Source organism: Lepidochelys kempii, chromosome 6 (genome assembly GCF_965140265.1).
Source record: "Lepidochelys kempii isolate rLepKem1 chromosome 6, rLepKem1.hap2, whole genome shotgun sequence".
NCBI classification, from domain to species: Eukaryota; Metazoa; Chordata; order Testudines; family Cheloniidae; genus Lepidochelys; species Lepidochelys kempii.
Window position 1 is genome coordinate 111,075,033 of NC_133261.1, and position 72,089 is coordinate 111,147,121.

The following is a 72,089-nucleotide window of genomic DNA, read 5'->3' on the forward strand; positions in this document are numbered from 1 at the left end:
TCTGTCTGGTGAAAGCAGGGCATACAATATTTTATACTGATTTTGATACAATTTAACTAGTTATCTTGTCCTGCAACCAACCAGCCCAGCGCTCCAACCCCTCAGAGTATGTCTTCATTATAGAAGTAACTTGGGTGATTGGCACCTGGATATGAGCACCCACTTAGCCTAGCTTGGGTGTGAGCAGCCACACTGCAAAGCCAAACCTGAGCTACTGTGTTCTCACGGGGCTGCGCTCCCCTCTGTCTTGCCATGATGTCTGCGGGCATATTCCATGGTTCTCTGTGCGGCAGTAAACTGAGTGGCCGTATGATTCCTTCTCAGTGGGAGAACTTGTCTGTCCTTCTGAGCTCCAGGGGGATTGTGGAAAGACACTGGAGAACTACCACCACTATAGTAGCCTACCCTCCATCCTCTCTGCAAAGTGGGCAGGTTACCAGACTGACTGAAAGCAGCACCCAGGCTTTAGCCCAAGGGCCACATCTGGGTGGGGAAATTGTATGCAGAGCCATGAATGTAGGGCAGGGGTTGGGGTGTGGGTGGGAATGCGGGGTGTAGGAGGGGGTGTGGTGTGCCAGAAGGGGCTCAGGGCAAGGGGTTGGGGTGCAGAAGGGGTGTGGGGTGCAGGGGGGGCTCAGGGCAGAGGGTGAGGGTGCAGAAGGGAGCTCAAGGCAGGGGGTTAGGGGGATCAGGGCAGGGGGCTGGGGTGCAGGAGCACCACTTACCTCAAGTGGCTCCGGGGTGGCAGTGGCACACAGCAGGGCGCAGGCAGGCAGGTTGCTGGCGCAGGCAGGCAGGTTGCTGGCGCAGGCAGGCAGGTTGCCGGCGCAGGCCCCGCGCTGCTCCCAGAAGTGGCCAGCACATCCGGCAGTGGCTCCTGGGGATGGGGTTGGGCAGGCAGCTCTGCCACGTGCTGCCCTTGCCTGCAGGTACCACCCCCAAAGCTCCCATTGGCCATGGTTCCCCATTCCTGGCCAGTGGGAGCTGTGGGAGGCAGTGCCTGCAGGCAAGGGCAGTGCACGGAGCCCTCTCCCCCCAGGGGCTGCAGAGATGTGGTGCTGGCTGCTTCCAGGAGAGCACAGGGCCAGAGCAGGCAGGGAGCCTGCCTTAGCCCCGTTGTGCCATGGGCTGGTAATCCACAGGCTGGATTGAAAGCCCTGATGGGCCAGATCCAGCCCATAGGCCATAGTTTGCCCATCCCTGCTTTAGCCTATAACTCCAGCTGAGCCAACTCACTTGAGTTGAAAGCATCCCTAAACTTAGTTCAGAGTTGTTTTTGTGTGTGCATGGGGATAGGTGGTTAGAGATAACACCTACTAGAGTAAGAGCCTGAGTTAATTTTGAAGTGAAGACAAGCCCCAGTCTTGGTTCTTCAGCCAGCTCTTACTGCCAGGCCTTGTTCCCTGTCTGCAGCCCCACCCTTTGGTTCCAAGTCCCAACCAGGATCACGCCATGGCCCAATCCCCGCCCTGATTCCAAAGACTGCCCTACTTTGTCACCAGCATGCCCATTGCCCTGACTGCCTCCATGCCAGGACACCAGACCACTCTCATTTCCTTTACTAAAGTCTACAAAACCCTGCTCCATTGCACCTTAGCAAGTTTGTCAGTTATCAAAGATGTCTGCATATGAGAGTTTGGAGCCTCCTTCCTTCTCTGGCTGTTTCCTCCTCTCTGGCCCTACGGTTCAGTGCTCCCTCATGACCCATCTACCTCTGCACACACAAGTGCTAATTGCTTTGTAATGAAAGCTTTAATCATCAGGTTATTAAAATTTTACTCAATAAGCAACTTGTCAGAGAAGTAGGCAACAATTCTGAAGATTGGTTAATTTTTATAACTGCTTTTCTGTGGGAACTAACTTCTTTTCAAGGGGGGGAGAGGCCAATATCCATGTGTGATACTTGGCATTCTTCAGTATTTTCTATACTGCGAAAAAAGATATGTGAAGAACTGAGATACTGTTAAATTTGATATCACCTATTTGTGATTTAATCCCTTGTGAAAAAGTTCTAATCCTAACTTGTTTTTATCACATAATGTTCTGAAGAATCTTTTCCTTCAATCAAAAGTTAGAGCGGGTGAGAAAATACAGCATATAATGGAAATCTGGGTACAACCTCACTTTCAGGTATGGTGTCGCTTATATGATTCCGTACTACTTTGCTAGTGCTTATATGTTCTGAAAATCCACATTCTGGATATGTACATACCTGCATATTACAAGAGTTCGTATGATTTCTGACCGACCAGATCATTACTTCATAGTAGAGTTCTGAATGGCATAGTACATCTAGCTAGGCACCAGAGCACCAAGGGCCAGCTGCTGGCCTTTCTTCTCACCCTTGGTAAATATTGTGCAATAGTTGCTTTTCTGCCTTTGTGGTGCATGTACCTACATAACAATTGACTCTCTCTGTACTGCAGAATTCTAAATTCTGTGCTGTCATTTTGTGTTGTGTTCAGCACAGATTGTTAGATGGGGGAGACACACAAACACTGGTCTCTCATGGGGACTTTACTTTTTATCCTTTTGTGTTTTTGATCTCTTAATCTAACATAAGTCACATAGACTGAAAGGCTATTGTTGGTCTCTGTATGGGTTGGGGGTGGGGAACCAATTTCTGAAATGGGAGCCATAGGAGAGGCATTACATGGTGTGGACTGAGGGGAGAAGGAGACGGCAGAGGGCTTGGTCTGCATGTTTACATGAACAATTGTCTCAGTACACTGTTTCTCTCACCTTGCCAATTGGAATAGTCTACACAGGGACTGTCTTTTACTGGACAAACTTCTATTGGTGAGAGAGACAAGCTTTCAGACTAACACGGCTTTTTAAACTGCTTATAGATTTGGACTACAAGCAACATGAGTGGAGAAGAATGGATGGATTTTAGAGATGTTTTAATGTTTGTCAGCATTAAGGGACAAATCCTGAGGCTGGCTTGTGCAGCCATAAGGTGAGACACAGCTTTAAATAGCTACACTAAGGACTTGTCTTCACTACGGGGAGATCAATGCTGCTACAATCGATGCAGCAGAGGGTTGATTTAGCGGGTCTAGTGAAGACCCGCTAAATCAACAGCAGAGCACTCTCCAGTCTACTCTGGTACTCCAACTCGCCAAGAAGAGTAAAGGAAGTCGATCAGAGACCATCTCCCGTTGACTCAGTGCAGTGAAGACACTGGGGTAAGTCGATCTAAGCTACATTGAGTCCAGCTAAGTTATTCATGTAGCTGGAGTAGCGTAACTTAGGTCGACTTACCCTTGTAGTGAAGGTAAGCCCTAAGTACTCTACATCACCAAACCATCGACTCCTAAGCACAAGGAGTCTGGAATGTAGAAGGTTGAAGAGGGGATCACATGCCCATCTAAGGATGCTGTAGACCACACCACTTGCAAATAGAGAGGAAAAGGCTCATACCCATAGAAAAAACTCCCTATTTTAATTATCTAAATGTAAAACATTTGCTGGCCCTAAGCATGAACATTATTTGAACATGGCCTTCAGGATCTGGAGACGTTACTGTTGAAAAATAACAGCTGTTTGTTCACTGTGAATATATTGTTCCTATCCAAAGGATGCATGAAATGTAAATGAGCGAGTCTCAGTAGACTAAGCAGGGGTTTAGGCAGCTAATTTATGATCACTTTTTCCAGTATGCAAATGCATAAAGAAAAATACTTGCTAGAAGAGAGAAGTGCATCAGAATGAGAAATGAGAGAAGTCACTTGTATTATCACTCTGATTCTCTGCCATTAGGCCCCTTATTTTAAAGGGATTGTGTGTCCTATATTTAGAATCATGACTATTGATCAGGGGAGGAGCTTCTTCCCCACTCTTCACTGGTCTCTCTATTCATGGTGGCCCAAAGCAGCAATAACCAAATTCCAGTGCTGGCATGGCCAGTTGGCACCAAAAGCATTGCTCCCATGTAGTGCTCAGCAGCCTCTTGCCATATGAGTCTGCTCTGTTCAGACTCTCAACTATGTCTGAACAGTGAAATATAGTCTCCTCTGCTACCTAGCCAGCAGCACAAATGTCAGCGTGCCACAAGGATTTGGGAATCAGCCAGCCAAGTGGGAGCTGTGGGGTTTTAGAGCCAGCCAATACGGAGAAGAACAAAGAGGCCATGGGAATCGGCTGGAGGTGGGGAAAGCAAGAGAGCAGAAGAAAATAGTGTGAGCATTTGAGCAAGGGGAACGAGCATAAGGAAGAGAGTGGAAGAAATACAGTAATGAGCGGGTGGAGGAAAGTGGGAGATAGTTCAACCCAGCAGCGACAGAACGGGGTTCCTAATGCTAAGAGTCCTCTGAGGAAAGGTAATTGACTACCGTAGCCCCAAGTGAGTGTGACTGCCAGTGGGGGAACAGGGGCCTGGAGTTAACCAAGTTGAAGAGAGGAGGCTACAGAGAGGAAAAATATCTGTGTGGGATGTGAAGGTCTGTCCCTGGGGAACTTTGAACAGCCAGGAGCAATCTCCTTCAGTTCAAAGGACCTTAAAATATTTCAGAAAATGAAGTTGAGGCCACAGAATTAAGCCCCTGTGGCATTTAATATGGAGTTCTCTACTAGTACCGCTCAGCATGAGAATGAACTGCCAGTATAGGAACATTGTGTTAAAATGCTAATAAGTGAGCACCAAACTCAACAAAACCATAGGGCCTCCCTAGCACCTTTCCATATTATCTTTGGAACTTGCTGCCTTCTTTGGCCCATAGCAGCCCTAGTTTAACCCTCAGGGCATGCTGTAAGTCCATTCTCTTCTGCATGGTCATTTAGTGAGTTGAGTGGAGGGGGATACCAGTATTGATTGCTGCAGAACTGTAACAGGGTTCAAGATTACTTTGGACTCCTCTGATCTATAACACTGAATCGTGTTTATCTTCTCACCTTCAAACGTCCCCACCCTCACCTGCTACTGTCCCATTCTGGTCAGTACTGAGAACCAGGACAGGAAGCAGCCAGCAGGGGAAGAGGCAAAGAGGAACCAGCTTCAGGGTGGGAAAACCCTTTTCAGTGCTGGGAGCTGATTCTGGGGAAACTGAGAAGAGTGAGAAAGTGACACCCCCCCCTTCCCCACTTGCCTCTTTGTGGTGATATTTATGGCCCTGTGAGGGCTCAATCAGGCCTCCATTTGGCTGCACCTGATAGCCTGTGGCACTTGCTTCTCCTTTTTCACAGCCCAGTCTAACTCCCATTCCAGTTAAGGAAGATCTTCATTGACTTAAGTGAGAATTGATTAAGGCCTAGAGGAGGAATAAGGTTCATGTTGTGCATTTCTCCATCCATAAGCCAAGTTGTCCCACACTAGAATCTATGCAACAGCTGAAACACTTCCCTTCCCCACTCCCTTCCCTCAAAGCAGCTCTCACGCATAAGGCAGGTCCATGGACCTTGGTGTGAAATACTGAAATCATATCCCCACAAGTAGACCTCTGCACCTATGTCTAGTCTCAGGACCCACATGCATGGATATGATTTCAGGAATGGGGCCTAACCAGACCCACTTTATGGATTTGGTTTAGCACATCTCTTATGCTAGAGACACGTATACATGGCATGTAGACTTTTCTGCAGAACCAATGAAATGATGTATGTAAGAAAATACAATTTTTGCAGCCCCAGTAAGGAAGTATGGAATTAATATTTCCATAATTAGTTATCAAATCTATTTGCGCATGTTGCTAGGTGGGAGATATTCAGAAAATTCCGTACAGATTGTGAGCGCCATGTAATGAATTACAAAATACTCGGGTTTTTTCTGCTTTTCAAAACTCTCCTAACACTAATTTTACCTGTTCCTTAGACCAGCACATCTAATGGTAGGCGTTAGCCCTTGAGATCAACTGATATGTACACATATGCATCCATCCATACAGCATGGGGGGGTATTAAAAGATGAGGTGTGGAGTTGCAGTATTCACTCATCAGCAGACAAGCTCTGCGAATAACATTCTGGATTTCCTTCAGAAACACAGAGCCAGTGTTCTCCTTGGATTTGTATGGTTATTAAGAGCTCCAACAAAGTAATATGTTTCTGCATCAATAGAGCTTTGAGTCTTTTGTGTTTTTGCTTTATATTTCTTTAGAATTTGTGAGTAGGGTAAGCTCATCTATGTTACTGCTCCCCAAATTGTTTCTGCCACTGCTTTACAGGATACAATTTCAACTCTTTTAGACCAGATTACATACCCAGTAAAGACAGTATTTACTTCAGTTCAGATCATCTAGATTCACAGGTATGTATAAATAAATATAGGACCATCTTGGTTAAGTAAACTGCAAAAGGAGCTGACACCTACCTAAATCCTGCATTCTGAAGATACCCATGATGTAGGCGAATTCTTGGCTGGCATCCAGTGTTGCCGGGTTTAAATCTCGCTCACTTTGACCCTACTTAATGTAGGGGGCATTCCAGCACAGTGAGGGGGCCAGCCAGAATTGAAGGGCCTGGGTCTGGAATATGATGCACATAGGCACCATTTTACCAACCCAGGATCACCAAAGACCCTTCCAGCTCACGCAAATTAGAGCAGCCACTTGCACCTGGAGCCATATTGATCATCACATACATCCTGAGTAGTGGAGAAGGCAGATGAGTGACTTAGAGCTATCTTTATCTGCCCCCCTTTCCCAAACCCACACTAAGTCAAGACTGAGCTTGACGCAGACCAGAAATCAGCCCCTAGTCACTTGTATCTATTGCTTTCCCCATCCTAAACTGGGTCGGTGATAGACTTTGTCTGCACAGCACTTCTGTGCAAGCCTTGGAAGAGCTGGCTGACATCAAAAAGTTCACTATTTCTCTTTCTCTGACCACAGTGAGTCAGTTGCTCACATTAAAAGCAACACCTGCTGTGAAACAGAGAATGTTGAATAACTTCAGGAATTTCTCAAAGATACTGTACCAATCAATTTGATACCTGTGGCTTCCCACTGAAAGCAAATGACATTTCACAGTGGCTCACTTGGAGCACAGGGATGTATAAATTAAACAAAATGCTGTTTATTCATCTCTCACTGTTAAGCGACCATATTGTGTGCATAAAAATGAAAGGGAAATTTTTTTTAAAGCAAAACTGTTGAAAGCAACATGGGAATCTTCTATGGAATAAAACAGGGTTATTTTTCTATTTAAAAAGTAAATTGTTGCTTTAGTAATTCTTAAAAGATATCGTATTTGGACTGAATTTTTGTTGTGGAAAATAACTGTTTCCTGGGTGACTAGATTTAAAATGTGGTCACCTGGGTAGCTAAAGCTTTAATACCATCTGGACATGGTCACTGAACAAATTAACACCTCTTAAATCAGAGTTGTCTTCATCATTAGGAAGAGGGCCAGCTGATGAGTAATTTCTAGTGTAGGGACTCCAGTTTTTGAAGCATGTGAATTCAGGAACTCTGAAAGCACAATCTATTTGAGAAGTGCTAATTTAATAGTAGGTGTAGGTGATAACCACTATTTGTGTGTGTGTGTGTGGTCAAAGTATCCTGAGACTAGATAGAGGTGGGGGTTGACCCAATACTGTGGAATGAGTTCCCCTAGGAACGATCAGAAACGTCACCACCTTCTGCTCCAAGTACAAGGGGCATTTCTTTGATTTTTGCCTTCTCTAAAATTAATACATAACACTGTGGTTCCTAAAATCTTCTCCCCAGCTCATTATTAGATGTCAGGGAAGAGCTTATTCAGACTCTCCATACAACTGTTTCCATCACAAAGTGAACCGTAGCATTCTTTTTATGTTTTTGCTATATCCCTTGTATATTTATCCTTTTCATTGTCCTTCTTATATGCAATTTATACCACTTTACTTCCTAGGATGTTTTGGATTCAGACGGAATGATGACACCATTTACTTTTATTGGCAGAATGTTATGCTGAGTTTGGGAATAACTGTTTACTCTTCCATATGTTAACCACGATTGCACTCTCAAATAGAGCCCCTTCTTACTCACCAAAATTATTTTTTTTCAGTATTTTCTGTATTGAGAATCACTGACCTATTTTTTTTCAGTGATTACTGATGTCTTTATTTTTCAAAGGCCTTTTTGATTAAGTGTCAGATTAATGAGCTCTGGAGCTGCCCATCACCTGTTTTCACAGACTGAGGGGATATATTGGCCTAGCTCCATTTATTCAAAGGAGTTAGGCTGATTTACACCAGGTTAAGATCTAGTCTCTGTTCATATTTCAGGGGAAAAAAGTAGAGAAGTTATGTGCCCACAGACATGTTTCTAAAACTGCACTTCATAGCAAACACTTGTGAGTACATGGGTCTTGATCCTCAGACATGGCTGAGATCACCCATCTCAGCCTCACTGGGGTGTGACAAAGATGGCATCACTAAGCCACATCTGTGGCTCCCCAGTCCTGCCACTGGCTGGGAGCCATTTCAGATCCTCCCATAACTCAGAGCAATCTCAAGGCTGCTCTAACCTATGCCCAACTGCCCATAGCTCCAAGAGATCTTTCCTATCTCCAGGAATAGATGGTGTAAAAAATATTTTACTCATATCCTCTTCCCTCCAACCCACAGAGGGCTGTTACTTGTCATACGCTGAAATCCTTTGATGGATCAGGGTCTTGACCAGCATCAGGATGAGAAACATGCCTCTTTCTAAAATGTCCTTGAATATCTATGTAATATCAGCAATGCTTTCTGGACAAAAACTCACAAGATGAAATATGCTATACAGCAAAGCAATAAAAGATGTAAGAGAAAAATGGATAACAGATGAAAATCCATGATGTATGATACCTCGAGGACTGATGAAACTAAAAAATAAATGAGCTGAAGAAGCAGAATGATAAAAATTAGTGCATCTTAATGATGGAATGAAACCCAGTGAATAGTAAGAAATAGCCTCTAGCAGCTGAGACAGAGAGATGAATTGGTAGACTTAGTAGTAGTGATGCGATTCATAAATTCCAACACCAGAAGGGACCATTGCGATCATCTAGTCTAGCCTCCTCTATAACTGTCAGTGTACAGCACCTTAGTAAATCAGTCCCCTAACTCTGTCTTTGAAAAGTGAGGATGATGATACTGATTTACATGCCTTGTAGGACTGCTATGAAGATTAGTTAGTGTGAAGCAGAAGAGTGATATTACAGTACATATTAGTAGCCTGCTGTTTGTGTATATATTGAACAATACACTACATAGAGGATTTACCCTTTTACTCTAATTTTCAAAACTTTGATATTTTATTGGAAGTTATTACTGAAGGAATTGAAGCAATTTATAGTATAGGAGTTAAGATTTTAGTTGATTTTAACTAAGGGACGCATAGCCGCAATGGAACATCACTTGTGTTCTTTAAGTGGTAAATAAACAAATAATTTCTAGTGCCCTACAAGCCATTTTAGAACTTTAATCATGAGAACAAACATGCTCATTACCTAAGTTTCCTTTAGAAGATTTTAATGAATGGGTGAATACATATTCATTTTATTGGGCCAAAGTTTGTCCTTTGTTTCCAATTTTCCACATACAACTGATCAAGCTCTCAAAAGTACACTCACAAAATCAGAGGATGCCTGAAAAGGGCGCTATAAAAATAGTTTCTGTTGTACCACACCCATCATCTTTTGGGAATTGAACAGAGGTTGCTCCCAGGATTAGCTCTTGTACATCTGGTGAGAGCAGGGAGAGATGAAATACTGCTCTGGCAATGAGTATGGTGGGTAGTCCATGGAACTGCAAATGACTGGGTGAAAGGTGAAGATTCCCAATTGCATTAACAGCCAAGGTAAATCAGTAGGAATTCTCTCTGACTCATTGAGGCACCCAGCAACAAAAGCTAGGGGTGAGTTCATATATTCATAGTTCCCAAGACCAGAAGAGACTGTTGTGATCATCTAGTCTGACCTCCTGTATAACACAGGTCATGCAACTTCCCCCAAAATAATTAATAGAGCATACCTTTTTGGATGTTTTTCTATCTTGATTTAAAAATTGTCAGTGTTGGAGAATCCACTACAATCCTTGGTAAATTGTTCCAATGGTTAATTATTTTCACTATTAAAAATCTACACCTTATTTCTGGTCTGAATTTGTCTAGCTTCAAATTCCAACCATTGGATCATATTGATTGAAGAGCCTATTAATATTTATTATCCACATAGATACTTATAAACTAATCAAGTGACTCCTTAACTTTCTCTTTGTCAAGCTAAATAGATTGAGCTCCTTGAGTCTATTGCTATAAGACAGGTTTTCTAAGCCTTGTAATCATTCTCATGGCTCTTCACTGAACCCTTCCCAGTGTTTCAACATCCTTCTTGAATTGTGACTACCATAGCTGGACGCAATATTCCAGCGGGAGTCATGCCAGTGCCACGTACAGAGGTAAAATAATCTCTCCATTCCTTCTCAAGATTTCCCTGTTTATGCATGCAAGGATTGTATTAGTTTTTTTGGCCACAGCATCACATTGGAAGATCCTATTCAGCTGATTGTCCACCTTGACCCCCCCAAATCTTTTTCAGAATCACTACTTCCCAGGCTAGAGTCCCTGATCACGTAATTATGGCCTACATTCTTTGTTCTTAGACGTATACGTTTACATTTAGCCATACTAAAACACATGTTGTTTGCTTGTACCCAGTTTACCAATTGATCCATATTGCTCTATATCAGCAACATGTCCTCTTCATTATTTACAATTTTTGTATCATCTGCACACTTTATCAATGATTTTATTTTCTTCCAGGTCATTGATAAAAATATTAGATAGCACAGGGCCAAAACCAGACCCCTGCAGGACTCCATTAGAAACATGCCCACTAGATGATGATGATTCCCTGTTTACAGTTACATTTTGAGAGTTATCAATTAACCATCTTTTATTCCATTTAATGTATGTCAGGTTAATTTTATGTCATTCTAGTGGAACCAAGTCAAACGCCATACAGAAGTCTAAGTATATTACATCAACACTCTTACCTTTATCTACCAGACTGGAAATCTCATCAAAAAAGTATCAAGTTAGTTTGACAGGATCTATTTTACATAAGTCCATGTTGATTGTAACTAATGATATTACCTTCCTTTAATTATTTGAGTCCCATATCAGCCACTCCATTATCTTGCCTGGGATTGATATCAGACTGACAGGCCTATAATTACCTAGGTCATCCTATTTACTCTTTTTAAATATTGGAACAACATTAGCTTTCTTCCAGTCTTTCAGAACTTCCCGGGTTCCAAGACTTATTGAAAATCAACATTAATGGTCAAGTGAGTTCCTCAGCCAGCATTTTTTTTTAAAGTTTTGGATATAAATTATTTGGGCCTGCTTATTTTAAGTGTCTAATTTTAGTCTTTGCTGTTTAACATCCCTCTGAGATACTAGTGGAATGGAAAGAGTGTTATCGCCATATAATGAAACTATCATCTGTTTTTTTCCCCAAATACGAAACAGAAATATTTATTGAACTCTTCTGCCATTTCTGTGTTATTGATGATGTTGCCATTTCCATCTACCAATGGACCAATACTATTGTCAGGATTCTTTTGTCAGGATCTAAGTTAGCTTTTACCACTCAAAGAGATCTTGGAGTCATTGTGGATAGTTCTCTGAAAACATCCACTCAGTGTGCAGTGGCAGTCAAAAAAGCTAAAAATGTTGGGAATCATTAAGAAAGGGATAGATAATAAGACAGAAAATATCATTCTGCCTCTATATAAATCCATGGTAAGCCCACATCTTGAATACTACGTGCAGATGTGGTCGCCCCATCTCAAAAAAGATATATTGGAATTAGAAAAAGTTCAGGAAAGTACAACAAAAATGATTAGGGGTATGGAACGGTTTCCATATGAAGAGAGATTAATAAAACTGGGACTTTTCAGCTTGGAAAAGAGATTACTAAGGGAGGATATGATTGAGGACTATAAAATCATGACTAGTGTGGAGAAGGTAAATAAAGAAGTGTTATTTACTCCTTCTCATAACACGAGAACTAAGGGTCATCAAATGAAATTTATAGGCAACAGGTTTAAAGCAAACGAAAGGAAGTATTTCTTCACACAACACAGTAAACCTATGGAACTCTTTGCCAGAGGATGTTGTGAAGGCCAAGACTATAACAGGGTTCAAAAAAAGAACTAGATAAATTCATGGAGGATTGGTCCATCAATGGCTATTAGCCAGGATGGCAGGAATGGTGTCCCTACCCTCTGTTTGCCAGAAGCTGGGAATGGGCGACACGGGATGGATCACTTGATTGCCTGTTCTATTCATTCCCTCTGGGGCATCTGGCATTGGCTACTGTTGGAAAATAGGATACTGGGCTAGATGGTCCTTTGGTCTGACCCAGTATGGCCGTTCTTATGCTAAACCTAGATTGCGCAACTCACTCTCACAAGAGATAAAAGGATGCTGAGGGAACTAATCACTTTCAGGCCTAAATATAACATTTGTCTCCTTGACTTTGCTATCCTTCAATAATTTCTTTACATATATACACATCACACCTACTCATTCACATACACAAACAAACCCCTATAAACTAATTAAGCTATTTCTCCAACAGGCTGAGAAGGCAGAGAGTGAGAAAAAGATTAGTTCTATTTTTAAATACTTGGGAGCTGCACAAATACTGTGGTGATGGGGATTATGTAATAACTTAGGTGAAAGGAAAGAAGAAAGTTCAACAGGGGAATGGAGGGACAAATTCCATGCATTGGGACACGCATTCCCATAGAAAGAGAAGAGGTTATCATTCATCACATAACAAGGAGCTCGCTCCTGGAGATGGGGTTACATTTATGAGATATAGACTGTGGTGATAGGAGATCTGAGCATTAGAAATGTCAATAGCTGGGTAGTTGACTATTTGACAACTTTTCTACTAGGTGTGAAGGTGGCAGATCTGACCAGACCACTAGACAGTTCACCAGACCACTAGATACCACTTCTGTTGAGTGCTGGGATGGAGTCAGTGGACATGGTATTTAGTGGAACTAATAACATTAGGGAGGAGAGGTCCTAGAAACTAAATTTAGATTACTAGGAAAAAATCTTAGGTTGAGAGTTCCTGTGGTAGCTTTCTATGAAACGCTTCAAGTTCCAGCCACAAAGGCAGTTAGACAAGGAGAATGTTAGTGTCTCAAGGTGTAGATGTGATGATGGTGTAAAGAGAGGCAAGGGTTATGTTTATTCGGTATTGGGCAACTTTATAAGGAAAGGAGAGCATATATGGTAGGGATGGGCTCCTATTTAACCAAAGTAGAACCAGACTCCTGGGACAGAAAATAGACAAGACTTGAGGGGGTTGTTTGTACTAAGAACTGGGGAAAGCAAATGTGCTGAGGAACCCCAGGCTCAGACATGGACAGCTGATAGGAATGTGGTGGGGAATGCGGGAGTTCTGTATTATTTTTTATAAATATCATAAGCACCACAGTTTACCTGTCTGATATTATCTTGCTTGGCTGCATGGAGTTGAATCACAGGAAGTGGATGGGTGGGAAGCAAACAAGAAATGAAACAATGACAAAGAGCTCTTTAATGGGGGATATTAATATTAATTGAGGAATGCCCCTGCCTAGCGTCAACCAGTCAAGGTTTACTTTTCCCAGGCCTAAACCTAGGACCAAAGGGAAAACTAAAACTTTAAAGAGGCCGGTCTAGTCAGGAAGGGTGAGGAGTGAAATTGTTTTGGAAGAGTGTTGTGAACTGACTGAGGCTGACCCCCAGGGCGACCTGAGGCACACCAGGGGAGAGAGTCACAGAGAGCATGCTGCACAGAGAAACGTTCTCTCCCAGCCCCAGAGATGGAGGTAGCTGGGATGAATGGAATTTACCAAAACTTGCAAAGAAAGATTAAGTTGTAGGTAAGGAGAAACATGCACATAGGCCTTTATTTCTAACCCTTTACTTTGTGTGCCATGTACCTTTGGGTGAATGAATAAATAATTCTTTATTTTGAAGAAGCTGTTTTTGAGTCAGTTTAATCAGCTCCTTTGCCAAAGGTCCCTGGAGGAAAAGCACTTACAAGGTACCAAACCCAGTTGTGCCTGTCAAGGTAATAGAGGAGGAGGCTGTAGCCCAGAGTTCCTGCATGCTTCCACCACGGGTGAAGTGCAGTAAACCAGGCCTATCACCTGAGGGGTGCACTCATGAGGGACTGAATGGGATCTAAAGCACAGCTTGCCCTAATTGTGACAAGTGTCATTTAATAAAAGGCAGCTCAATGTCTTATAAAGGTTAGGCCAGAAATTACAGCTGGGCTAAAGGGACAGGTTTAAAGGGACTCACCGAGGTAAATTCCAGAAAAGCTACAGGATATCAGACAAAGGATTTAAATAAAAAAGTAGGCAAATAGGTACAATGCCTAGCAGGTTGTGGTCTGATCCTTGACTGGGTTCCTACGAGCTACCACCATACAAACAAATAATAATAAATGTCTGTATATTAATGTGATAAAGTAAAAGTCTCAAACTAATCCTCTCGCTCTTGTGACAACCTGAAAGATTTGGGGAGTGCATAAAATTCCCCCAAGAGTCTGAAAAGCCCTCCAGGATACATACACAGGGTGATCTAAATCTCTGTGAGAGGCAAAGATTTTCTGAAGAAATGAGGCAAAGTGATCTTTTTGTAAAGTATTTTCCCGTATGTAGAAATAAATAGAAGCTTCTCATGCTTCTAGACAAAGAATGCATTGCTTCCCCTCTTCTGCGTCAGATACAGAACAATCTTTACCCACTGCTTTAAATCAGGTGTGGGGCATATCTACATGTTTCTTAATGCCTAACCACTTTCAGATGTCAGCAGCTACCACTGTACTCTAAGTATTTTTCCTCCTGCTACAATGTTCATAAAGTTCAGCTTTTGTTTCTGTAATCCCCTGTTGCTTTTCTGCATATATTTTGATTTCAGTGTTATGTTAATTTTAAGGGTAATTTAAAAAACCCACCTAGTTCAGCCAATCTCTGCTCAAATAAACACTTACTGCATTTTGATCCTTTGTCTGTCTAAATGTGTCAGACACCTACATTACTGTAAGGGACGTCAATGCAACTGCTGGTACAATGACAATGGAAGATTCATTGAAATTATTGTTTTATTTAAGATATCCCCAGCCCACAACTGCTTAGTGGCAAGGCTGCTCTGAACCAGTGTTCCCTGCATGGTAACACATTGTCATAGCAACCAAACAAATGGGTCATCCTACTCTGGCTCCATTTCATTGTTACACAGAGTACAAGAGAAATTGCAGCAAAAGTGTGAATGTGTGTTTGTTACTGTTGGAGAATGGGCCAGATTCCACTCTGGGGGTACCACATACCCTCTGCAGGTGTTGGGTACCAACTCACATGCACACCCTGAGCTACGTTGGCTTGGAGGAGGAAAAACAGTGATCCTCCTAAACCACAAAAAAGCATCAGAAACTGCACATACCATAACAACTGGCTAAACAAAACAGACTACAAAGACTGGCTGGCAAAATGTGCTGATAAAACTAATGCACATTTGTTATCAATGATCTCAAAACATATAGTTAAGATTATCTCTCTAGATACTAAAAGTGGCTGTTGGGAGAGGGAGTTATGGACTTGCCTTGTGGTTGCGGGTTAGGGTTGAGGCAGTCTTGCCCTGTGGGGGTTGGGGGTGCCAGATTTTTTGCATTTCAAAGGTGGTAACCCTAGGTGTCATGCCACTCGGGCTTGTGTCTTTTTGTTTTTTGTTTCCCTCATCCACACCAGGAGGCACCAAAAACATCTTGCACCCTGGCTGGCAAAATGCCTAGGGCAGTTCCTTGGCAGCAGCATGGCTGTGGGGTAGGAGGAAGCTGTGGGGCAGGGGTGGATAGAGGCCCAGCGAGGAAAGTAGAGTAGCAGCAGCACAGGGGTGTGGATGATGCCCTGCCAGGAGTAGTGAGCTCTAGTGGGGAGGACTCTGTGCCTAGTGGCTATTTCTTCTGACCTTCTATCCCCCTAAGCCCACTACTCGACTCTGGGGCAGGAACCACTGGGCTCAGGCCACAAGTGATTGCTTGGGACAATGAAGGAGAAAACAGGAATGGGAGTGAGGTCAAAGGTTGAAAATGAGGGAACCAGAAGGGGACACTGAGCAGGGAACCCCTGACAGTGTCCACTGCTACTCAAAAGGGTATAGCAAGTCAGTGGACAATGCCCAGAGGAACTCTGCCTGGAGGTGTGATTGGACAAGGGACCAGAAATAGGCCCCACAGTCATAGTATATCCTCTTGGAAGGTGTGTAGTGAATGAGGCAGCAGACTGGAGAAATAGAAAGGCTGATATGGTTATGGGACTTGAATGCAGCCCTGGCAAACTGGATTCTATCCCTCCCTGAGACGCAGAGTTCCTGTGTGATGCTTGGCAGGTCACTTCCACCAAATTTTTCATAGGTGGTCACTAATTGTGTTTCTCATTTTCTGGGGGCCTCATTTGCAATGTTTCCTCTAATTTTTTACATCCAGATGCAGAATGAATTTTGTTATGTGCACCAATATGGAGGTGATGTCCGGCGGGGAGTGGGGCTAAGGGGTTTGGAGTGTGGGAGGGGGCTCAGGACTGGGGCAGAGGGTTGGAGTGCAGGGGGGTGCAGACTCTGGGGTGGGGCTGGGAGATTGAGGGTGTGGGAGGGGGCTCAGGGCTTGGGCAGAGGATTAGGGTTTGGGGGTGTGTGAGCTCTGGGGTGGGGGCAGGGATGAGGGGTTGGGGGGCAGGAGGGGGCTCAGGGCTGGGGAAGAGGGTTGAGGTGCGGGGGTGGGGTGTGAGGACTCCAGCTGGGGATGCAGACTCTGGGGTGGAGCTGGGGATGAGGGGTTTGGGGTGCAGGCTGCCCCAGAGCTATGATGGGGAGAGAGCACTCTCCACAGCTCTCTCTCACCACAGCAGCTCCAGGGCTGGGGCTGGGTGATAGTTGCCTCTCCCTGCCACAGCCCTGCATGCCCCGTACCTCTCTAGTCCAGGCCCCTGTGGCTGCATGCCTGCATGGCCCTTGATAGCTTGTTGTGTGGCCGCAAGTCCACGCAGCTTAGCGGGCACTTGGCTTGAGACCCTGGCCTTTGATTTGCAGAAGTGCTGAGCACTGACACTGATGTCAAGGGGAGCTGTGCTATGAACATATATAGTGCTTTATATTGCTAGGAATTCTCAAAAATCAAGTCATAGATGTCTCAAATCGGGCACCCCAAATTTCTGGAAAATTTTGATCTGAACATGTTTGTGCCTCATAAAAAAATTGTGTTTGTGAAGCATTTAAATACTAATACGATGAGTGCCATAAAAAGCCCATGAGGACATAGTTCTGTCTTCAGAGCAGGGTATGAATTCAGAACAGTAAATAAGACATGCAACCACACATATTTGAATAGCAGCTCGTTAAATATGCACTGAATTGGGCTAGGGTCCTGTGGGAAAAAAGAGTACCTGATCATGTAATCAAAGACTGCATCATACTGTATATGCACAAGGGGGTTAAATTAAGGTTCCATAGGTAATCTTAATTCTGGCATTTCCTAACTTTTGAGTTCTTAACTTAACAGCTTTAATAATGTTCTTCTAACAGTTTTATGTGTGTATGAGTTTTTTATTATACATCGCTCCACCATAAAAAACAAACCAAACTCCATTGAGCTATCTTACTTCTTGCCAGCCATCACCATAATTGCTTTACTATGATTTTGTTGTATCCCTTCCCATCACCCATCTCTGATTTTTCTGTCTGTTTCTTGTAGATTGAAATCTCTTTGGGCCAAGGTTGGTGTCTTTATATATGTTTGCAGAGTGCTTAGAACAAGCCTGATTGGGGGGCCTCTGGATTATTACAATACAAATATTAAATTATTTATTTGTAGTGTAGTAGTGCATAGGCACCTTAGTCATGAACCAGGACCCCACTGTGCTAGGTGCTGTACAAACACAGAACAAAGACTATCTTCTCCCAAAAGATTACATTCAAAGCATAAGACAAGAGAAAACAGAAGGATACAGTAGTTAGATGTTTTATATATTCCATCAATGATTTAGATAATGGCATAGAGAGTACACTTATAAAGTTTGCAAACGATACCAAGCTGGGAGGGGTTGCAAGTGCTTTGGAGGATAGGATTATAATTCAAAATGATCTGGAGAAATGGTCTGAAGTAAACAGGATGAAATTCAATAAGGACAAATGCAAAGTACTCCACTTAGGAAGGAACAATCAGTTGCACACGTACAAAATGGAAAATGATTGCCTAGGAAGGAGTACTGCGGGAAGGGATCCGGGGGTCATAGTCGGGACCACAAGCTAAATATGAGTCAACAGTGTAACACTGTTGCGAAAAAGTGAACATCGTTCTCGGATGTATTAGCCGGAGTGTTGTAAGCAAGACACGAGAAGTAATTCTTCCGATCTACTCCGTGCTGATTAGGTCTCAGCTGGAGTACTGTGTCCAGTTCTGGGTGCCATATTTCAGGAAAGATGTGGACAAATTGGAAAAAGTCCAGAGAAGAGCAACAAAAATGATTAAAGGTTTAGAAACATGACTTATGAGGGAAGATTGAAAAAATTGGGTTTGTTTAGTCTGGAAAAGAGAAGACCGAGAGGGAACATAAGTTTTCAAGTACATAAAAGGTTGTTACAAGAAGGAGGGAGAAAAATTGTTCTTCTTAACCTCTGAGGATAGGACAAGAAGGAATGGGCTTAAATTGCAGCAAGAGAGGTTTAGGTTGGACATTAGGAAAAACTTCTTAACTGTCAGGGTGGTTAAGCACTGGAATAAATTGTCTAGGGAGGTTGTGGAATCTCCATCATTGGAGATTTTTAAGAGCAGTAGACAAACACCTATTAGGGATGGTCTAGATAATACTTCGTCTTGTCATGAGTGCAGGGGATTGGACTAGATTACCTCTCGAGGTCCCTTTTATGCTATCTAAAAATAAAATATAAGAATAGTTACACCACTGTAAATCAGGAATTTGTCTCTGGATTTGTACCAGTGTAACTGGTAGGACATTCTTATGTCCTGTCAGTCATGGGAAACATTTTTATTCATATCCAGGTCATTAAATTGCTTTTGGTTGTTACAGACAGGAAGCAACATTTGAACCAGTGATCTAGTGCGTGACAGATTCTCTGTTCCATTTCCAGTCTCTGAAGCACTGCACTCCTCCATTGAATTTCTCCCACCAAGGTTTCCTTTAGAAATTACCTCTCTGAAAACTGGAGAACTGATCAAAATACAAATGTCTGCAACAGAGAAAAGCACCATATCGGAAAAACTGAACTGCTCACTGTTACTGCATTATGCATGAGAACATGCCCAGGAGCTTTATAACACATTTCTATTTGAAGATGGGAGGGGGAAATCAGTTTTGATCAAAATGCCTGAGGATTATTACTCTCAGAGAAATATCACCTTTGAGCATGTGTTCAACATTCGCAAACAACATGTAGATGAAACATTTAATTAGTTTAAATGCAAGTACTCTCGAAACTGTGAATATGAATAGCTTATAGATGGTATGATTCCTGATAGCAGGGAAGAGGAAATTATAAAAGATGAAACTCCAAAATGATTATTAAAGGAGTATATGGAGATGGACCTTTCAGGAGAGGATCAATGGCTTAGCCTCAGGGAGCTGAGAATAGGTCCACTTGTAATATGAACAGCAAGGTCTCCTCTGCCAGAACCAGCCCGGGCTGGGTATAGGTGATGCAACTAAACTTTGTATTCTATTCCAATTATATACTGACATGAAATGAATAGTTCTTCTTTGAGTATATGTCCCTATGGGTGCTCCACCATTGGATGTGTGTGTGCCTGTGTGCTCTCGACTGGAGAGTGCAAAGCAATGTCCATGAGCAGGGCTGGCAGATGAGACTGAAACGCCTCCTAAAGGAATGTTCCCTGGCTCAAGAAGGTCCGCTTCCCATGCACTGCCCCCCACTATTGGTCTTGACATTTCAGGTGTCTGCTGGAACTTTCTCAGTGGCCCATAGACCAAGACCTCCAGGAAAAGGAAGCATACTTCCCTGAAAAGGGAAATGAAGAGGGGTAGGTCACCCCATACAAATCACTCTCAGGAGAACTTGCATCCCTGAGAAGGTACCACTGAGGATTTGTCTGTACCCAGTACCAAAGTGGTGGTGCCAAATAATAAGTACTGCATGCACAAGCCCTCTGCTCCCAGAGACCAACTCTGTTGGTACTCTGTGACACCTCTTGGCACCTCAGCACATGCAGACCTACCCCACATGCTCTAGTAGCATCATCTTACCACAGCTCTGGGGGTCAGAGAAGATTCAGAAACCTCTTCAGTCCTGTATTCACCATCTTCTTGCTGATTCACATTCCCAGGTCTGGTACCAACCTTGGCTTTGGCCATTGGCGAACATAGCCCTCCACTGCCTTCCAGATTCCCTTCCTACTCCCCCTTCCCAGTGGGCTTACTGGAACCCATTGGGTCATTTCAGAGAACAATTCCACAGGATACCATTCAAAAAGAAACACTGATATCCAACGGTACCATATAACCCTCCGGTACCACATACTTCCGTGGTATTGGATGATTCACAAGAGGAGCAAGAACCACAGACTAAAGAGGTCTCACCTCCTTCAGCCAAGTCCTCTTCCTCCAGCTGAGGCAGTAATGCCACCACTGCCATCCTATTCCAATGACTTCAGGGCCTTTCAAGACCTCGTGAAACACCTGGCAGATTCGCTACAAATCCAGCTAGAAGAGGTCGAGGAGTCCCAGCACTCTTTGGTGGATATTTTGAATACCAGCCCCCAGGGAAAGATAGCGGTGCCTCATTAATTGGAAGGGCTACCTCCTGTTTACACTTGGTGGTAAATACCCACCACAAATCTGGCCATCTATAAGCGGGCAGATACAAAATTATTATATTCCACTGAAAGAAATGGAGCACTTCTTCTCCCATCCCACCTCTAATTATCTAGTGGTAGATGCAGCCAATGAAAGGAACCATCAAGCTCACTCTAAACTTTCTCACCTGCACAAGGAGTCCGAACAGTTGGACTTACTGAGCAGGAAGAGCTACTCATCAAGTTCTCTTCAATTTAGAATTGCCAACTAGCAGGCCCTAATGACAAAATATGATTTCAACAACTATTTGAAATTCACACACTTATTGAACTCCTGCTATGAGACCAAAGATCAATTTCAGTCCCTCATCTCAGAAGGCCAGTTAGCTGATAAAGTCTCCCTGCAGGCCACTCTAGATGCTGCTGACAGCCTCCAGATCCATGGGTAGGGCCATGGTTATGAGAAAAGCATCTTGGCTTCAACCTTCTGGCCTCCTGAAAAATGTGCAGAACACTGTCAAAGACCTTGCTTTTGAAGAGCGAACGATCTTCAGTGAGCACACTGACGACTCTCTCCACACCCTTAAAGACTACAGGGCAAATCTGCGATCTTTGGGAATTTATGTTCCTGCAATGAAAAGATGTTATAGCAGGTCTCAAACCGCACAACAATTCAGGCCATTTCAATACCATCCCACCTTCCCCAAACCCTCCAAGTCCTTCAGAAGGAGACCTAAACCTCAAAAGAGAGGTCCACCCTCCTCTACGAACACCCAGTCTAATCTACAAACACCCAGTCTGCACCTCCCTATAAGAGGCAGTTTTGATGCCTTGGTCGAGGGCATCAAGCAAACGCCTCCACCAGATTCTATGCTGTGCAATTGTTCCATCCAACCCACCTTTGGAAACTGCCTGTCGCAACTCCTACCTGCCTGGGACACATCACCTCAGACAAATGGATTTTGAGGTTGTCACTGGATTACTCCATACACCACTCTACCCCCCCATCTCATCTCAACTCCCTGTTCCTCTTCAGGAACCATCTTACAAGGAGCTCCTACAACAGGAGGTAGTCTCTTTCAATATTGGAAGTGATTGAACCGGTTCCACCCGCATTTGTTGGAAGAGGATTCTATTCCGTCTATATTTCCTACTCCCCAAGAGGGCCAGAGGGTGAAGACCAATCCTCAACCTCAGGAATTTGAACAACTTTGTCCTTGCACAGCATTTCAGAATGAAGACTCTAGGGACAATAATTCTATCCCTAGATCCAGAAGACTGATTTGTTGCCCTCAACCTACAAGATGCCTACTCTCATGTAGCCATTCACCCTTCCCACAAGCATTTCCTACACTTTGTAATAGGATCACCTCACTACCAACATTGAGTCTTCCCATGGCCCCAGGGGTCTTTACAAAGATCCTCAGTGGTATTAGCTTGCCTTCATCAGTTGGCATTACCGTCTTCCTGTATTTGGACAACTAGCTGATCAGAGGCTTGCCTAAACTCACAAAGTGTTTGGTTCACTGGCATGTTGCAAGGGAAGCAGTGCACTCAGAGTAGGAAACTGGGAGCCAGGAGACCAGGATTCAGTCCCTCTCTACCACAAGCACATTGTGAGATCTTGCACAAGTTACATCACCTGTCTGTGCCTCAATTTATCCCTCTGTGAAAAATGGTATGAACATATACTTTTGCAAAGCACTTTGAGATCCTCAAATGAAAAACGCTATTTGCATGTAAAGTTATTTGTTTGTCTTTGCTTTGCAAAACTCTGCTGGTGGGGATTGATTTTGTAAAACCAAAACCAGCAGTAATTCAGATCTGGCTGCAGCCTGTACCCAAAACTTGAAGCTCAGATGATGGAGATATATCTATATCTTAATTCCATATGAACCATCTCTACTTAAGACTTTTTTCCCCACCTCCTCTGTAAAAACTCCTTTTATATAATTTTAATTGTATATCAATATACACCCTTTTCAATGGAATACTAGTTCTGTCTGAAGCTTGACAAATTCAGGCAGAAAATAAGGAGCACTTTTTTAATCGTGAGTTTACTTAACCCTTGAAACAACTTAACAAAGCATGTGGTGGATTCACTATCACTTGAAGTCTTTTTAAATCACGATTGCCTTCCTAAAAGATATGCTTGAGCTTGACACGACATTTTGGGCTTGATGCAGGTGAAATTTTATGGCCTGTGTTATGTCAGAGCCCAAACTAGATGATCACAATGGTCCCTTCTAGCCTTGAAATTAATTAATCTATGAATACAGTAACTTTTTAGTTGGTTTATTTGGAAGTTTATCCTTTATTGGCAGTTTTAGGTAATATAGTTTTGTGAGAAGGAATTCTGGGACATTATCATATGAAGGAGTGGAATTTTGACAGACTCCTTTATTGCTAGCTTGGGTGATGGAAAGAGAAGATAGTTCCACAGCTAGGAGAGATCGTATGTAAATGTTGTATTTTATTACCACACTTCATTTTCTGTATTTTCCCCCTGTTTTTCATGCAGTGAATTCTTATGACACTTCTTGTTATAAAATATTAACTTTGCATTTACACATTCAGGTAATTTTAAGTGACTGGAAAAATGCTTAGGTGTTTAGGCAGAAATAACTGAGGAAACGTTCTTGTTGTGGGTGGAACCAGATCTCCATAAGCAAGTACCCATACATGGGTATATATACAACAAAAAAATGCTTCATGTGAAAAAAATAAACTTAGTTTTTTAGTCCATAAACTCTATATCCAGAGCTACAAACACCCATGGTGAACACTGAGAATGAAAATATAGTCTTGCTTCTGTAGTTAGAGTAGTAAGCGAACAAAATCCAGTTGAAACAGACAAATACCAGAACGCCAGAGTCTGACAACTGTGACTGGACGAAAAAGGTTTTTGGGTTGGGTTTTTGTTTTTGTATTTTGCCCAACCACTGCCTTCTCCCCTGAGTTACTGCAAGCATCTCCAGCCTCAGACATGGCTACCTTAAAGATCTAAAAATACAATATGTTGAAAGATTTCAGTACTACTACAGCTCAGAGAGCAGGCTGAAACTGCCAGTATCTTCTGATACCGGAGATTTTAGGGTCTTAAGGTTTATAACTGAACTTTTCATCTTGATATGTTTGTCTCAAAGCAAACTGCATGCATGTTCATTTTTCCTTATTAATACCCCTTTTAGTAAATAGAATAATTTACTCTAAATTCAGGTAAACGTGAACATGGTGCTTAATTTTAATATATTTAATAATCTCTTTCTCTATCTCTCTCCATTGAAATGAAGGCTCAGATCTAGTTAGAAGAAACACAGAGAGTAAACTGACTTGACTGGTCTCGGGAATGCACTTAAAATACTTTTTAAAATGTAATAATAGTAAAGTGGTAACAAAAGTATCACACATACTGATTGACTATTCAGAGTCTAGCTATATACACAGTACCCAATTCATAACCCTGAAAAAGAAGAGGTAAGGAGGTGGTGTACTTTACAAATGGAGCATCGGCTTCTGCTGAAAATGACTAAAACATCTGGGACTTGATGGGTTTTTTTTATTATATGAATTTCCTAGTTATCACTGGTACTTCTCAGAATGCTCAGCACGTTTTTTAAAACTCATGCTTTGTAAAGTAGTAATTTGAAGGAAACATTTTCTAGCACTGAAAGATATTATAAATGATGGCTTTGAAAGGGAGATCGTGGATAAACTAATCCAAACACCTGCTTCAAGCACTGAGTGTCTTATATTACTCTTTCCATAAATGTTCTTAACCTTTCCTTAAAGACATCCAATTATTTTGCCTTCTCTTCATTTGGCAAACAGTCCCACTGTTTGATTGACCTTACTGGTAAAGAGGGTTTATATATATCTAAGCTAAATTAATCTTTCTTTCTACTTTATTTCTGGCTATTACATCAGTCCACCATGAACACTTCTTTTCCCACTTCTGTCTTTTTCCCTTTATATATTCACAGAGACAATATGCTCCCACCTTTGTGTTTCTCTTGTTTTTAAGCTAAACAAATGTTGTTCCTTCATTCTCATAAGACCTGGAAATACATATTGCCTTTTGTTGAACCTCTCTGCATCATTAGACCTCTCTTGAACAAAAGAGCCCAGAAATGTTTTCAGTATTCCTATGTACAGATTTACCAGTACAGCATAAATGACGATAAAATCTTCCTAGCTCTCCAAAAGATGCCTTTCTACATACATCCTAGAAAGGAGTGAGCCTTTCTGTAACATCAACTACTAAGGTCTTGGTTTTTGTTTTGTAGTAGATTATTTCTTTCTTGAGTATGTTTATTAGTTTCCTAATTTATATTTGCAGGAGTGTATTATTCTCTCAGTGGATTTTTCTTCCATTTCTTGACCATTTCTTCAGTTGATAAACTACTATGTGAGAAATCATATGGGGTTGGTTTTTTTTGTGTTAATTCCTTGATCACATTTGTTGGTTGAGCCTTTCTGTCAGTGAAAGAGACTGGGCGAAATCCTGGCCGCACTGAAGTCAATGGTAGGTTTCCCACTGGGGCCAGGATTTCATCGGATGAGTTTACAGAAATGGCCAACAGTATTTTCTGGCCTGAATTAACTGACTGATGGGTGGCACTGCTGTTTGTCATCGGCTAGTGTGTGAGGTTAAAGTTTGTGCTGGGAGTTGAGGGGCAGCATTTTGTTTCAGCTACAGTTTCTTCAGTTAAAAGAAAAGGAGTACTTGTGGCACCTTAGAGACTAACCAATTTATTTGAGCATGAGCTTTCGTGAGCTACAGCTCACTTCATCGGATGCATCCGATGAAGTGAGCTGTAGCTCACGAAAGCTCATGCTCAAATAAATTGGTTAGTCTCTAAGGTGCCACAAGTACTCCTTTTCTTTTTGCGAATACAGACTAACACGGCTGTTACTCTGAAACCTGTCAGTTTCTTCAGTTGTTTCTGTTCTGATGGGGAAACAATTATCCTGTCCAAAATACTTTGGCAGTTTGGAGGTAATAAATAAGGTCTGCCATTTCCATGTATTTTTGTAGGTTTTCTTTGTTTTGCAGAGAGGCACATTCTGTTTGTATCTAATCGTGTTTAAAAGCAGTAGCTTGCAGCCTGATGCTGCACCATTGAAGTCAGTGGGAGTCCTGCTATTGACTTGAGCAAGAACAGAACCAAGCCCCAGGAGAGGGGAGCGAAGAGGTACTGTTGCCTGATGGGAGAGGAGTAAGGTGGATCAGCCTGAGCTCGAGTGTAGAATGGTTCTGGTGGGTTCAAATTGGCCTCAATCTTTATTGGAGCAACTTTTCTTTATTGACAACACTGGTCACAGGTTATAGAGTATAATATTAAATACCATCTTTTACTGTGGTTCAAACCAGCAAGTTATCGGTCAATATATCCCCCAGAGAAGCTGTGTGTCCGTGTGTGTTTGTATTAATATCATCTCTGGCTGAGGAGCTCCTAGTGATGGATAAAGGTAAGGTGTACACACTGATATTATTAGAGCTGTCAGCTGTCTTTGATGCCATTGTTCACAAGGCACTGCTGACTTGTCAGTGAGATGGGACTGCTTTAGAATTGATTTTTCCTTTCCTTTAGAGAGCTGTTGAGTGAATTTTCATTTTCTCCTTTCCCAGGGCTCCCATATGTGATCCCCCATATGGCTACTTCTTGTTACCTCTCAATTTAATATATGTAAACAGAGACTATTAATGAGGTCTTTGGGAGCTGTAGTATCATTGACATGCTGATGATGATCTGCTGGCTCCTTTTCACTGAACCCAGATTCTGTAGTCTCTAGAGTCTTACAGTATCTGAATGAAATTGGGAGCTGACCAAAGACAAATTGCCTGAATCTCCCTCCAGACAAGACATAAGTGATATGTGACAGGATCCAAGGGCACTCCTGAGACCAGACTCCAAAGGGTTAATGCAGCAGTCACTTAACCCTAACCTATTAGAGGACCAAGGAAAATACAAAGAGGGTGCCTCAGAGGCTGAGGTTGTGGAAACAGCTGGAGCCCTGCCTACAGGTTTGTATGTGGAAACTGTTGGTTGTATTTCCTGTCTTTGTTTTACTACTGCTGATGTTGTACAGTTTGGACTCATTATAAATTCTCATAAAGGTGGCGCTGGGAAGAAAGGACCACAGTGGAATGAAGGCTGCCTGTTCTATTTTGTGGGCTGAGAAATCAGTGCACCAACCCCCAGACATTAAAGGAACTGCTAAAGGAACTGGTGGCTGTGATTGCAGAGCCATTGGCCATTATCTTTGAAAACTCGTGGCGAACGGGGAAAGTCCCGGATGACTGGAAAAAGGCTAATGTAGTGCCGATCTTTAAAAAAGGGAAGAAGGAAGATCCTGGGAATTACAGGCCAGTCAGCCTCACTTCAGTCCCCGGAAAAATCATGGAGCAGGTCCTCAAAGAATCAATCCTGAAGCACTTACATGAGAGGAAAGTGATCAGGAACAGTCAGCATGGATTCACCAAGGGAAGGTCATGCCTGACTAATCTAATCGCCTTCTATGATGAGATTACTGGTTCTGTGGATGAAGGGAAAGCAGTGGATGTATTGTTTCTTGACTTTAGCAAAGCTTTTGACACGGTCTCCCACAGTATTCTTGTCAGCAAGTTAAAGAAGTACAGGCTGGATGAATGCACTATAAGGTGGGTAGAAAGTTGGCTAGATTGTCGGGCTCAACGGGTAGTGATCAATGGCTCCATGTCTAGTTGGCAGCTGGTGTCAAGTGGAGTGCCCCAGGGGTCGGTCCTGGGGCCGGTTTTGTTCAATATCTTAATAAACGATCTGGAGGATGGTGTGGATTGCAATCTCAGCAAATTTGCGGATGATACTAAACTGGGAGGAGTGGTAGATACGCTGGAGGGCAGGGATAGGATACAGAGGGACCTGGACAAATTGGAGGATTGGGCCAAAAGAAATCTGATGAGGTTCAATAAGGATAAGTGCAGGGTCCTGCACTTAGGACGGAAGAACCCAATGCACAGCTACAGACTAGGGACCGAATGGCTAGGCAGCAGTTCTGCGGAAAAGGACCTAGGGGTGACAGTGGACGAGAAGCTGGATATGAGTCAGCAGTGTGCCCTTGTTGCCAAGAAGGCATTTTGGGATGTATAAGTAGGGGCATTGCCAGCAGATCGAGGGACGTGATCGTCCCCCTCTATTCGACATTGGTGAGGCCTCATCTGGAGTACTGTGTCCAGTTTTGGGCCCCACACTACAAGAAGGATGTGGATAAATTGGAAAGAGTCCAGCGAAGGGCAACAAAAATGATTAGTGGTCTGGAACACATGAGTTATGAGGAGAGGCTGAGGGAACTGGGATTGTTTAGTCTGCAGAAGAGAAGAATGAGGGGGGATTTGATAGCTGCTTTCAACTACCTGCGAGGTGGTTCCAGAGAGGATGGTTCTAGACTATTCTCAGTGTTAGAAGAGGACAGGACAAGGAGTAATGGTCTCAAGTTGCAGTGGGGGAGGTTTAGGTTGGATATTAGGAAAAACTTTTTCACTAGGAGGGTGGTGAAACACTGGAATGCGTTGCGTAGGGAGGTGGTGGAATCTCCTTCCTTAGAAGTTTTTAAGGTCAGGCTTGACAAAGCCCTGGCTGGGATGATTTAATTGGGTATGGGTCCTGCTTTTGAGCAGGGGGTTGGACTAGATGACCTCCTGAGGTCCCTTCCAACCCTGATATTCTATGATTCTATGATTACTGGGCAGAGGAGGCACCTGGAGGAGTGGATGGACACATCCACAATGGCAGTTCACAGCTTCAAGGCTTTAGTGGATCCTTTGCTGCTTTTGGATTCTCAGTTTCTGAAAGTGAGCCTTAGCACCCATTTATGCATGTTACTGGTAAAGAGGTTGAGGAATTTCCTGTCCTATCTTGACTCAGCTCCTGTAATCTTTGCCTTTGACCACTCTGTGCTGGATTGCCATAGTTTAAGGAAACTTCTGAAGGCCAGACAGAAGTTTCTGCTAGTTCTCAGGGCAACTATCCATCTCCTAAAACTGGTGGGATGTTGAGACTTTCAAAAAGGTTATTCATTAATTTCTAGGTGCTGGTTCTGGGTGTGGGGTACAATCGTTAAAACCTTAAATGGTCTGAGATCTAGATACCTGACAAACAACCACTTAGTTAGTTTCTTGTTATGTTGGCAAAGATTAGGTGAGGTGCTTTTGCTTCCAGATCTTAGAGTAAACCTTTCTAGGATCACCAATGGGGTATTCTTAGGGGAACTCACTAAGATTTGCCAGAACCCAAGTCTGACAGTTTTCAGTGAATGTGGAAAAGACTACAGAGGGCTGGGTGAGAGTGTTTCTGACAGGTGGATGTAATTATTGAGCTGAGTGACAATGATTTGCTGTTTGATTGCATATTATGTCAGGTGGCATAATATAGAGAGGAGAACTATTTTGGATTCATAGAACATTGGAACTTCTGTGTTGAAAATTTGTTCGGATTTAACAGTCTCCACTTAAGCAGGAGGGATTCTGACCTCCTAGATTTAAAACTGGCAGGATTATTTCAGGAGATCTTTAAACTAAAGACAGAGAAAGGGACTTATTTCCTAATTCAGCTAATCAGAGAGGCACATCTGACATACAATGTAATAAAAAGATGGAGTTGCTGTGAAAAATAGAGAGCATTTGTGCACTAAAGCATCTGCATACACACATAAAAACACGGGACGCAAGATTAAAAACATATTAAGTGAGAGTGAGTGTTATACAGTATGTGTAACCAAAACCTGGTAACAAAATTCTCATAAATGTCAAATATCAGTATGGATAAATGCAGTCTGTATTCAATAGCAGAGATAGAAAGAGAGGGGGAGGAATGTCATGTCAAAAGTGTTTTCAGTACCAATGAGATCATATAAATTGACAGTTATGAGTGTGGTGGTAAAATCTATGAATTATCATACTGGTAATGACAAATAACAGTTACTATAGGTGTCTTTTGCAGACTATCAGGACTGGAGGAGAGAGAGAATAAAATCTTCCTGGACTAACTATCAGAGTATTTGAAACCACAGGATATCATACTTATGGGGGTTTTAACTACCCAGATTATCTGTTGTGTAAGAAATATAGCCAAACATGCAGCATAAAAGATGTTTCTAAATTACATAGACAATTTTTGATCTATAATATCTAAATTCAAGGATAAGCCATCCTGCATATACTTCTGACTGGTTGAATGTGTGAGGAAAAACAGAAAGCTTGGCCTGAGTTACTGGTCTTCATTTTAGTAATGAATGGGTTCACAGAATAAGAGTATATGGGTACTGCCCTGTGTCTTCCCTTCTCTCAGGAGGGAATTCTGCAATTCCTATATTCTTAGAGCAGGTACCTGGTCTTATAGCATCCCCTGTGCCATCTGTGATTCCTGACTGGGTATGGAGTCTGCAAGTTTTCCCTTCAGGAGCTGGGACCAAAAGTCTTTTCCAAACAAAGTATTGTTTAATCTCAATAGTATAAACAAAGCATAACAAGGGAGAAGGGTTCTTAACTCAAGGGTTCTGTACACACTTCTCTCTTACCTATAGGTTAGGTAGGCCCAGTTTACCCAAGCCACCCAAACTGCTGCAGACAGAGACTGCTTCAGAGCAGACTGAACCCCTGTCTCACTCTTCCATGTTCTTCAGGGGTTGTAGTTTATACACCCCAAAGTTATTTGTTCCAGCTTTTCCCACTTGGTTCCCTACTGATGAACTCAGCATGGTTGGGAGTAAAACATGATATCTGATTTGTCTTTAAGAACCAATAAACAATCTGCCTAAAGCTATTGTCCCCTTTCCTGCATATGTGCAAGTAACCCCTGGTTGAATTAATCCCTGGTGAGCCTATAACAACCAAACAGTTAATAAACTATTACTGGCAGCTCCCCTGTACTTCACATAAATGTTGACAAATTAGCAAATAAGGTCTGAGGGAAAGAAGCATTAATCAACAAGTGAGGAAAAAGTGGGCTGGGGAATCCTAAAAGACACTAATTAAAACATAACAGACAATAATTTCTTTAAAGGAGGACTGCAAACAACAAGAATTAGCCAATCTGGCTCTAAATCGGGTAGCTGAAATCACAGGCACTCCTGTGCTACAACTGGAAAAGTACAGGGAGGGACAATCGCAGAAAAATACACAATCAGTTGAAGGTGACCCTTCAAGGGGAAAGGAGGTTTGTCTTTTTATTTTTTGTTGTTGTTCTTTATTGATAAATAATGAAGGACTGAAAAGTTTTTAACCTTAGAAATATCACATATTAAATTTTGTCTTCCCTGTTTTTGTTGGAGCCTTCCTTGGAAGACTAGAAACCTAGCATTGGAGCTTTCTCTGCCCTTACCTGAGGGATAGAGGTTACAGCTTCCCCAAAGAAAGCATCTAGCCAACTATGTGGAAGCAGTTAGGATTAAATACCTGGTAACAAACACAATAGTTTAAACCACTCTAACTAAAACTCCCTGCTACTAGAGTTGCCCAGATTTCATTTTCTTGTCCCTTGTAATGTCATAATTCCACTAGTTCTTCAGGTTTTAGAGTAGCAGCTGTGTTAATCTGTATCCACAAAAAGAAAAGGAGGACTTGGGGCACCTTAGAGACCAACAAATTTATTTGAGCATAAGCTTTCCTGAACTACAGCTCACTTCTTCAGTCATCCACAGAGTCCACCAGCAAAAACAGGCCAGACAAAACCTGCTAGGTGTAGTGGAAAAGAAAACAGAGGCTGGGAAAAAGTGTTTTTTCTTCTCAACCTCTCTCCCATCTCCAGAATTATTGAAAGCTGCCTTTGAGCATAATAAATAATCCAGAAAGGGGGTGGAGGTATATTTTTTTCCTTTGCAGGGTCCTTTTCAATGTTGCAGGGGAAAGACAAAGAAATCTAAACAACAGGGCCAACATTTTCAAAAGCAGCCAGAGATTCAGGGTGCTACAATTTTGCACCCCAAAAGTGGCAGCCACTCTGGAAAATGTGGATCTAACCATCTAGGGGGACTCCTGGTCGGGTTATTTTGTAAGTGGCCTGCCTGGGTGCCCAGAGGCCGTTAGTCAGTGGAGAAGGTGATGAGGGACTGGACCTTGCCTGGCCAATAAACCCATGTAAGGAAAACCCACCTACGCACTTTGAAATCCAGGGACGGGTGGCCCCCCTGGGGCGCGGATCTCGCTCAATCGGTGCGTGGGGCTGCCCGCTGCTCAGCCCCCTCGCCTGCCGCTGGGCAAGGGACCGGACACTAGCAGAGGGAGCCCGGCTGCAGCCGGCCGCCCTGCCCCGTCTGTGCAGTGAAGCAAGCGGGGAAGGGCGCAGGACAGGATCCCCCTGCTCTGCTCCGACCTCTGGCTCCCCAGTGCCGGGATAGCCCCCGCTAGCTCCGCGGAGCGGCACAACCCCCGCTGCGGACGAGCCACCCCCGAAACAAAGTTAATCGCTGGCGACCCCTTCCCTGCCCACGAGCGGGGTGGGGGATGCAGATGCGACCCCCCCCCCCGCGGAGGGGGGCAGGGGAGGCTGGAGGGACTGGGGAAGGGGAGAGGCCTCTTCTCCCCCCCCCAACACTTCCCTTCACCTTTCACGCCGAAGTTTAATTATAAGCCGGATCCTGACTGTGCCAGCGGATCCGCTGTGAGCTCTGCCAAGGCTAGGGGGGAGCTTTCGCTCGCTCTGCAGCAAAGACGGAGTCTCCCCGCCCGCTGCTGCAGAGGGGCGGTGCAGACACCCCCGGAGGTGCCAAGGGAGCTAGCGGAGCAGCCACCCCGGAGCTGGCGGGGGGCCGGGTGCCAGATCCCCTCTCCGGGCTGGTGGGGGAGCAGCCCGGCGCCCTGCTGCCACGGGCATGTGCCCGTCGTCGTAGGTGGGGAGCGCGCCCCTGGTATGCGGGGTGATGGATTTCCAGGCTGCCGCTTTACTCTGCTGCTGCTGCTTCTTTCCCCTCATCCTGCCCGTTACCCCAGGTAAGAGCGCGCGGGGGCCGGAGCCGGGGCCGCCCGGCGGGAGGCTGCGGCTGGCCCCAGCCTGGACAAGTTCATGGCACTTTTGTCACGGGCGGAAAGTTCTGCTGCGGGCGGCGGGCGGCGGGCGGCGGGCGGCGGGGGCGGCGGGGGCGGGGGGGGGGAGCTTTGCTTCCTCACCCGTTCGGCTGCGGCTGCTCCCAGCTCCTGTCTGTGCGCTCGGAGAGACTTTCTTCAGCTTCTCTTCGGTCTCGCCGCAGAGAGGGAGAAGGCGGTGCGGGGACGTGCGTCCCTGTGTCCCGGCGCGGGACGCACACACGCTGCGAGCCAGAGGCGGTGGGGAGCGTTACTCGGTCCCACAAGCGCACCCGCACCCGCCATGTTCCGGGAAGCGGGTCCTGGGAAGCCGCCGCTGAGCGGGTAGACGACAATGCAGAAGACCCAGTGTTTCCTCTTGTCATCTTGGTGTGCAGTGGCTGGCGTGAACGGGAAGAACTTGCCACCTTAACGCAAGTAAACGGGTTTAAAAACTTCCCAGAGGTCGTCTCACGCTGATTTTTTTTTTTTTAATGCCACTGTTGAAGAACTGAGTATTTCTCTACCCTACGCGTGTTTTTCTAGTTCAAGTTCCTCCCAAGTTCTCATTTTCTCTTATGGATTTTAGAGTGGCGCTTTTCTTCCCGCTGAGTGCGAGCAGGGATTTCTCTTGCAATGTCATTATTTCAAACGTTAATGATTGCACGTGAGATTACGATTATTTAACAGATTAAAATATTTACATTCAATTGTCTGCAAAGAAAACGTGCCTGTTGCTCTTTAACTTTTGCTATTCTCGTACACTTTAATCAAAATTTAGTGTTTCTTCATAACGCAGCCTTGTCGAATGGATTCAACATGTGTACTATCAAATTTTTAGAATGCAAATTATTTCTGACTAAAGGTACTTTTGTATAAATAAAAATATAATAGTATCTGTGATGTGCAAAACGACTTAGACCCTTTTATGTCATTTTCAATTTTATGTAAATTGATATTAATATTGCAAAAAATGTGCGTGTGCCAAAGTGGTTTAACTTGTACAGTTCTGAGGAACCTCCATTCCAGGTGTCTAACAGCTGAATTGCTAGGAGATATGTTTATTTAAAGTTACATTTTGTTTTTAGAATGAGAACAAATCTAAATTTTATACATTTTTGGATAGTTTTAAAGCATCTATAATCTATATAGAATGTGAGGATATGGTTCTGTTTAGTACTGACACTTTACAAATCTCTCTCCTAGATGTTGTTTGTAAATCTGGCTGCCACCCAGTGAATGGATTTTGTGAAAGTCCTAGTGAATGCAGGTAAAGAGATCTACCAGCTGAGGTTATTAGTGAAGGGACTGATTATTCTTGTAAAAAAAAAAAAAAAAGACAGAAATTAGAACAATTTGCCCGCTGAAAATGTGATGCCATAAGGACACAGCTCTCCACTAACAGACTGTAACTAGAATTGTATAGCATATTAAAGAAACCTGGATGCCTCTGAGAATTAGAATATTTCTTTTAAAATATCCTAGGAGCACCTATAGAAAGATACTTAAGAGGGCTAAGTTATTTTAGGTTTAAAATATTTGTTTTTCTTGCACCTAAAGTGAACCGTTTTTCTTTAATTCTTTCCCCAGTATTTTATAAACATTGAAAGTCTTTTTTTCCAAATGCATTACATGTAGCAGTGTTATCTTTGCAAATTCAGTTTTTTGTGCCTTTTAAAAGGAGAACAGCCTGGTAATTATTTTAAAAAACCTCTGTATCTTGTCTTGCATCTATTTCAGGTGTCAACCTGGGTGGCAAGGAGCTTTCTGTTATCAGTGTGTTCCTTTTCCTGGTTGTGTGCATGGCAGCTGTGCCAAACCATGGCAATGTGTCTGTGAAGAAGGATGGGTTGGCAGCCTTTGTGACATAGGTTTGCAAATACTTTCCTTTAATAGAGCAACATAATGACAGGTTTCAGAGTAACAGCCATGCATGCATCCGATGAAGTGAGCTGTAGCTCACGAAAGCTCATGCTCAGATAAATTGGTTAGTCTCTAAGGTGCCACAAGTACTCCTTTTCTTTTAGAGCAACATAGTTTCCCAGAGATTAAATGAAGTGATTACAGCTCCATCTGGTGTTAGAAATATGCAAAAGTTTTTCCCTAGATGTTTTCTTTCTAAAATGAATATTTGACCGAAAACACGAAGAGACATGAATTTTTTTTTGGGGGGGAGCGAGGGCGGTGAAGGGGGGAGAGAAAAAAAAGCCCTATGCATTCACATTTTAGGTGAAAACACAATATCTTGTATAATATAGTTCTGGATATTGTTAGAATTATGTATAAAACCCTAATTCCATTTTTAACTATGATTGTCACATGCAGATGGTAAATAACAAATTCTACACTGGTTCCGTAAATGTAAGAAGTCCCCGTGGGTGTGTTCAATCAGTTGAAATAATTCATTATTCAACATCATGTGCAGATGATAGTATAAGTTGAAATAAACACATGAGTTTGGTGCTTGACTAAATATTTTCTAGCAAAGGATTTGAATGGAACTATTAGAAGGTATAGCATTTAATTCTTCCCTCATTCAAACCACTGTAGATCAAAAGAAATTCCAGTGATTCAATGGAGTTACATTGGTGTTAAACCAGTAGAAAAGGAGAAGTGGGCTCATATTTTTGCCAGTCTTCTGGGTTTCATCATCTTCTAGTTTATCAAAAGTTAGTTTGTTGCTGTGTTCTGTAACTTGATGTTCAAGAAATCCTTCTTATTCATTAGGCAATTCTCATTGAATAACATTTTCAAAGTCTCCTATGTGACTTAGAGCCTAAATCCCATCATCTTTGAATTAAACTTGGGTTTTTATGGTCCAGATTTTCAAAGGTATTTAGACACCAAAGATGCAGATAGGTACCTAGAGAGATTTCAGAAACACTTAAGTAGATTAGATACTTTTTTGTTTTTAAATCCCACTAGGCACCTATCTGCATCTTTAGGAACCTAAATACCATTGAAAATCTGTCACTTTTAAAAATGGAACTTAGTCACTTGAAATCAATGGGCGTTAGAAACTTGATCTGGTTTGACACTTCTGAAAATAACACAAGTTTCCGATCTAGATCTCTAGGCACCTAAATACTTTGAAAATCTGGTCCTAAGTCACTAAGTCCCTTTTGAAAATAACTTGGGTGGATTTGAAAATATTACCTATTATCTCTATATTTAGTAATACCAAGCATGCTCTACAGACATCCAAAAATTATTTCACTCACCACTAGGAGTCAGTTTTTGCAAACTTGAATCCAGGGCCTGCTAAGGACATGTCAAGAATAATCAGAATGATAGAATTAGCTGTTTGTCTGATGTCGGGGTATATCAGGTATATTGAAAATCATGCCAGTCCAATGGATTTAGCTAGTCTGGACATGTTCTCTAATTCATATTGGGTCAGCAGAGAGAAGCTTCCTCCCTGTTATTGGATGGCCTTTACCCGTGATTGTCATGATCCAATAAAGCAATATAGCATGACATGGAGCAACTGCTCAGTCATTGGATTGGACCTTCCTCTGCTAGGAAGATGGTTGTATAAAGTTGTGTTGAATTGCTATAACTCATTAACACATACCACTAATCCAGATTTGATCAGGTTAGGAAGAAAGAGGAAATTCCACAGGACAAATAGGAGGCTTCTGCCCAATTTGGGATGGTTAGCATGTATGAATAACTGACTTCCATATGGAAACACTAAATCCAATACAGTACCTCAGTATAAAATACTAGACTCCTACCTATAAAGGAATCCCCCTTAACATTTTATCTTTGCATGTGAGAAGTGGAGACAACCACTGTTACATTTTCACAAGCGAATGGACCTAAACTGGCATTTTTAGCTCCTCAGGCAGTCTATAGCTATGAGTGTACACCAGATCAAAACATACATTTACTATGTTGCTCTAAAGAATCAAGAAAGTTCCTAAGTAATGCACCTTTTTATGGGAATTTGTTGCACTTCCTCAATGTCCTCCATTTTTGCAACTTTTAAAGACTGTATATGTTTGCCAAGGTGTTTCTGTATGCAGCCACTGTTTGGCGATATTCAGATGTGGGGGTTGGTGCAGCCTTGTTATGAGGAAATGGGCCAGCAGTGGTGGTATTATTGTTGGTAAGGGGCTCCAGTCCATGCCTGAATATCTACACACCAATTTTTAAGCTCCAGGGCCCAAGCCTGTTGAACCTGAGTCAGCTGACCTGGGAAAGTTGCAGGTTTTTTAATCCCCTTGTAGACATACCCTGAGTTATTTAATCACATGCTTGAAGATGAGTACATGCTTGAGCACTTTACCGGATCAAGGCAAGAGGGTAGAGCACTTTGCAGGATCCAACCCCATATTTAAAACCCATACACATGTGTCAGGGTGTAACCAGGTTGGCCACTTCTCATGCACCCCCTTTTGGCCTAGGGTCAGGCTACAGGCAGACTACCTCAGTTTCCCCACTTGGACTGTTCAAATAAAACTTCCCTTCAAGCTTTTTCTTGGTCAAAATATAAAATAAACTGCAAATAAAACTCAAAATCCCCAAACAAGGTCCTCCTAAATCCACACAACATAAGATTTCTTTTCCTTCTCCCAGGCCTTCCTGCCTGGGGCAACTCCCCCTGGTCTCTGGGTCGTCACTGCAGGAGCCTTTCCTCACTTTCTCTCAACGCTGCCACAGCTTCCTAGGTTTCCCCCTTTATTGCACCCTCCTGCTCCTTTTACAGCAAAATCACTTGATTGCTCTCAGGTGAGACTCATGCTATGATCAGGGTTGGCTTAGCCCCAGCCTGTGGTGAAAGCCACCCTGTTACAGAGGGTTTCTCTTTCTTGAGCTAGCTTTGTGACATGCCACAGAGGGTGTATGTACCACACAGAATAACTTTCAAAACAGAGGGGAAAACCAGTGTGGCTGGTTTGTTCTATGGAAACCAAGGCGAAAAGCCCACAAAATTAGTGCCATTATAGTAACTATGGTGTTCAGAATATGTGCTTGGTATCTTAATGACAGCTCATTTGGAACATAGGAGTCTCCACAGCAGATCAAATCAATGGTCCAGCTAATGGTCTCTGATACTGAGCAGTGCCAGACGTTTAAGAGGAAGGTGCAAGAAACCCGCCAGTGAACTGCTACTGGGGAATTTGCTTCCTAATACAAACAATTAGTGATTGCTGAAACATGAGGGTTTAACTCTTTGTACCTCCTATTTTAATTCTATGTAAAGCAACTGTAGATATTCTCATCCATGTAAATGGCTAATCCTTTTCTGAATTCTCTTAAGCTCTGGGCCTCAGTTATCTCTGGTGGTAAGAAATTCCACAGCTCATCCGTCATTTGAGAGAAGGGTGGGGGGAAATTCAAGAATAATGTTGGGTTTTTTTTAAAGTAGATAATTTATTCCTATAGGCTCAAGGATTGTGTCATTTTCCTAGCTAGTGAGCTGTTATATGCCTTATTTTCTTTCCTTCCTTATTTTTTTCTTATACATTTCTTATTTAATGTTATTAAATGTGTGTCTATTGCAGGGTATCTCCTTTCTCCTGTATCAGGGTTGTGTTTGGTTAGCTCCCCTTAAGGCTTGCCAAAATGGGCACACAACACTGCTGCGAAATGCGGTCGAGGCTATTTTGGTCCTTGTGGAAACCACCGTTTACACACAAAAGTTCACATAAAGTGGTAGTGTGGCAATCGGGACAGACTAAGATAGTGGAAAATAGGCCCCTATACAGGGGGAAGAGAATTTTACTGTAATTGTAACTGGACAACGTTTATAGTTATGGTTAATATTTTACATTGCTTCATGATATTCCTCTGGGTTCACATTATCCTGTGGGTTTAGGTGGGAAGTAGAATTTAATATTCATCACATCCTTATTTATCACTTTAGAAAAAGGTATACGCACAGTGCTGTCACTCAAAATGCGTGTGTGAGCTTGCAAGACCTCGCAGCAAGTTGCAAGACCTCACAGCAGCTGCCATGTTATCTTGGTTCATTTATTTATTTATTTATTTCATTTTAAATCTTCAATAGTTGCTCTGGAGGAGACTCAGTCTAAGAGAGTAATTGTGAAAGATTACGTGCGTGACTTACCAGGCAAAAATATAACAGGGTGCACTCTTCTGGCACCATCATGTAAGAGGTAAATGCCAACCAGCAAAGACTATACCACAGAGAGAGGAACAAGTTGAAGTTCAAAGGTGGTTTCTAGAGCTGGGCTGGAAACAGTTTTCCCATCCCACAAAAATTTTCCCATTCTGCATCGGGATGAAACTGAGACCTTTCAAAGTTTTTCAGGTAAACAAGAAGCCCTCCACAGTAGCCAATAGTCTAATAAGGGCATCTACCTGCAATTTGAAGGACACAAGTTCAAGTCCTTGCATCACCCACATCTCAGGTGAGCCACCGAGCTACACAGTCACTCTCTCTGTCTGGCCCAATGAATATGTAATTGAGATAGACACCATGATGCCAGAATAGTAAAGATGGTGATTAGGGATGTTGGAAGACCCAGGCTCATGTCCCTGCACAAGATCAGGCAGAACAAGGACTTGACCCTGGGTTCTCCACATTGCAGATGTGCCCAGAATTTCCAACCAGGACCCAAGTAACCTTTCCAATGAATTTTCATTGAAACCAACCCTCTCCTAAGAAAAGTTTCAGTTTCAACCAAATTGGCATTTGCTGACACCCTCCCTGCCCAAGAAAATCTAAATTCCTAAACAGCTCCTGTGTTTTGTTACTTACAAATACCAGTTGTCTCTTTTAAAACGTAAAATGCTTTTGTGTAGGACTTGAAACATCAGGCAATCTGGAGAAATTTGTAAATATACCATTTTTAGATTGCACATTGCTTTATCTGACTTACATGCATGAAGTAGTTGGGAATATGAGGTGGTGTTTATAGTAATCAGTAGCTCTCCCCCCACCTCTAACTTTTTATTGTTAATATTACTTATTCATAGAGAGAAGCAATCCAAGTGTATTTCACAAAGTGAGAGCTAATGGGTGGGGAACAAGCTGACTGACTATGAAGTAACTGAACAATCTGCCCTCCATTAGAGAGAAGAATAAATCAAAATATATGCAATGCAGGATGAAGGACCTTTAAAAATGCACTTAGTCTTTTTGTATTGTTTACTATTTCATGACTTTTATATGATAAAGTAGACCCTGATTTCTCATGTGCTAAATATTTAACATTACGACTAATGGTTTTTGATGTAACAAAACTGTCTGTTTTTGTTAACACAGATATTCACCCATGTTCTTCAAAACCCTGCACCAATAATTCAACATGCATAGAGACTGGAGATGGAGGATATATTTGTTTGTGTGCCAAGGGATTTACAGGAAAAAACTGCCATCTGAAAAAAGGGCCCTGCATTATTAATGGGTAAATATTGATTTCTGATATAAATATACAATCCTACTAAATTTTTCTCTGGTTTTCTTTCTTAAATCATAAAATGTTTGATATGTAACACATAACTTTTCCACCGACATGGTAGTTTAGTTTCTAGCCTATTTGTTTCTAGACTCAAATTGACTAATTCTGATCTATTCCTATTATATAAATCTGATCAGATTTTTAGCATGAGTCTGTGTGCATAATTTGAACCTCAAATATTCAAAATTGCACATATTGTAGTAATATTATGTTTGGGTTTTTTTTACAGTTTCAGTAGATAAACGTCAAAAGTACGTTCTAGGTGCTCTTAACAAATAATTAAAAATACAATCCAATTAAGACCAAAAGAGCAGTAGCCAACCAGCAACCTCCTTTAGCACAAAAGAACCCTGTCTGCAACACCAAGGTATTTGAACTCCCATAAAACTCTACACCCAGTGTAGTAGTTAAATAAGGGGAGACATTGGGTGGGAGGGATAGCTCAGTGGTTTGAGCATTGGCCTTGCTAAATCCAGGGTTGTGAGTTCAATTGTTGAGGGGGCCATTTAGGGATCTGGGGCAAAAATTGGGGATTGGTCCTGCTTTGAGCAGGGAGTTAGACTAGATGACCTCCTGATATTCTATGATTCTCATTAAATCAGCAGAGAAGGGGCGGGGGTTTGTGCTGCTTCCTTGGGCCACAGAGCGGAGAGGGAGTTTCTTTCTTCTCGCCACCCACATTCCAAGTAGCCCCTGCCTTTATGGTCAGCTAAACCCACCAAACCTCAGGCTTCCCGAAATGCCTGTCCAAATGGACGAGCTTGGCAGCATGCTGTAAGGGTATGTCGACACTGCAGCTGGGCGTGTGCGTCCCAGCTTGAGCAGACAGATATGTGTTAGTTTTGCTTGAACTAATGTTCTCAAAATAGTAGGGTTGCTGGGGATAGCACAGGCAGCAGCTTGGCTCGCTGCTTGAGTACAAACCATCTGGTCTCCCTGAGTGTGAACTCAGGCGGCTAGCCCGAGACACTGCCTCTGCTACCCCTGGCCACGTGGCTATTTTTAGCACATTCGCTCAAGCAGACCTAGCAGTGTTGAAAGACCTAAAAGTCAACAAATTGGATTAGCAGGATGGGACTGGACAGAGGAGAGGGTTGTGTTTGATAGTGAAGGCCTCTTGCGCAGAACAGCCTTCCAGCGGCTCCTTCTCCTCTGTACAAAGGCATCCCCAGCTCAAGCACCTCCATTAACCTCTGTAGCTGGCATCCAAGTGGCCATTTATTTATTCACATTTGTAAAAACTGCCTTTCTGATATGTATTGGGCCTGATCCAAAGCCCAACAAAACCCAGGGAAAGAATTCCCTTGACTTAAGTGGATTCCCTTTCTGAAGTACTTAACTAACTGGCTGTTTGGAAGATTTTCTCATGCTGTCACATTAAGCATGCATAAAACTGTCCAGTCATGTGTCTAATTAGTCATTTGTATGCTCATAACTGAATATGCAGTCACAATATCTGCATGTACAAGTTAGGCATATGTCTGACAGCATGGCCCATAAAGTAGATATGTAGACAACTGGCAGGTGTTTACATGCAAAATATTAACTATTCCTTAGACCTGTACTGTAAGGTAAATCATCTATAATGTACAAATTAAAGGAAATTAGTACCAGTAAATGAAATCAATTAAGGATATAATGTCTGAAATATGGATATTGTTTTAATTAAGCATGTAACAAAAGATTTGGACAGACAAACATTAAGAGGCTGAAACAGCAACAAGGGATTAGAAGGAATATAATTTAGTGAAATTCAAGCTTTTATTCATTGATGAAGGCTGGCAGTATTCTGATACAATAAACTCTACATGCAATATTACATTAATGGCTGAACTCAGATTACTATGGGGAAAATAGACTTTAAGGTTTGAACCTATTAATTAAGAAACCTATTCCCTATGAGTCTTGTGTTATGATGGCTTTTTGGCTGCACATTTTGTCCATGACTCAGTTGTCACTAGGTTTTAATAATATAGCTGGGAACAGAACTGTCTGAAAAATGATGAAAAAAATGTGAATAATTTTTTAATTAAATTTGAAAAAATCCAGCCAGCTCTAGATTCTTAGGAGGAATCTATTCTGTTCTATCAAGGGTCTTCTCACATTCTCCTAGTATCTGAAATCCTTTAATCCTCGTGCATTTTATTATGATAAAGCAGGAGCTTCACTACGGTTAAGGCTGCTACCAGCTTACATTATAAAATGCTGTTTTAGCTTCCCTAGAGCTTTGGTTTGGAAAATTGTCTTAGCCTGAAAATTGGCAGATTTCCCCTGAGGTTGAAGCAGAATATTTCTGCAAAGCTTGAAGAAAATTAATCAATTTCTGTGTTATAAATCACTTTAAAAATAATTATCCTGATTTGAAACATTGACTTTTGTCTAAGGTTTCCTTGTCTCCCTTTAGTTCAACAATGGTTTGTTACAACCCTTTCAGCCTTTCCATGTAGTTAAATCTCCTTGGAAACTTCTGCACTCATTATATTTGATGAAAATGGGTTGTAATTGAGCAAACAAATATTTATTTTGTATAAGGCTGTTGCCCAAACATGCTCTCACTGACTTCAAGCTGGAGATTCTTGCTGAAATACTCAGGGTTCAACTGGTCAACGTATTTGGGGTTGGGAAGGAATTTTCCCCTGGGTCAGATTGGCAGAGAACCTGGGAGTTTTTTGCCTTTCTCTGCAGCAGGGGGCTCTCGCAGGTTTAAACTATTGTAAATGGTGGATTCTCTGTAACTTGAAGTCTTTAAATAATGATTTGAGGACTTCAGTAACTCAGCCAAAGGTTATGGGTCTATTACATGATTGGGTGGGTGAAGTTCTGTGGCCTGTAAAGTGCAGGAGGCCAAAGTAGATGATAATGAAGGTCCCTTCTGACCTTAAAGTCTATGAGTCTATGACTTTGTTCCAAACCTGTGCTCTGTTATGTCAGTGGAAGATTTTTGCCATTGACTTCAGTGGGGCCAGGTTGGGTAATTTGTGTACATGTGAGTTATTTTACCCTCATTGGTTGGTTGCAGTTTACAGTGTAAGGATGGCTGATGTTCAGTGCTCGGTAAGGGAATTGGTGGCATAACAAAGGCCTAACAGAAATCTTCCTTTAACTCAGACAGTAGAGGTTTGGCTTTTAGGAATTGCAGGGACACAATTCCAGTCACTGCTCTGCAGGTATGTGTTTTGTTATGGAGGGGCGATAGCCCGTCTCCTATTTATGTGTTTTGTACAGCACCTGCTACACTGGGGCTCTGATCTGATTGGAGTCTCCGTCGTGGTTCAGGGCTAATTGCGCCTTTGAGTGTACCCTAACACCTTTGAGTGTACCCCCACAGGTGTTAGGCCTCATGCCCTTACCTTTTTCTGGTGTGAAACCCACATTTCTCCCACTCTTGAACTTTAGCACCATGTGGCCTGACTGGGTTTTGCACCAGCAAGTCTTCCCTTTGAGGGCTTGTGATCAGTGCTAACTAGAAGAACTAGACAGCTTTCTTAAACAAAGTCTTGTTTAATCTTAACAGTAAGAACAAAGAAAGCATAAGAGAAAATGGATTTTAAACCAAGAAAAGGGCTACACACATCTGTCTTACTTAATGCATAGGAAGGCCTAACTTCTTTAGAACCCCAAGTAGGTGTCCGTGTTTTTGTCAGCCTGTACCCTGTGAACAGCTCCCTGACAATTGCCTGATCTCCGGAGAAGGAGACTTTTTACCTTGTCTGTGCTCCTTTTGATTTCTTCAATCCCAGCCCTGGCAAAACAAGACTTCTGACTTGGCTCTAGCCTGAAAGTAGCATCTTCACAGCTAATAGTTCAGGCATTCTGTCTTACTGACCCCCAATATGCTTATTTGGAGCCATCATGTAGCCTTTCTGCTTGTTAACAACCTTGCTATTAAAGATTTCAGAGTAGCAGCCGTGTTAGTCTGTATTCGCAAAAAGAAAAGGAGGACTTGTGGCACCTTAGAGACTAACAAATTTATTTGAGCATAAGCTTTCGTGAGCTACAGCTCACTTCATCGGATACATTCAGTGGAAAATACAGTGGGGAAATTTATATACACAGAGAACATGAAACAATGGGTGTTACCATACACACTGTAACGACAGTGATCAGGTAAGTTGAGCTATTACCAGCTATTACTTCAATCTCTCTGGTCACTCGATTACAGATCTAAAAGTGGCAATACTTCAACAAAAAAACTTCAAAAACAGACTCCAATGAGAGACTGCTGAATTGGAATTAATTTGCAAACTGGGTACAATTAACTTAGGCTTGAATAGAGACTGGGAGTGGATGGGTCATTACACAAAGTAAAACTATTTCCCCATGTTTATCCCCCCCCCCACTCCCCACTGTTCCTCAGATGTTCTTGTCAACTGCTGGAAATGGCCCACCTTGATTATCACTACAAAAGGTTCCCCCCACCTCCTGCTCTCCTGCTGGTAATAGCTCACCTTACCTGATCATTCTCGTTACAGTGTGTATGGTAACACCCATTGTTTCATGTTCTCTGTGTATATAAATCTCCCCACTGTATTTTCCACTGAATGCATCCGATGAAGTGAGCTGTAGCCTGCTATTAAAGTAAACCAACATATGCATGCAGTGAGGGTGACCAGATATCAAGTGTGAAAAATTGGGACAGGGGGTTGGGGGGGTAATAGGTGCCTATATAAGAAAAAGAAAAAAAATATTGGGACTGTCCCTATAAAATCGGAACATCTGATCACCCTACATGCAATAAATATTCCAGTAACTATCCCAATAACTAGGTCACATACAGTGTTCATAAATTATTACAGATGAGCTCCTGACCTTCACAAAAATATTCCTGAATGCCACCTACTGGATCTGGCCCTGTGTCCTGGGGAAATTATTGTTTTCATATGCTGGCTTGGAAGTCGTGTCCTGTTTCCTAACGTTCCTTAAAGCGTGTTTTCCAAATGTTAGAATGCTGAGACTCCTTCAGGAATATTAAACAAATTGCAACTCCCCTTCAACTCTGTGTTGTTAAAGATCTGCCCAGTTTAATTTATACATCTTCCGCACCCACTGCCTTCTAGCCCTTTGTCCCCCCCTTTGGGTGGGGGCGCACCCCACTTTTTGGGAATTACTGATGTAGATCTTTATGACTTTTTTATTCTTTCTTACATGCCTGGATGGAACAGTTATCAGTGTTGATGTTGTCAAGTGTCATCACGGGCATCTGAGTTAACACTTGATATGAATAGGACAGTTCGCACATCAGAGCTATTATTTCAGCTTATTGGCAAACTCAGGCAGATATCACTGTATCAGTTACACTTGGATCAAGTGCTGAAAATATTCTTCACAATCATAACAGCTAGAGCCAACTTTTTTTTTAAATGAGAGCAGAGTCCTGGGAGAACAATGGAGTGGCCATATCCACTTGGCTGGTAGTTCATACACCACTTTTTGTGAAACACTGTCTTAAAACATGAGTGTTTAATACAGTAGAATTGCTGCTGTGTTCTTAGAGAATTAACTTTAATATATTACTTATTTTAATCATATACTTAACCTTATGTGAATAATAATAAAGGTGTTCTTAAAATTCCCCATGATTCCTCTAAATTTTGTTCTGCTTTGTTTTACACATATTCAATATTCAGATGATGATCATAAAATCATAGCACTGGAAGGGACCTCGAGAGGTCATCTAGTCCAGTCCCCTGCATTCGCGGCAGGACTAAGTATTATTCAGACCATCCCTGACAGGTGTTTGTCTAACCTGCTCTTAAAAATCTCCAATGATGTAGATTCCACAGTCTCCCTAGGCAATTTGTTCCAGTGCTTAACCACCCTGACAGTTAGAAAAATTTTCCTAATGTCCAACCTAAACCTCCCCTGCTGCAATTTAAGCCCACTGCTTCTTGTCCTCAGGGGTTAAGAACAACAATTTTTCTAGACCTTTAATCATGATCTTACACCCCTTCTTATTCTCTCTCCAACTTTCATCCCAATTCCCAAAGAAATTGGTGAATTATCCCATTCCAAACACAAGGGCTCAAATCCCCCCCTCCCCATAACAAAGGGTTTTGACTGATTTTTTCCTAACACCATAAATCTTACTTTGAGCCAAGAGAGGTTGCCGGACTCTTCGAGGCACCTGCTCACCACCCAGTTTCCAGTGGACCACAGGACAATTAATCCTGTCATTCTCTGTTTTAACCAGACAGTATAGTCTGGCTTGTAATCTGCCTTCTGGCTCTCATAATTACCACCACCCCAAACGTCACCAATCTCCCTTTACTAACTGTACTTTACTTCTGCGAAATCCTGAAAGAGTATAAAAACCCACTCTTCTTTCCAGACCCCATCACTGCAAACTCCCAATTCCAGGCTTGCAGGAGCTTTCCTCCCAACTCCCAGCTACAGTGGGAGATGTTCAGGGAGTCACCAATAGTTTATTTCACTTGGTGGAAACAAAGAACAACCAGCCTACTCCTCTACCATAATAGGCAGGTACTTCTGGGGAGCCCCTCAATGCTTCACTCCCCCATGAAACCTAGGACTCCAGTATCCACACTGGAGTACGCAGACCTGGGTCAAACCATCGTATCCCAGGCTTCCTAGCACACTTCCCAGCTGTGGCCATTCATGCCCCTGGTTCATAATTCACTGTGAGGAAACTTGACAGTCCACCTCGCACATTACTGGAAGTTGTTGCAGCCCTTCAAATTCCAGACAGATCCTGCTGAGCTATCTTTCATAGAATCATAGAAGATTAGGGCTGGAAGAAACCTCAGGAGGTCATCTAGTCCAGCCCCCTGCTCAAAGCAGGACCAACCCCAACTAAATCATCCCAGCCAGGGTTTTGTCAACCAGGTCTTAAAAACCTCTAAAGATGGAGTTTCTACCACCTCCCTAGTAAACCCATTCCAGTGCTTCACCACACTCCTAGTGAAATAGTTCTTCCTAATAACCCACCTAGACCTCCCCCACTGCAACTTGAGACCATTGCTTCTTGTTCTGTCATCTGCCACCACTGAGAACAGCCTAATTCCATCTTCTCTGGAACCCCCCTTCAGGCAGTTGAAGGCTGCTATCAAATCCGCCCTCACTCTTCCCAGCCCCCTAATTATTTTCATTGCCCTCCGCTGGACTCTCTCCAATTTGTCCACATTCTTTCTGTAGTGGGGAGCCCGAAACTGGATGCAGTACTTCAGATGTGGCCTCACCAGTGCTGAATAGAGGGGAATAATCACTTCTCTTGATCTGCTGGCAATGCTCATACTAATGGAGTCCAATCTCTTGTCAGCCTTCTTGGTAACAAGGGCACACTGTTGACTCATATCCAGCTTCTCGTCCACTGTAATCCCCATGTCCTTTTCTGCAGAACTACTGCTTAGCCAGTCGGTCCCCAGCCTGTAGCAGTGCATGGGATTCTTCCATCCTAAGTGCAGGACTCTGTGCTTTTGTTGTTGAACCTCATCAGATTTCACTCTGAACCCTATCCCTCCCCTCCAGTGTATCTACCTCTCCCCACAGCTTAGTGTCATCTGTGAACTTGCTGAGGGTGCAATCCATCCCATCATCCAGATCATTATTGAAGATATTGAACAAAACCGGCCCCAGGACCAACCCCTGGGGCACTCTGCTTGATACTGGCTGCCAACTAGACATCGAGCCATTGATCACTACCCGTTAAGCCTGATGATCTAGCCAGTTTTCTATCCACCTTATTGTCCATTCATCCAGTCCTTATTTTTTTAACTTCCTGGCAAGAATACTATGGGAGTCTGTATCAAAAGCTTTGCTAAAGTCAGGGTATATCACATCCACTGCTTTCCCCATATCCACAGAGCCATTATCTCATCATAGAAGGCAATCAGGTTGGTCAGGTATGACTTGCCCTTGGTGAATCCATGCTGACTGTTCCTGATCACCTTCCTATCCTCCAAGTGTTTCAAAATGGTTTCCTTGAGGACCTGCTCCATGGTTTTTCCAGGGACTGAGGTGAGGCTGACTGATCTCTAGTTTCCCGGATTCTCTTTATTCCCTTTTTTAAAGATGGGCACTATATTTGCCTTTCCCCAATCGTCCGGGACTTCCCCCGATCACCACAGTTTTTCGAAGATAATGGCCAATGGCTATAGAATCACATCAGCCAACTCTCTCAGCGCTCTCTGATACATTTGATCCAGCCCCATAGACTTGTACAAGTCCAGCTTTTCTAAATAGTCCTTAACCTGTTCTTTCACCACTGAGGGCTTCCCCCCTCCTCCTCATACTGTGCTGCCCAGTGCAGCAGTCTGGGAGCTGATCTTGTCTGTTAAGACTAAGGCAAGAAGAGTATTGAGTACTTCAGCTTTTTCCATATCATCTATCACTAGGTTGCCTCCCCCATTTGGTAAAGGTCCCACACTTTCCCTGAGCTTCTTCTTGTTGCTAACATACCTGTAGAAACCCTTCTTGTTACCCTTCACATCCCTTGCTAGCTGCAACTCCAATTGTGCTTTAGCCTTCCTGATTACACCCTTGCATGCTTGAGCAATATTTTCATACTCCTCCCTAGTCATCCCTCCAAGTTTCCACTTCTCGTAAACTTCCTTTTTGTGTTTAAGCTCACCAAAGATTTCTCTGTTAAGCCAAGCTGGTCTGTATCTTTCGGGTCTGTCTGCTCCCAGTCTGGAACCAGCAGTATGAAGGAGACACCATTTGAAGACCTTCGCTTGCTTGCACTTTCACTTCCGTTTCAGTAAACGGGCATTACATCCATGATATGCTGGTGGACATTCCAGTGGCAGTTTCTGACCTACTGAAGGTGCCTGACAGAGGAGGAGGATATAGACCTGGAAGAATGGAACTTGCTAATGCTGCTTGCAACTCTCAGTGTAGCCACTGATTCCCTATTAGACCAGTGCTTCTGGAGCCAGGCTTCAAGCACAAACTGGTGGGATCACATCATCACAGGGACCTGAAATGACCAGCAGCAGATCCAGAACTTTTGCATGAAGAAAGCTATATTTTTGTGAGCAGCTTGCCCCAAGACTCCAGCACCATGACATGCATGAGGGTAGCAGTATCAGTCCAGAAGCATTGATGGGACTCACATGCCCATTGATGGGACTCACATGCGCATGATTTGGTCTCCTCAAGGAGGGCATGAGTACATAAACTGCAAAGAGTACTGCTCCATTACTAGGCAGACCCTTGTGGACCTCTGAAGATGATTTATGGATGCCAGCATGGGCTGCACTGGAAAAGTTCATAATGCCAGGGTTTCTCAATGATTGGGAGTCTACATTCAAGGACAGGCTGGGACAATATTCCCACCAAATGATTGTCATAAATGGAGTTACTGTCTACACTATTACCCTGGTGGACCCTATGTATCCCCTTTTGCCTTGGCTTATGAAATCATATTCTGATCTCAGAGGGCCTGGCAAAAGACAATTCAATTACACTCTCAGCAGGCACAGAACAGTGGTTGAATGTTCATTTGGCAGACTGAAATCCCACTAGTGCTGTTTGCAAACACGTTTGGATGCCTGTGTTATCTGTATTTTTGTAGCTTGCTGTGTTCTTCATAATCTGGGTGAAGCCAAAGTTGTGCCATTTGCCCCTGAATGGACCTTCGCAGTAATGGATTGCTGTACCAGTACACGCAAACAGGAAGTGCACTTATTGCAGTTGGGACAGAATGTAACCTAGCAACACAAATCAGGGAATCTATGTTCCCACATTCTGGATTTGCATGATCCAATGGAAAGGGACAATAGTAGGTTTATGAATGTTCTTGTACAGTCTTTACAGTAAAAGAAGTACTGTCACATCACACATGAAATATGTGTGTGTGTGCGGCGTGGGATTGCCATACATTGTAGTTATGAATGACATGACTGCTTATGAACTGGCAAGAACTGTGGATTTAGTGTATGGCTGAGTGTAGACAAATGTATTGAGAAATAGTGTTTGCATGCAGCTTCCCAGCTGTTCCTTAGCATTTGTACACAATAAATTCCCAGAGATGTGGTTCTTATCCCTGGCTTTTCAGTAGTCAGGCTTGAGTCACTTAATCTGCTCCCTGCACCAGTTCGTGGTCTGGTGAACAGTGCTGCCAGCTTCTTTGCTATTAGCTGGAATATGTGGCTAATTCTGGAACTCTTGCTGAAGTTGAACTGTTTGCTCGCCTTGCCTCAGAGATTAACCAAAATCTGGCTGTGCTCCCATGACTAGCTAGCGGCATGTTTGGCAGATGATTCCTTTGTTTTGGCGGCCATTACAAATGCAGGAGAAGGTTCACTCTGCTTGCAGCTCAATGGTCAGAACAAAATGGAAGGGTTAAATGTCAAGCAGCTGTACTTGAACCAGGTGCGTTGCTTCCATTTCCTGGGAGTCGATTAGCCAGACTTGAGATAGAAAGGTCAAAGGATGCTGTCCCAGAGGATTGTGGGATACCATTTGTGGACTCTCAGGACCTGAGTCTGGGAGTCTTGGACCTGAGCTGTGCCCACATTGCACTATGATGGATTTTGGGCCTGAGCCCATTTGGGACTCAGGCTCAAACCCTCTACTTCTGCAGGATCCTGGGACCTGGGTCTATGTTAGATAGAATTGTGTGTAGATAGAAGGGTTTGAGTCTGAGTCTGGACTTACATTGCAATGTAGATATACCTTGAAAGTCTGGGAAGCGGGGCCATTCCAGCTCCAGAGATATGGGGTACTAGGGGAACATCCACCACCTGCTCATTCCTCTGAAGCTTATGCTTCTGATGCAGTCCAAACCACAGTTATCAGTAGATCTCCTAAGGCACCCAAGTCCCAGTGTGGGAATCCATAATGGGCAGGTCATTTAGCCAGTTGCAAATATTAACTATGTGTGTGCATGTAGCTGGAGCATGAGAGCAGTGATGTTCAATTCCCTACTAGTCTTTGGGTCTCCCACTATAAGTGCAATATTTTTAAATAACTATTTGAGTAATCTTTTCATGTACTGGCAGGTACTATGCTATATGCCTTCAGGAATATGGAATGATTGAGTCCTGTCAAGATTAATGTTCTTTCAGTGTATCATAGAATCATAGAACATCAGGGTTGGAAGGGACCTCAGGAGGTCATCTAGTCCAACCCCCTGCTCAAAGCAGGATCAATCCCCAATTAAATCATCCCAGCCAGGGCTTTGTCAAGCCTGACCTTAAAAACTTCTAAGGAAGGAGATTCTACCACCTCCCTACGCAACGCATTCCAGTGTTTCACCACCCTCCTAGTGAAAAAGTTTTTCCTAATATCCAACCTAAACCTCCCCCACTGCAACTTGAGACCATTACTCCTTGTCCTGTCATCTTCTACCACTGAGAATAGTCTAGAACCATCCTCTTTGGAACCACCTCTCAGGTAGTTGAAAGCAGCTATCAAATCCCCCCTCATTCTTCTCTTCTGCAGACTAAACAATCCCAGTTCCCTCAGCCTCTCCTCATAAGTCATGTGTTCCAGTCCCCTAATCATTTTTGTTGCCCTTCGCTGGACTCTCTCCAATTTTTCCACATCCTTCTTGTAGTGTGAGGCCCAAAACTGGACACAGTACTCCAGATGTGGCCTCACCAATGTCGAATAGAGGGGAACGATCACGTCCCTCGATCTGCTGGCTATGCCCCTACGTACACATCCCAAAATGCCATTGGCCTTCTTGGCAACAAGGGCACACTGTTGACTCATGTATGAAGTTTTGCTGCTGCATGTAAAATTATCATGAAAGTAAGATGGAAATTCATTTGCAACCTCTTGCACGAGATTCCTGTTCTGCCACAGTGCAAGTAATGGACCGAATTATGCTGTAAATAACAACCCCATTGATTTTGCAAAATGTGGCCCACTGTCATGTATGGCCCTGTCTCTTGGCAGCTCTCTCTGGAATACTAATGTAGTCCAAATTAGGAAAGACATGTTTCTGTAATAAACATAGTCGGTTCTGTTCAATATGTAAGTCAGTGACGCATCAAATAGTAATCTCAAACGGGTTTATTAAGTCAGATTTCTCTAACTACAAATAGAACAGCATGTAACAGAAAGGTGGTACTCGCCAACCAGTTGGGGGGGGGGTGCGTGTCAGTCTGCATCTCACCCTTTCCCAGAATGATTTACATTTCCATCGGTTTTATAGATTCATTATCAAATGAGTTATGCCCTATATTTCTATCATAATAACTTTAACCTCCTTAACAATAAAGCATAGCATGAGTTAAAACAACTCTTAACCAGTCATTTCACTGTGTCCTTTGTGGTTTGGAATGTTTTAATAAATTGGCCAATCATATGGTAATGTCATGTTGTGGTTATACACAAGGTAAATAATATTCTTCTTAAATGCTTCCATCCTACATGCCCTTTCTTGTGGTTTCGGTTACAACTTCATAACTTCTTGTTCACACAGCATAGACAAATACAAGGCACAAAACAATCTTAAGCAGTTGTAAAAATAGGTCATACTCTTAAGCTTATTTCTACTCTATAAGCAATTTAACTTGTAGCTGTTAGTAATATCTATTGTTTCTCTGACATAACTTTTGCAAGGCCTCATGGTACTCTTGCCTACATATTAACAATCTCTCACCATAACTAGGAGGGATGTTTGGAGCTTGTAGGTTAAATGCTAACATTTCTGAATTAACTTATTTAACTTTAAATGGTTTGTGACAATATTTAAATTCTGATGGGCTATTCAGGGTTACATTAGGGATCAGCAAATAAAAATACTTCTGGAAGAAAAATTCGTGAAACAAGTCATTGTGAATGTTTTCAGTGTTGACTATATTGATTCAATCTGAGTAGCTGATAGCGCTCTGCTTTTGCACAACTTCTCTATTACTCTCACTTATCTGGCTGCCACCCTATCTGCTGAGTCCTCTGAGATTGCACTTAGTACAATCTTCCTTTAATAGTTATTGAGTGAATTTAATACCAATGAAATATGCTGACTTGATATCCCTGAAGGATGAAGTCCTCTTCCCTTCCACAGAAAGGGTGTAGCAAAACAACCCGTGTTTCCTAGCCCTGATGTGTATGAACCACCTCTAGAACTGAGAGAATTATCTTGTTTCCATGCCGTTGGCTTTTCTGTGAAGACTATTAAGGAGGATGCTGACTGGGCTGGATTTTGCACTGTGAACACTTATCTAGTAGGAACTGAAATAAGGTAATTTCACACAGGCAACCAAGCAGCCATGAGGTGGTTCCAACCTTTGAACACTACTGACTTGGGTCCTTTCAAATTTGGGACCTAGATGTGAAAAGTTTGGTATCCTTATTACCAGTCTCCTGAGCTACCGCCTTGCCAATCCTTTTGAAATAACAATTTTGATTGTATATGATTTCTTTTGACAAAATTATTCTCACTTAATGTAGTTATGCAAATAAAAATGAAAATGTATTGTTTTCAATGCTTTGAGGTTTCAAAGTGCCACAAATTCTTCCAGCCTCTCAAATGTACAGGGTATGACTATGCTATAGCCATACAATAAAAATAACTGTCTCCACATCAGCTGTTACGCTTGTTGATATTTTATACTGAATATATAATACCTAGATTGTGTTTTGACTAATTACTGAGGAAAAACTAAGCCATGCTGGCAATATCTTTGCTCACTCTGGTCTGAATACCTACTCAACCGTTCCTCAGATCACTAGATCTAACCAGACAAGCACATTGGGCTGCTTAATTTCAAAAACAGTTTTAAATCTCTTCAGATAGGATTTGTACATTAGGATGTGCAGAAGAGATTGGAATCAATGCTGGAATATTAGGGGGACCGCGTATATTGATAAAGATGTTGGACAAAATTCATTCTTGATGCAACTCTATGGACGTCAATGACATTCCACCAGGAACTGACATGGCTCATTATCTAATATAGAAAATTACCCCTTTTTAATTATCTGAAATGTTGCATATCTGCTTATTTCACTTACATTTTCTTTAAACTCCCATCTGTTTTGTCTTGCGTTCCAGCTCTCCTTGTCAGAATGGGGGAACATGTGTTGATGACAATGGATTTGCGCCTCATGCCTCCTGTTCGTGCCTTCCGAGTTTTGCTGGCAATTTTTGCGAAATAGATGTAGATGACTGTGAACCTAACCCATGTGAAAATGGAGGAACGTGCACGGATATTGGTGGAGGTTTCAACTGTCATTGCCCTATTGGCTATATGGGCAAATCCTGCAGCAGCCGTGTCATATTCTGTGCTAGCAGCCCATGTGAGAATGGAGGAACATGTCATGAGCATCCTGAAGGAGGATTTGAATGCGTATGTAAGCCGGAATTTGTTGGTGTAACCTGCACATATCTCAGCAGAAACACAAGTCTCCATGGTGTGAATACAGAGGCCAAACACGGGCACAGTTATAATCTACCCCCAAATGCTCGTCCGAAGTCAGTGTCTCACCAAGAACATAAAGTCTTGAAGATAACAATGAAAGAAACAATCCAAAACACAGACCCCTTGCTTAATAAAAGTCAGGTCATATGTTTCATTGTTCTGGGCTTGCTTACATGTCTTGTTGTGTTGGGTACAACTGCGATTGTATTTTTTTCCAAATGTGAAATGTGGCTTGCTAATGCCAAATATAGCCATCTACTACGCAAGAAAAAGAATTGTTTTCTTCAGTCTAACAATGGGGAAAACCTTTCAGTTAACATAATTTTCCCAGAGAAGATCAAACTCACTAACTACACCAAGAACTATACCGCCATCTAGACTCCTTGAAAGCCTTGCAGCAACTTCTAGAGTTTTGTAGCAATATGTAAAGTTTTTTGAACTTGTTACCTGTGCCTGGCTTTGATGTTTTGTGCATACATTTGCTGTAATTTGTGCTGGGAAGTACAGAAGAAATATGTTGTATCTGTGTTGCCAAGTGAATTTCTCATTCCCAAAATAAAACTTTAACATAATCAGATTACAGAGCAAGGAATGTTCATTTGATGTTTTTTAATGCAGCTATATTTTGTAAAATAAAAGAAATTTGCCACAAGAGCAGTTTTCAGCTTTATTGGATTGTGTAAGCTTGTTTGGCAAATATGGTCCTTATAAATTACTTGCCAATGCTCATTTTTTAATAAACAGTAATTGAGGGCTGTACAGGCTTATTTACTAGTTTTGTGAATTCTAGCATGCTATGGTAAATGTACCACAGGCATTAATATGTAGTACTTCCTCTCACTGTGAGAGTCTTTAGAAACTGATCACAATCTGGCACATTATTTTGAAACTTTCATCTATTGTACAAATGGTGCCAGTGTATTAAATAAATAGAGGAGGGGGGAAAAACCCTCAAATTGTTATGTTTCAGAGTAGCAGCCATGTTAGTCTGGATCCTCAAAAAGAAAAGGAGGACTTGTGGCACCTTGGAGACTAACAAATTTATTTGAGCATTAATTTTCGTGAGCTACAGCTCACTTCATCAGATGCATTCAGTGGAAAATACAGTGGGGAGATTTATATACACAGAGAAAATGAAACAATGGATGTTACCATACACACTGTAACAAGAGTGATCAGGTAAGGTGAGCTATTACCAGCAGGAGAGCTGGGGGGAAAAAGCCTTAAGAATGTCTGAGGAACAGCGGGCGGGTGCGGGGGAGAATAAACATAGGGAAATAGTTTTACTTTGTGTAATGACCCATCCACTCCCAGTCTTTATTCAAGCCTAATTTAATTGTATCCAATTTGCAAATTAATTCCAATTCAGCAGTCTCTCATTGGAGTCTGTTTTTGAAGTTTTTTTGTTGAAGAATTGCCACTTGTAGGTCTGTAATCAAGTGACCAAAGAGATTGAAGTGTTCGCCGACTGGTTTTTGAATGTTATAATTCTTGACATCTGATTTGTGTCCATTTATTCTTTTACGTAGACACTGTCCAGTTTGGCCAATGTACATGGCAGAGGGGCATTGCTGGCACATGATGGCATATATCACATTGGTGGATGTGCAGGTGAACGAGCCTCTGATAGTGTGGCTGATGTGATTAAGCCCTATGATGGTGTCCCCTGAATAGATATGTGGACAGAGTTGGCAACGGGCTTTGTTGCAAGGATAGGTTCCTGGGTTAGTGGTTCTGTTGTGTGGTTGCTGGTGAGCATTTGCTTCAGGTTGGGGGGCTGTCTGTAAGCAAGGACTGGCCTGTCTCCCAAGATCTGTGAGAATGATGGGTCATCCTTCAGGATAGGGTGTAGATCCTTGATGATGCATTGGAGAGGTTTTAGTTGGGGGCTGAAGGTGATGCCTAGTGGCGTTCTGTTATTTTCTTTGTTGGGCCTGTCCTGTAGTAGGTAACTTCTGGGTACTCTTCTGGCTCTGTCAATCTGTTTCTTCACTTCAGCAGGTGGGTATTGTAGGTTCTTGTCAACTGCTGGAAATGGCCCACGTTGATTATCACTACAAAAGTTTCCCCCCCACCTCCTGCTGGTAATAGCTCACCTTACCTGATCATTCTCGTTACAGTGTGTATGATAAAACCCATTGTTTCCTGTTCTCTGTGTATATAAATCTCCCCACTGTATTTTCCACTGAATGCATCCAGTGAAGTGAGCTGTAGCTCACGAAAGCTTATGCTCAAATAAATTTGTTAGTCTCTAAGGTGCCACAAGTCCTCCTTTTCAAACTATGTGCAGATGAAAATTTTGCTTTTGTGCTTAAGACCACCATTTGACCATTCATGGACAGACAACCTTTACACAGTGCTTTGTCGTCCACTGTAGTGCCACCCTATATAAAAAGGACAAACTTTGACTGGTGCCATACCTGCCAACAGCAAATTACTTCATCTGTCCACAGCCCAGAGTTCTCTGGAGGCAAAGCAATGTAGCCAGTGGGACAAGCTGGTCTCAACAGCTTTATAAGCCATACTCTGCCTGTAGAGACTACCGCTATGCTGCCACCCACTGGTTTAATGCATGGGAGACATGATTGGATCTATAAGGTGCTGGCCAGCTTTAGAATGAAAGGGGGAGTGTACTCAGGGATAGGGCCCTCTTCCCCATGGCTGTGCTACTGTCCATTGGCCAGCCAGATATATGTGAGCTGATTGGCTCTTGCTTCTCACAATTATTACTTTAAATTTCCTGGGGCTTCTCAAGCCTCCGGCCCCACTTTATTGGAACTCACCTTTCTTCCCCTATTTATATATTATGATTACCATTTTTTTAGGTGGTTGTGCGTCTGCCTGATCACCTGCTCATTGTGTCAGGAAAGAATTTTTCCTATCAGGCCAAATTGGCTGATGCCTGATAGGTTTTCTTCCCCTTTACCCATTGCATCATGGAGACACAGTTAGGTTAAATAGGAATAGGAGTTAGAAATTTAATATTAGAAACTGTATGAATGTTTACTTGGTCTCAACTTGCAGCCAGTGTCCTGTGCAGGTCAAAAGGTGGGAAAATGGGAGAGCTGAAGTCTTTGCAGACCAAGGTCCCTCACTGGTATCTTTTGTCTCCTTCATGCGGGGATGGGGAGAGTGTGTGTGTGAGAGATTTCCACAGAGCAAGCTTAAGTTTAAGTTAGTTGTGGCTTGCGGCTTAAACTTTATCCCTGTGTCTGTCCTTGTTCATTTGCATGTCTTGAACAAGGAGCCTCTGCTACACTAGTTTCAGGCTAAAGGTCTCCCTAGTTTAATGCCTGTGGTTATCCCCCTTGTTTTGGGTATACAGTCTATTTGTGTAACTCTCCACTGGATGCTCGATCCAATGACAGTAACATATGGCTTTCATCAGCCAAATGTATGAGAACTTGCTCAGCATCTTTGTCAGCCCTTCTCTCTATAGACACCACCCAGACCTAAGTGAATCTTTTACTGGCTTCTCTTTAAATACTCCACTCAGTGCTTGAATGAAGCCTACAGGAGCTAAACTTTCTGTGTTCAGCCATAGTGCTTACCATACATTCAAATATGCCTTTAAATCTGTATTTCAATAAGCCACAGAGATTGAAAAGATGGCCTTATGTGACCTGGAGGACAGCAGCTTTGCATCAAGCAATTTTTATTCCCCATACAAGCTTCTTTGCTCTTTTTCTTCATCCAGTAAGGGATCAGATTTTCCAGGATCAAAAGCAACATGGTAAATGTGTACAGTGTTGTGAAGGATGAGAGATTACTTTTTTAACTGATTTCCTAAGGATGTCTTTAGGAGCCATTACCTAACAATTTATTTCCCCTCCACCCCCAGATAACAATTGTTTAACTTCTTCCAAGCAGTCTAATAATTACCCTATTCACAAATCTACTAACTCTACTAGGCTCAGAATGCCTGTTTAAAAATACAGTTCCTTATTCATATATTTAAATAAAAGTTAGCTTGCTACCACAGGATTTTTCTGTTGAGATCATGTCTGTTAATTGCTCTGAAGTGCATAACAGGCATTCAGCTATTCCCAATATTTACGTATACTTTGGCATTACTCTAGTGCAAAGATTAGAAAAGACAGGAAAATCAGGGGAGTGCTTCTGCAGAAAATTTTGATTTTGTCAATAGATTGAAAATGTCAAGGCCAGCAACTTTCCTCAAATAGTTTTGCTTGGTCAAAAACCCTATTTTCAGTTGAAAAAAGTTGCTGTGGAAATTTTTTGACAAACCTTAGCAAAGATGGCAAGAAGCAGATGACATTAGAGGTGCAAACAAAGCACCAAAGCATGACTAAAGTGATAAAAGAGCAAGTGGTTGACAATTTATTTTTAAACGTTATACAATATAGTATATTCCAATATGTGATCTACTCAGTAACACAAATGCATTAACAGGAAATCAGTTTGTGGCATTAAATGGAGATGGGCCTCAGCAAAGGTGTTGGATTTAGAACTAAATCTCCACCCAGCTGAGAGGGTTTGGATCCAGTAAAACGGTTTAGATCCATCTTATAAAGCTGGGTCTAAACTGAGAATTTCTGGTTGGAATCTAGAGTCAAGCCATGTTTGAGGGACTTCAGCTTTGGTATTCAAGTTCCAATTCTAGCATTAAACCTAGCAGACTGCTCTAATGAGCCAGAAGCGAAGAAGAGATTTATATCTGTTCTTGCATTCTTGGCAATAGAATTAACAGGTAGTGGTGGGGTTTGGTATGTGAAGCATGTTTTCTGATTAGAGCTGCTGTCTGCATGTGGCAGTGCATCTGTTTCCCATCGTATCTTTCTTTCTCATTACATTTGTTGCCAGAATTTCCTCTTAATAAATCTAACTGCTGTCAAAAGTCATTTTTTCACTGTTTGAAAGTTCTTTTCTTTCCACTCCAAATAACAAAAGGGGGTGGGGTTTTCTCTGTGATAGATTTCACAAGGAAATTTAGTTCTGTCTTTGAATTTCAAGTTCCTTAGTTGTTCCGCAGGCTGAGCTCTCCTGTCCAGGAGCACTTGGTATATTAGCTCTAAGTGTGATGCCTGCGTGAAGGGGGTTTGTGACACTAGTGAGCTTGATCAGTTAGGCATATACCACAGTAATTTGCAAAAAGAAAACAGAACCAGAAAACCTATCTCACACTGCTTTTATGCTAGTGAATGTCCATTCGCCTCAATGGAATCATGTCTCATTAATACCTGTGTAAAAGATCAGGCCCTCCATTTAATCACACATGGACTGAGTTTTTATATTTCTTTTCTGCTCCTGAGATAGTTAGAAATACTTATTCTCCAAGTGGAAATGGAAAAGTGGGGGGAGCGGGGGAGGTGGCCGTAACTGATGTAGCACTTTCTTTCGGCAAATGTCCTTCCAAGATACATGTGGAAGGAAAGTATATAGGGCAATACAGCATATCAGACCAATTGGGTACATTCTCCTTGTTGAAGCATGGGGCTGATTATAGAGGCATTTCTCTTATCTTTCAACACTTCTTGTCCTTTGAATTCACTCTCCTTTTGTATATTTTCGATAAAGTACTAGCAGGTACAGTGCAAGTGACAAATTCAGGTGTATAATTGCTTTCCCAAGCATTCACTAGAAAGAAGGGCAAAGAGGGTACAGTATATATATATTTGGCTAGACTGTGACTTTAGGCATAGTCCTGAGCAATGTGGGGTGGGAATGTATGTGTTTAAATTTCTCCACTCCAGGAATAGTTCTGGGAGGCATTGTGCTTCAGACACACCCTTTGGGGTACAGGTCACGCTTCCTGTTTCCCTCTTGTTCTTAGGACAGAGTTTCCTGTTGGCCTGGCTATACCAGCTGCAAATTGTGACACCAATCTCTCCCACCTCTGCTGTGGTGGGTGGTATGTGGGTTGAGAGGGAAGAGCCAACCCTCCCTCCCCCCCAGTACCTGTCAGCCTCCATGACTCTGCTCTGTAGTGGTGGCTGCAGGAAGTAAGTGACTATGATTCTGAACACACAAAAGGAAGAGATCTGCTGTGTAAAAGGTCCCACTTTCACTGGAGCTGGTCAGGAACAGCCTGTGGTTCCTACAGGAAAATGTCAATTTTTACCCAAAGTTCAGCTGCTGGAAAATTAAAAATAAATCTCTTTTTTTTTCATTTCAGGCTGGAGTGAGTAACCATGAATGTTTGCATCCACCTAAACCACTGTGGTGCTTCTTGAGAGGCATGGTTTGGATGCCTCAGGCCCCCATTCTCCTCTACAGACCAGGCTCTCTGGCCAGACTATATCTCCCATCATGCACTGCAATGAATCTGCCAAAGGAGAGGCTGCAGTACATCACAGGAGAGAGATTCTGGCTGGGGATCCTGGCCCACAGGGGGAGAATAAGAGCATGAAGTACCAAAACTTCAACTCCCATGAGGTATCGCACTGGCTCCAATGTTTCTAAATCAGTGTTTTTTCTGCAAAAAGCTTTGATATTCCACTTTCTTCCCAATTTGGGAGGAAAACCAATGTCAAAATGTTGGAATTTCCTATGCAGTGGAAATTCTGTTTTTTGATCAGTTCTAATTTTTGTATGATCACTTTTCAGAGCAGACCACCATTGAAGTGCTGCCTGTGAAACTTGCCATCCTTCTCCATCAAGAATGTTAAGTTCTTAATGGGGTGGGGAAAGAAAAACAATTTAGTAATTGAAGAGAACTCTGAACTTGGAACCCCTTAGGCAGAGCAGTGCCCAGTGAGGTTTGGGGCTTTGCAGGCCCTTGAGAACATACTGAATATTTCTACAAGCTTAAATTCTATAGTACATGAGTTTATCTTTCACCGGAAGAGTCTAAATAGTGGATTATGGCTTCTTCAATAATGAGAACACATGCTCTGATACCTACTCTGGGAAGGAATAGAGTGGAGAGTGCAGAGTGAAATACCAATATTAAACATTAACAGATGTTTGTATTTTAAAAAATGGAATGATAAGACTTAAACTGTTAGATAATTCCTTAACTTCCATTAATGTTTTCTCAATAACAAGTAAATTCACTAATGTTAAAATTTAGATGTTTATTATTATTATTTAATATTTGTATCATCGTAGCACCAAGAAGCCCCAGTCACAATCAAGGCCCATTGTGTTAGGGGTGGTACAACTACATGCAAAGGACAATTCCTTCCTTGAAGAGTTTACCTGTGCAGAGTTTGCTGAAATCAATGGGTTGCTGAAAAGGCATATAGGTCTACTCATACAGATAAAACTGCAAGAACAGGGACTAAAAAGCCTGAAGGAGAGAGGGATAAAAATCAAGTATACACAATTGTATACAGATTAATACATTTATGGGGATTTTGCTATTCTTAAAAAAATAAAGTGCTAACTAGCCCAATCTGCTTCTCAACCTAGTAATCAATTGGCAGTTCACTTACAGATATTGCAGTGGGGACTGCAGGTGATCCAGAGTTGTTGTTCCAGGCATAAGGGACAGCACTGAAGAAGGCATAGAAACTTTTGTGTTGCATGCGGCCAAATGGATAAACAAGGCTAGCATCACTGGCAACGTGTGTAGTAACTACATTTCTTTATGCTGTCTATCTCATTAGTGATGAAGAAAGGATCAATAGCAACAATATAAAGGGTATAAATGCTTTGTTTATGTTTTATCATTTCATCAGAGTTTCTGTATAGATACATCTGGCAGAAGTAGACTATTTTATCATTTCAATGGATAATATCAAAGTGTATTTTTCCAGCACTTTTTTTCTATTTTAATTGACTGATTTTTCCAAAGCTGCAGAAAATGGGGCTGAGGTGCCCACCAATAATTATTTAATGACGATAGATGTTGAGATTCAAAAAGTGAAAAGCTTTACAATCATGAATACACCAAGTGTCAACATCACATGCAAAATGTACCAAGTAAATATCCTTAAACCAAACTAAAATTCTCAAGCAGCATTTTTCTTACTTTGCTTACCTGTGAATTTCCATTATCATCAAAATAAATATTTTTGCATTAGTCTGTGTGTGTTTACTGATTTTTATCAATAAAAATCTAATCCTTACAAGCCTAAGCATAAACCTTATTGTAGAAAAATTACATTTGAGAGACCTGCCCATTGAGATCTTTCAAAATACTGACGTTTTCATGACTTTACATCTTTTCATCATGCCAGTTCTCTGTGATTTATCTATGGTCAGGTTTCAGAGCTGTTCACCATAGTGACACTTGAAATGTTACAGGAGGGAAAAAAAGTTGTTTTCTCTGTTCCAAAAAGAATTGAACATGAAGACCTGGCAGACATAGTTTTTGCCAGTCCTGCATGTTTGAGCGTAAAGTTTACTCTTTGAGGGAATAGAAGAAATAGACTCTGTGACAATCCCCTAATACTCTGTGCTATCTATCCATGACTAGAGGGATACTGGCAGGTACGATCTTTGTTCCTTGAATGTTGCACCATCATTGACCTTCTCTCTAGAGACACTATTGTTTCTAATGATGAGGAACTACAATCTGTAGGAGGGGAGACTTGCCAACTAGTCCACAGTGTTCTAATTTATGGATGATAATTTCATGATGTGGACTATAATCTCTGATGTTCTTTATTTAAAAAACACACACATTATTACTTAAAACCTCATCATGAGTTCTTCTACAAACTACCTTGACTAAATGAAGAGAAGTAAGGCTAGTATCTTCTCAATGCATCGAACTACACCCAAGAACTCTTGAAGCGTGTGAAAGAGCAGTTAATATGCCACATTTCAAGCCAATATTATATTGCTTGTAAAAATAGCTGGCTTGGTAGCTCTGGAGATTTAAGTAATCTGTTTATCTACAGAACAGGTACATTATCAAGAGGGGAAGAGCAATTTGCCTTAGGCTCACCAATCTTCATCAACCCTAAGAGATCAGACCACATCCTAAGGGTCTAAGATTACCTAAAATGGTAATTCAGTTTCCATCCCTATTCAGTCCTTGGGAACTCTGATGAGGCTGCCAGTACAGATGTGAAACTGAGTTTTGTGATGCAGAATAGATTCATATTTATAAATGTTAAGGCCAGAAGGGACCATTACATCATCTAAACTGACTTTGTGTGTAACACAGGCCATAGTATTTCACTCAGTGATTCCTGTAGTTCCAATAACTTGTGCTTGATTAAAGCATATCTTCTAAAACATCTGGCCTGACCTTAACTGCTCATTTCACATACTCCACTGAGGAGCCATCAGATGACAACAGTTAGTCTCTGCAATGTGATATGTTCTGGACTGATGGGCACTGATGACAGATTAAAAAGATGCCACATGGCCACTTCTCTTTATTTTAATTGTTGATCATTCTAACCAGTAGCAATAACATATGTCCCTGCTCATAATATAGTCATAGATACGCTTCTCTGAGCAATTACTGTACTGTTTGCAAACATGTAACAGAGTTCACTCCCCACTAGGTGCCCCTTTGTGGCCAGGCATAGTACCACAGCTCTCGCAGGGCCCTGCTGATGGTCACTCCAAAACTATAATGATTCTCTGCCAGTTACTCATCCAGTGACTCAGCTCTCCGGGCAGGTCACAGTTCTCTAAACTAAAAATCCCCTGAATGTCTTTAACACAAAACAAACCATTCCATGCACTCTCAGGCTCTCCTTCAGTCAGTCCTTGGTTCAGCCTGCTGCCCCCTTGCTGGCCTCGACAGCCATCATGGAGGGCTTGTACACTCTCTCCTTTGGGCTGTAATGGGGCCAGCTCCCACACTGGCCCTAAAAAGGTTGAATTAGGCCAGGCAGGCCCAATTAACCAATTAAACAGCAAATGGGAGAGATTTAGAGGAGGAGGAGGCTGCTAATTGGAAGCAAGTTCACCTGTGGGAGAATAGGCAGGGCTCACATAAACTGAAGAGACTGGAAACAGAGAAAGGCTGTAGGGTGAAGAGTAACAGCTGCCCTCTCTGAGGTAAGGTCTGAGTTGTTTCCATGCACTAGTAATCTTCATTTGTCAGAATAGCCCCTTAAGGGCTGGGCGCTGATAGCATAAGGCTGCTCTAATTTGTACTGGGGCCTCATGACTGTGCAAATTGAATCCAGCTTTGGGGGCTCACAAAAGTAACATCAAGCCATCTTTATCCCTCCTGCCCAGTCTTATACTGAAGGGCATAGCTGGCTCATTGCATCTGGCCCAATATCTCTGCTGTTCATTAAGTAATTTCCTCTTGTCTGCGACAACTAAAATCTTTTCTATGGTGTAGTGTCCCTTTCTGGAAGTAAATAAGTATACATGCTACTTTTAAAACTTTACAAGAGATGGAAACATGATCCCATTTAAGAAGTTTATGGAAAAAGTGGAAGTATTACAGTATCAAATATATAGTACATATATATAGTCACTGCTCTGGGATCTGAGCAGAATATTAAAACCATATTGTTCAATGTCAGATATCATAAAGCGATATCCCTCACTGCTCTGCATATATGCTCTTCCCTGAAAGAAAATATTCTCCTTGTGAGAGTGAAGGCCACACAGCTTGGGCTCCAGCCTGAGCCTCAATGTCTACGCTTGGGAGACAGGCCAGTCCTTGCTTACAGACAGCCCCCCAACCTGAAGCAAATGCTCACCAGCAACCACACAAGAGAACCACTAACCCAGGAACATATCCTTGCAACAAAGCCCGTTGCCAACTCTGTCCACATATCTATTCAGGGGACACCATCATAGGGCCCAATCACATCAGCCACACTATCAGAGGCTCGTTCACCTGCGCATCTACCAATGTGATATATGCCATCATGTGCCAGCAATGCCCCTCTGCCATGTACATTGGCCAAACTGGACAGTCTCTACGTAAAAGAATAAATGGACACAAATCAGATGTCAAGAATTATAACATTCAAAAACCAGTCAGAGAACACTTCAATCTCCCTGGTCACTCGATTACAGACCTAAAACTCACAATATTACAACAACAAAACTTCAAAAACAGACTCCAACGAGAGACTACTGAATTGGAATTAATTTGCAAACTGGACACCATTGAATTAGGCTTGAATAAAGACTGGGAATGGATGGGTCATTACACAAAGTAAAACTATTTCCCCATGCTTATCCCCCCCCCCTCACTGTTACTCTCACCTTCTTGTCAACTGTTGGAAATGGAAACTGATTATCACTACAAAAGGTTTTTTTCTCCTGCTGATAATAGCTCACCTTAATTGATCACTCTCATTATAGTGGGGATGGCAACACCCATTTTTTCATGTTCTCTGTGTATATACATATATCTCCCTACTATATTTTCCACTGCATACATCCGATGAAGTGGGTTTTAGCCCATGGAAGCTTATGCTCAAATAAATTTGTTAGTCTCTAAGGTGCCACAAGTACTCGTTGTTCTTTTTGCTGATACAGACTAACAGGGCTACCACTCTGAAATGTCTGCACACCGATATTTAGCCCTGCTGCCAGAGTCAGCTAGCCTAGACCAGCTGTGGCCATGCCATGGGTCTTTTATCACTGTGCAGACATACTGTAAGCCTTACTCCTGTTAGAAAAGGGTAACCTGGCAAACACTAGAGCTGAGAAAATAATGTTTGTTTTTGTTTTGTTTGGGAGGCCAAACTGAAAAGCTGGGAGGAGAGGGGTGTTGAACTGAAATACACTTTTATTGAAAATGAATTTTTTAATTTTTTTATAATGTTGACCAAACACGTCAGTCAACTAAAAATGCATTTTTTCTCAAGTCTTTTGTTTTGATACAGTAGTTTTATCAAGCCACCTCTTATTTTATGCATTTATCTTTAAATTGTCCAAATTTGAAACCGATATGCTGTTTTGAATCAAAGGCTCAACAAAATGGTTCCTCTTTTTTTCAAAATGTTTTCTTTTAACCAAAATCCTATTTTCAGTTCTCCCCAAATTCAGCAAAGACGTTTGGGCCCTAAAAAGTGTGTGTTTCAGTGAAGAAGCAATTAGTCAAAACATTTTGCCCAGCTCTAGCAGCTGCACAATAATGCTCTCACATTAATTGATAATCGCATTCCTTTTCATTTCCCTGTCTTGATCATCCCTTTGCCTTACACTAGTATGCACCTACACACACTATGCAAAGTCAGAGTCTGCTGAGAAAATGTAACATTTCTTAACTATCTGAACAGTCTCACTGGTTACCATATAGCCTTCTGTTTATTTAAAACGCTTCATTTAAAAAAAATATATAGTGGCCCTAAAATATAAAGTCAACATGCTACAAGGAAGACAGCCTGAAGCAGTGTGGTTAGAATTATATTTTTGTGCACCAGGCTTTTGGCTAGGGCAAGTATTATATTCTCATTATCACTAAACAAGTATATTGCCCTCAACTGCAGACACCTCAGTTTATATTACCTTACAATGAAACCACTGGTTTACTCTCTCTCTAAAAATCAAATACATATAGACAGTTTATGTCCACTAGATGGCAGTATTTGAACATGAAACTATTTGCAATCCCATCAGCACTGTCCTCTGCTGCACTTTTTCTCTAGGTAGGACGATTTAAACCTACCTAAGCAAACCGTTGTGTAGCCCAGCTGTGGTGGAAGGGATAATCAGAGTCTGATTTTAAATATCTTAGTTTTCATTTACATATAATTCCCATTCATCACTTGGCCAGCGATATCAAAACCGAAATTGGACCCACCTTGACACAAGTAGCCAGCACACTTCCCTCTCTGCATCATTGTAGTTCTGATGGAAATATCTCTGAACAGGGGCTTGCTTAATCAGGTATAAACGGAGACATAAAACGGTGGAATTAATAACAGCACTAAAAACTTACCAGAATAATAGTTTATAATGTGAGCCTCCTGTCATCCTACTTTAATGTATATATTTACAGTAAGAGTAATGCAGGATTTTGTTATGCAATTACTCTGTTCTTTAACAGCAATAAGTAACAACCCTAGTCATTCCACCAGCAGAAGTTTTCAGCATGTAAACAGATTCTGACACCTCAAACCCCAAATTATGCATCTTAAAAAAGAAATGGTATGAACAAAGACAGCTCAAATGTACGCCCAGGGAAGGGAAATGGAGAAACAATAAAGTGGGAACAGAAGAGAGACCACCTCCATTTACACTGCTTCTAGAACAGGCAAAAGTTTTTCCTACATGTTTCTTCCTCACCCACAGTCTCTCAGCATTGGCTGGGATCTATTTCACCTTTTCAGGAATTGCACAGCCAAGTATTTTATACTGTCTGGAGTTATTTCCATTCTACACTCCAGAGGTTAAATCACTGGAAAATTATCAAGAATTTTGGGGACTTTACCATGGGGATGATCTTGGACCTTTAAGGGATTCAAGTCAAGCTCTCAGGTAGCCTTCTAAATAATGGGACTTGGAGAATTAAGATTGTGACTGGGAGCCAGGCCTGCTGGGAGATGTAACAGACAACCTGTTCCCAGTGGGAATATGCTAGAGTGGCTCTTGTAAACTGAGGTCTGGGAAAGAAATAGTGATGATTCCTTGTTGAGGGAGGCAAAAGCCCAGGACTGTCTGGGAGCCTCTCCATTAGAAAGCATGAGGGGAAAGCATAAGGCTTTGTGAACGGGCTGACTTGATGGGAGGGAGTCCAAGCCTTGGTGGGAGGGAGCTCAGTGTGTACAAAAACTGGACTATAGATACAAATTAATTTATGACCTTGCAGGGGAGAATTTATTTTGATCTTTAAAATATGGGGTGCATGCTTCACACAGCATTCATCTTTGGGGATAATGCATACCCATGATTCCCATTGTTCTTAAATAAAAAAAAACAGTTGAAGATCCCAGCAACTCTGAGTAGACCTTCACCATTTCCCAGGGTCAGGCTCTTCTTTCAGAACGTGCAACACCATTGTCTTTATTCTGCCTCATATTTTGCTCATTAGAGTTCTGATTCTGTATTAAGTAGTATCATACTTGGCCAGTAATATTTTTTCCCCTTCCTAATCAATGTAAATGAGAGTAGGAAAATCAGACTTATGAGGCTAAATCCTAAACCAGTGAGTCTTAAGTGCAGCTTCACCCCAAAAGCCTAAGGAAAAAGTTGACTAGCATACCTATAAGGGTAACAAAACCACACACCAATGGGCAAGAGAATTACAAAGATAAAGACCCCTCAATGAGAACATTCTGCCAGCACTCATATTCATAGTGTGTAAGGTCCAGTTTTAGCATCCCTGCAGATCTCAGTTGCATCCATGTGGTATCAAGACAGAAGTGATCTTGCAGGTAACCAGGTCCCAAATGATTTCATGCTTTATAGGTCAACACCTTGAACCCACCCATCAGTTGGTCTAATTGCATACTAATGTACTAGGAGCATGAATAAGAGTGGCAGAATTAAGCCCTCAGTGTGCTAGTGGATATCTATGTATGTGTTTAGGTGAGAGGAACGGTCCATTGTATTGTATATACCCGGAGCATAGTGTGGCACCTATAGAGAATCGTATCAATCTACATGAATGAAATAATGGAGCAAAATCAACCTGGTGTCATGCCACTGAAGTCTTCAACAAAGTCCCACATAGGATGAATTTGGCCCATTCTGTGCACTCAGGTTATTTTCCTCTCATCCTCTCTCTCTTTACCAATTTTAACAGAGCAGTGGGACTACAAGTCCAAGCATTTTCTCAAAGATCTAAAGAAAGCTATCGTAACATAATGCAATTCACCACTGTTGTCACTGAGTATCTCTTTCCCCCGTTGTCTTCATCAGCCAAAGAACGGCGAAGCTTTTCAACTTTTGTGATGTAGAAACGTGAGGCCATTGAGCAGTCAGTCTAACCAGATCTTCTGACCAAGTCATGTAACACTGATATTTAAATTTGCTCAGACCTTCTATGACAGAAATAAGTTTACAATTAGGGTGGTTAAAAATGTCACAGCTAAGCTCATGTGAAAGCCCTACCCAAGGACATTTAAGTCCCTCTTAAAAGAGTCACTTATGTGAAGTGGGTTACAGTGAATCACGCTCATTTTTGTGTATGAATTGCCTCTTGTTGTTCCCCTTCCTCTAAATCAGTGGTGGACAACCTGCGGCCCATCAGGGTAATCTGCTGGCGGGCCGCAAGACAGTTTGTTTACATTGACCGTCTGCAGGCATGGCCACCTGCAGCTCCCAGTGGCCACGGTTTGCCACTGCCAGCCAATGGGAACTGTGGGAAGCGATGGCCAGCACGTCCTTGTGGCCCACGCCTCTTCCCGCAGCTCCCATTGGCTGGGAATGGTGAACCGCGGCCACTGGGAGATGCGGGTGGCCAATGTAAACAAACTCTCGCGGCCCACCAGCGGATTACCCTGATGGGCCACAGGTTGCCCAACGCTGCTCTAAATTCTTTCTCCTTGTCCATTTTTCACTAGATCATCAGCAACTTGGAGCTTAGACCATCCCTTCTTGATGTTTGGAAAGTGCCTAGCACATTATGGGTGCTACTGTAAGTAAATGACTTCTAGCCCTGTGTCACTGGTCAGATGGTAAATTATACCTCCTAACACCCACCAATGTCACCTGTAGCCCCAGTAAACTTTCTTTAAACACCAATAAATCCTCATGTTTGTAGGCAGCAGTGTTAGACTCCCATACAGTAACTGAGGCTACATGTACACTTGGAGAGTGAGGTTTGAGTCCCAACTTATGAAGACTTGTGCAAGCTCTCACTGAGCTAGTGAGTTAAATATAGTACGGTAGCTGTGGTAGCACAGGCAGATGGAGCAGCAGCCCGCACTAGCCACCCCACATACAAATCTGCCTGGACTCCAGCTGTGTCCCCTCAGTTCTCCAGCCTGGGATGCTTTTTACACTGCTTTACTGTGAGAGCTACCACTCCTGGTCTGCTTTCACACAGTCTACAGCATGTAAATTACTCCCAGTTATATTGTATGAGAGCTATAACCAGCCACCCTTGAATTACACTGCAGAGGAACACCAGCAAATTCCCAGTCCCACACTTTCCCCAGAAATGTACATCTTGTACTGTCTTGCTTTCTCCTGGACAGTACAAGCTCATATAAAGTCTGACATTGTATTAATAGAAAATGATATGTACATGCCTTGTTATCCCAAATGGAGTTTCCCAAACACTTTAATCCAAACACACTAGATAAAACAAATTTATTAACTAGAGAAGGATAGACTTTAAATGACTACAAATAATGAGGCATAAAAGTCAGAACTGATTACAAGAAAATAACAAATCATGCCAAACCAACCTAATTTCCTTCTTTGATAGGTGATAGGTTTACTGGCCTAGTGGATAGAGGGAAGCTGTAGATGTGATACATCCTGATGTTATAAAGCTTTTGACATAATCTCACATTATTTTCTCATAAACCAACTAGGGAAGTAGTAGTTATCAATTCCTTGTCATCAAACTGAGAGGATGTATCCTGCAGGCATCAGTCCTGAATCCAGTACTTGTCAATATTTCCATTAATGACTTGGCTAATGGAATGGAGAGTGTGCTTTTAAAATGTATATGACACCAAGCTGGGAGGGGGTGCAAACACTTTGGAAGACAAGATTAGAATTCAAAATGACCTTGATAAATTGGAAAATTGGTCTAAAATCAACATGATGAAATTCAATAAAGACAAGTGCAAAGTACTGTGCTTGGGAAGGAAAAATCAAATGCACAAGGGGGAATAACTGGCTAGGTAATAGTTCTGCAGGAAAGGATCTGGAGAGTATAGTGGATTGTAAATTGAACATGAGTCAACAATGTGATGCAGTTGAGAAAAAGGCTAATATCATTCTGGGGTGTATTAACAGGAGTGTCCTAGGTAAGCCACGGAAGTAATTGTGCTGCTCTACTCAACACTGGTGAGGCCTCAGCTGGAGTAGTGTGTCCAGTTCTGGCTATCAAACTTTAGAAATGATGTGGATAAATTGGAGTGATGTGGATAAATTGGAGTGAGCTCAAAGGAGACCTTAAAAAATGATAAAAGATTTATAAAACCTGACCTATAAGAAAGTTGTTGGTGTTTTTTTTTTTAAATGGGCATGTTTAATCTTGAGAGAGAAGATTAAACTATGTTAATGGTTGTTATAAAGAGGATGGTAATCAATTGTTCTCAATATCCACTGAAGGTAGGACAAGAAGTAATGGATTTAATCTGCACAAGGGAGATTTAGATTAGATATTAGGGAAAACTTTCTAATGATAAGGATCATTAAGATCTGGAATAAGCTTCCAAGGAAGATTGTGGAATCCCCATTATAGGAGGTGTTTAAGAACAGGTGAGATGAACATCTGTCGGGGATGGTCTAGGGTACACTAGGTCCTGCCTCAGTGCAGGAGGGTGAACTAAATGACCTCTCAAGGTCCTTTCCATCCCTGCATTTATATGATTCTAGGTTTCCTTTGTTCTGAACCCTTGACATGCAAGTTGAATTCTTATGTACAGTTCCACCCAGTGGGCCTGATTCACACCTGATTTGTAAAGGTAAATCTGAAAATCTGTGAAGAAATCTGTTCACAGGTACTGGAATCAAGAAAA

At 42.2% G+C, this 72,089-nt stretch overlaps 1 protein-coding gene across 4 annotated transcripts; it reads left to right on the forward strand.

Moving 5' to 3' along the window:
• The first annotated feature begins 32,037 nt into the window (after positions 1 to 32,037).
• DLK1 (delta like non-canonical Notch ligand 1) lies at positions 32,038 to 55,180 on the forward strand. Of its 4 annotated transcripts, XM_073349657.1 has the most exons (6): positions 32,975 to 33,504; positions 33,619 to 33,702; positions 34,044 to 34,107; positions 34,578 to 34,708; positions 40,075 to 40,216; positions 54,237 to 55,180. In XM_073349657.1, the coding sequence occupies exons 1-6, from the start codon at positions 33,474 to 33,476 to the stop codon at positions 54,979 to 54,981; spliced, it is 1,197 nt and encodes a 398-aa protein (XP_073205758.1). In that variant the 5' UTR covers positions 32,975 to 33,473; the 3' UTR covers positions 54,982 to 55,180. The 4 variants fall into 4 exon arrangements, with proteins under 4 accessions (XP_073205760.1, XP_073205762.1, XP_073205758.1 ...); XM_073349659.1 differs by lacking the exons at positions 32,975 to 33,504; positions 33,619 to 33,702 and adding an exon at positions 32,038 to 32,765; XM_073349660.1 differs by lacking the exon at positions 33,619 to 33,702 and having other exon boundaries at positions 32,977 to 33,504.
• The last annotated feature ends 16,909 nt before the right edge of the window (positions 55,181 to 72,089 follow it).

Bases quoted from the DNA above. Each gene is read 5' to 3' on its own strand.
- DLK1 (XM_073349657.1), top strand. From the start codon at position 33,474: ATGTCATTATTTCAAACGTTAATGATTGCAC. The intron at 33,505-33,618 runs GTGAGATTACGA...ATCAAAATTTAG, and splicing joins TCAAACGTTAATGATTGCAC to TGTTTCTTCATAACGCAGCC. The intron at 40,217-54,236 runs GTAAATATTGAT...CTTGCGTTCCAG, and splicing joins GGGCCCTGCATTATTAATGG to CTCTCCTTGTCAGAATGGGG.